The sequence below is a fragment of the Onthophagus taurus genome, chromosome 10, assembly GCF_036711975.1.
Source record: "Onthophagus taurus isolate NC chromosome 10, IU_Otau_3.0, whole genome shotgun sequence".
Taxonomy (NCBI): domain Eukaryota; kingdom Metazoa; phylum Arthropoda; class Insecta; order Coleoptera; family Scarabaeidae; genus Onthophagus; species Onthophagus taurus.
In genome coordinates this window covers 8,987,591-9,059,255 of record NC_091975.1, presented here as the reverse complement: position 1 = coordinate 9,059,255, position 71,665 = coordinate 8,987,591, and the positions used below count along the sequence as shown (strand labels likewise).

The 71,665-nt window shown below is 34.7% G+C and overlaps 7 protein-coding genes across 8 annotated transcripts in view; 3 read left to right on the top strand and 4 right to left on the bottom strand.

Moving 5' to 3' along the window:
• Nucleotides 1-15,942: 15,942 nt before the first annotated feature.
• Nucleotides 15,943-17,298, bottom strand: LOC111418322 (piggyBac transposable element-derived protein 4-like). The gene has a single exon (XM_023050836.2). It carries the CDS (start codon nucleotides 17,296-17,298, stop codon nucleotides 15,943-15,945), a length of 1,356 nt encoding a protein of 451 aa, XP_022906604.2.
• A 20,086-nt stretch (nucleotides 17,299-37,384) lies between these two features.
• Nucleotides 37,385-37,764, top strand: LOC111428895 (protein PET100 homolog, mitochondrial). Its single transcript, XM_023064619.2, has one exon. The coding sequence runs from the start codon at nucleotides 37,459-37,461 to the stop codon at nucleotides 37,699-37,701; it is 243 nt and encodes an 80-aa protein (XP_022920387.1). The 5' UTR covers nucleotides 37,385-37,458; the 3' UTR covers nucleotides 37,702-37,764.
• LOC111428894 (major facilitator superfamily domain-containing protein 9-like) lies at nucleotides 37,762-39,333 on the bottom strand. Its single transcript, XM_023064618.2, has 4 exons — nucleotides 39,225-39,333; nucleotides 39,038-39,169; nucleotides 38,649-38,982; nucleotides 37,762-38,456 (listed from the first exon to the last, which is right to left on the bottom strand). The coding sequence occupies exons 1-4, from the start codon at nucleotides 39,252-39,254 to the stop codon at nucleotides 37,762-37,764; spliced, it is 1,191 nt and encodes a 396-aa protein (XP_022920386.1). The 5' UTR covers nucleotides 39,255-39,333.
• A 190-nt stretch (nucleotides 39,334-39,523) lies between these two features.
• On the top strand, nucleotides 39,524-44,340 carry LOC111428882 (RAB6A-GEF complex partner protein 2). Its single transcript, XM_023064596.2, has 2 exons — nucleotides 39,524-39,933; nucleotides 43,472-44,340. The coding sequence occupies exons 1-2, from the start codon at nucleotides 39,585-39,587 to the stop codon at nucleotides 44,281-44,283; spliced, it is 1,161 nt and encodes a 386-aa protein (XP_022920364.1). The 5' UTR covers nucleotides 39,524-39,584; the 3' UTR covers nucleotides 44,284-44,340.
• On the bottom strand, nucleotides 44,293-54,991 carry LOC111428880 (minichromosome maintenance 3). The gene is made up of 4 exons (XM_023064591.2): nucleotides 54,799-54,991; nucleotides 53,449-54,744; nucleotides 48,870-49,319; nucleotides 44,293-44,914 (listed from the first exon to the last, which is right to left on the bottom strand). The coding sequence occupies exons 1-4, from the start codon at nucleotides 54,871-54,873 to the stop codon at nucleotides 44,324-44,326; spliced, it is 2,412 nt and encodes an 803-aa protein (XP_022920359.2). The 5' UTR covers nucleotides 54,874-54,991; the 3' UTR covers nucleotides 44,293-44,323.
• Nucleotides 54,992-57,563: 2,572 nt separating this feature from the next.
• LOC111428881 (A-kinase anchor protein 17A) lies at nucleotides 57,564-60,142 on the top strand. Of its 2 annotated transcripts, XM_023064594.2 has the most exons (4): nucleotides 57,564-57,638; nucleotides 57,745-58,649; nucleotides 58,702-58,966; nucleotides 59,268-60,142. In XM_023064594.2, exons 2-4 carry the CDS (start codon nucleotides 57,880-57,882, stop codon nucleotides 59,991-59,993), a joined length of 1,761 nt encoding a protein of 586 aa, XP_022920362.1. In that variant the 5' UTR covers nucleotides 57,564-57,638; nucleotides 57,745-57,879; the 3' UTR covers nucleotides 59,994-60,142. The 2 variants fall into 2 exon arrangements, with proteins under 2 accessions (XP_022920362.1, XP_022920361.1); XM_023064593.2 differs by lacking the exon at nucleotides 57,564-57,638 and having other exon boundaries at nucleotides 57,645-58,649.
• Nucleotides 60,143-69,867: 9,725 nt separating this feature from the next.
• LOC111428879 (uncharacterized) overlaps nucleotides 69,868-71,665 on the bottom strand; it is a 2,708-nt gene continuing 910 nt past the window's right edge. The window contains exons 1-2 of the mRNA XM_023064590.2: nucleotides 70,457-71,665; nucleotides 69,868-70,407 (exon numbers count right to left, since the gene is read on the bottom strand). The exon at nucleotides 70,457-71,665 is cut by the window's right edge and continues 910 nt beyond it. Of these exons, the coding sequence (XP_022920358.2) occupies nucleotides 70,031-70,407; nucleotides 70,457-71,665 (1,586 nt within the window). The 3' untranslated portion in view covers nucleotides 69,868-70,030. The remainder of the gene's footprint in view (nucleotides 70,408-70,456) is intronic.

Here is a 71,665-nt window from a genome sequence, read left to right as displayed (position 1 = left end):
TGTTTAGACACCAATGCAGCTGTGCTGCCAACGCAATGATTCAAATACTCAGAAAAAAACATCAAAAAAACCCCTTACTACATATATTCACTATTTAGAAGCCGAGGCAGTAGAGTCTGCTTGATTGCAATGAAAGAAGCTAGAGTAGCTTTAAATAAGAATACAGTTCTGGGTTGTTCTTGGGTTGTCTTCTAAATTACAAGGAAATCAACGACAGTTCTTTGAATTTACTTGGACACAAAAAGATTGAAAGTAAGTGTCTTACAACAGCAAAGGTTGTTTGCTCCGTTGGTTGTACGAAGATTTGAGTATCAAGATTTAGAGTACCAGATTTTGAGAGGTTAATAAGAAGCACCCCTTATAATCGCTTCACAACCTCATCTATACCTTTTCAAGCACAAATTGGCACTAATCAGAATCAAAATGACATTAGTCAAAATCATACTGGCAATGTCAATTTCAAATTGGCATTAGTCAAAATCGAATTGACAATAATCAAAATTAAAATGGCATTAGTCCATATCATATTGGCAATAAACAATATCATATTGGCATTAATCAACAAATTTAGCACTAATCAAAAGCAAATCGGCATTAAACAAAATCAAAATGACATTAGTCCATATCATATTGGCACTTATGAATCTTAAATTGACATGGAAATAAAATTATATATCAGCATTAAATAAAATGAAATGGGCAAAAACATTTTATTGACTTACAAACACAGTAGATAACAATTATATTACTTAAGAAAGTAGGTAACGTTATGTTTTAAATAACACTCTTAAAAATTTATATCTTGCATATTCAATGCAGAAGGGATAAATCGTTGGATGTGGGCAATAAACATTGCGCAGTTGGCAACAGTAATCCTGTCCATATTATTAATCTAATTTCTGCATTCGATATTCTGTTTGAGTCAGATGATCCCGATCAGCACCAGCCAAGATGTTATTTAGCTGTACAGCCATATCTGCTTTTACTCCTACTTTTAATGCAGACCACGCTTGTTCAATAGTATTAAACATAGGGCTGTACGGACTTAGTCGTAAAAGTGTGTGGTGTTCAAATTCGTTTTCTGCAAAAACCTCTTCAATAGTAGAGTGGCATGGAGCATTATCAATAACTAATGCAACTCCAGTTTGGTAAGGGCCTTGCGCTCTTCTTAGGCATTGCCTCACAAATTCATTTGCTTCCAGCTTCTTGAAAGAGCCCCGACGTAGTTCGGAATGAATTAGCCCCATTTTTCCAATGCATCCTATTAGGTGAATATTCGACCCTCTGCAACCTGCAGAGTATATTTTGTGCTTGAAGATCCAATAAATTTTCTACATAAATACTCCTGCTTGTTTTCGTTTGAATACTATTCGCGTTCTCTGGTTCTCTACGAGCAGTCTTCAAAGTAAACATCAATCCATTGAGATGCTGTCGAACGCATTCGTTGGAGACATTGAGTGCAAAATCTTCACGGATTTTTTCACTCAGTCCTTTAAGAGTAATTTTAAGATTTTCTTCGACTGAACGTTCCATGAATTGACGGTGCTCATCAGTTATTTTAGCTCTACGTTTACCTCCTCGCTGCTTTTCCGGTTGTTCTTGGTTGTTAAACCGTTGATACGCGGTTCTTTTTGGCACCTGTAGTCCGTTTGCAAGATTACGCCAGTCACCATTGGCATTATACAAAGCGCAAATCTGTGTCTTCAGATTTAAATAAGGTATCTCGTGTGAATATAATAGTTGAAATCTCGCAATAAATTACCATAAACTTAACAATAACCGATAAGTTAACAATTGTTTGACACCGATTTATACATTTATTTTTCATGCCATCTTGATATTGTTTGGTGCCAAATGATATGGACTAATGTCATTTTGATTTTGTTTAATGCCAATTTGATATGGACTAATGCCATTTTAATTTTGATTATTGTCAATTTGATTTTGACTAATGCCAATTTGAAATTGACATTGCCAATTTGATTTTGACTAATGCCAATTTGATTTTGACTAATGTCATTTTGATTCTGATTAGTGCCAATTTGAGCTTGAAAAGGTATAGATATAACAATATATGGTTAATATATCAATAAGAATACCTCAAAGCCCTAATTTTCTCATTTCTATGTACAAATCATTAATAAGACCTGTGCATAACTAGTGTGGAGCTCAACAGCTAAATGTAATATTAAAAAAATCCAATTGCCACAAAATAAAGTATTAAAAACGTCTGTAGATGCATTCTGTAGATAACAGAATACATTACTAAACCAACCAAAAAGTACTTATAAGACCTCCAAAAGTGTCCAAATGCACAAGAACGCCAATGAAGATTTCCACAAGACATATTTATATATGAAGATTTAGTAGATAACGTATAGATTCAGGTTCAATTGTTATCAAAGCCATGAAGTAACATTTAATATTGAACTGGTTGTTCTTCTACCTTCTGTATTCAGGCATAACTGCTTGTTTTTCTTCACTTTTTGCCCCTAATCGTTTGGAAGGTTCCAATGCTTCTTCGATCTAATGGTGATTTGTTTGTCCAGTGTTATTTTCACAAATCGTTCTTCTATCATTGGGTCGATGAATATTTTTTGTTCATAACGTCTTTCTCCATCAGTTTTAGTACTTATGTTACCGTAGATTTTATTAAGAAAAATCGTCCAATTTTGACATTTTATGATTTATGCTGTTAGTAGAAATTGGTGATAAGTAAATATGAAATCTTTCTCTTCTTCTACTTTCGACTAGGGATGCATCTCTGTTTGTCAAGCCTCATGTTTAGACTTTACTCCTCAGATGAGGAGAACCAGCTCTGTGTCCATCTCTCGGATGGTCGTCCTTGTGGTTTTTTCCTTTCGGTCGTCCATACATGCATATTCTGCCCAATCTCCTCTCATTCATTCTTTCCACACACTCCTTCCACCTTTTCTTTCTTACTTTTGTCCATTTTACTACATCCTGTATATTACATCTTTCTCTGATAGTGGTATTGGTCTGCCTATCTCGCAGTGTCACATTCAACATAGATCTTTGGTCTTAGGTTCTTTGGATATTACCGTACATTTTGTTTTTTCTGTTGATATTTTTATATTGTATTGCTTAGTTGCTATGTTGAAGTGACACACTCTTTGCAGGTCATCTTCGTTACTTGCAATCAAAACGGCGCCGGCGTCGGCATAGCAAACTATGTTAACATTTTGGCAGTGATGGGTGCTGGATATATAAAATGGGTATTTACAAATAGTACATATAAAAGTGATACAACTAAAAATATAACAGATTCGGACAAAAATGTAGAGTAACATGATGAAATGGGCGTTGGAGACGAGCAATTGTCAACGATAGAAGACGTATTATAATCAGGTAACCACTGCTCATTCTTCATTCTTGCGACGATGATCCGCCCAGTTCCATTTCAGCTTTGCCACAATGTTGACCGCATCATTTACGCCAGTTCTTCTTCGTAGGTCTTCATTTCGTATGGTTACACCCAGCATCGACCTCCCCATCTTTCTTTGCGTTACTTTGAGCCTTCTGGTAATGGCCACCGTTAATGTTAAAGTTTCGGAACCGTATGTCATAACCAAAGGAGGAAGCACGCATTGATTGAAAGCTTTTCTTTTCAAATATATATTTCCTCTAGGCTGCCCATGTGAGTATCATCTGTTTAGTTCGCTTGTTTGATTATTATCTCTCGATACACGAACCTCATGGCCAAGATATATGGCTGCGATGCGAACCAACTGAGATGATTACTTTAATAGCAATAGTGGAAAAGACAAGAAGAGATAGAGTTAGGAACAAAATTGCAAGAGAATTTTGTGGATTCGGAGATGTCATGAGATTTGCTAGGGGAAAAATAAAAAAATTTAATGAATACTTCCAAAGAAGGAAGAAACCTGGCTGATTAAGACAGCAAGAGACCAAAAATTAGCTAGAAAGATCCCGGGAGACCAGGAAGTTGGATTTCCAGCTCTAATAAAACACCATGAATGATGCGAACTACTTAATTTTCAATTGGAAATCAACAATCTCATGGATCTTGGAATCTTGGATTTGATGGAAGTGCAATATGACTAGAAAAAAATCAAGAAAAATTATTTCCAAAACCTATTAAGCATAGAAACTGATTTGGAAATAGACAGCAGTCCGTCACACCAAAGAAGTAACTTATATTAATCATTGAGGTTCAAAACGCAATCACTGCGTCAAAACATGGAAAGGCATCAAAGATTAATGACATAATTCATTGACATATTTCACAAGATTTGTCCTAAATTTTGTTAATATTTAGCCCAACTCTTTCACACGCCCCCTGTATACGTTCAGCATCAGTTTCATCTCTCCAAGACTATCAGAAATAAGGACTATAAGGACTTATACCTTTTTGGGTCCAATCCAGTTGTTTAAATGCACTCTCCAGGACTGTGATGAACAATTTGTGTTCAACATTATATCGCCTTGTCTTATCCCAGTACTTTCATGCAATTTTACCGTTAATGTAGCATTCTTGTAAATGTTATAAATAAGTTTGGTGTATCGATAATGGACTTACCCCCGGGTATATATCCAGGGAATTTTCCCTTGAAAATAAATACCCAGGTATTTAACAACACTGCATTTTGGGTTCCTAGTTTGGGTCTGATGGGTTCTATTATACGGTTCATTAGTAGATTGAACAAGAACGAACTTACTGAATACCCTTGTGTAACTGCTTTGCTTATGGCTTGGGTAGACCTTATTTTAGTAGTATTGTTGGTATGTACAGTGTGTTAATAATTAACACACTGTACATACCTGCTAACACTACTACCTGCCAAAAAAAGGGCAGAAGTTGAGCCGCGTAAACAGGTTAGCGTCAAAATAAAACTACAGGGTAAAAGAGTTTGCAAACTATTTGTGTTGAAAACTTTGAACATAACCCAAAAAAAGTATGACAATGTTTTAAAGAACAGAAAACCTTCAGGTGTAGCTCCAACTGACCAACGTGGTAGACACATACCAGCAAATAAGATTTCAGAACATGATATTGGAGTAATAAAGGCCCATATTCGGTCATTCCCGAAATATTCAAGCCATTATTCACGAAACAAAAATCCACAGACAAAATATCTCTCAGGCGAACTAAATATTCACAAAATGTATACACTTTTTTGGAGTTTTGCCATGAAAATAGTATTCAACATACTGTTAAGGAGAATTTTTATAGATTCATTTTTACAACGCAATTCAATCTCAGTTTTAAACGGCCTCACACTGATACGTGTACAACATGCGATGCACTTGAAAACAAAATAAATAACGATCCTAATGCCGAGGTGGTGAAAAATAGTAAAATCCAGAAAGATGTTCATTTACGTAAAGCGGAGAAAGCTAGATCAGAAAAAGATGATGCCAAGAAACTTGCCAAGGATAACGCAACTACTGTAAAAGCAATATGTTTCGATCTTGAAAAAACTCTCCCCACACCTGTACTAACCTGCAGTAAAGTTTACTGTCTCAGGCAACTGTGGACGTACAATTTTGCAGTGCATGATCTTGCTAATAATCAAGCCTCAATATTTATGTGGCACGAAGGTGAGGCATCGAGGGGATCCCAAGAAATCGGGTCGTGCCTAATTAGGTATGTTCAACAACTACCTAATTCAATAGAACATCTTATAGCATTTAGAGATAACGCAGGCGGCCAAAACAAAAATAATAGCATTAAATTTTGGAGGCATATTGTTCAGACAACATCTATTCAGAGAATAGACCATAAATTTTTGATTTCTGGGCACTCTTACATGGAATGCGATCAAGACTTCGGGATTATTGAAAAGTCCAAAAAGAAAAACCAATATATTTTTGTTCCGGATGACTGGTTCAACATAGTGGCTCATGCAAGCCGGAAGTTTACAGTTGTAAGAATGGCCATTGAAAACTTTATGTCAGTTCAACCTATGAAAAAAAGCATAAAGGACTCTATTCCAGGGTTACGCAATGTTCAATGGTTCCGACTGGAGAAAGATAAACCGGATACTCTTTTATACAAGAACAGCTTTGAGGACATGGACTTTGTTGAATTTGATCTAAGAAAGCAGAAAAAGGGCCGTCCAAATACTCATTATGAACTTAGCTTATTGTACCCTACACCACCACTTATAAAGACAGCAAAATATGAAAACCTTCAACAACTTCTTCCTTTTATACCTCATATAAGATGGGTCTACCATAACTTTTATACAACACTAGAGCACCAAGGAAATGCTACTACAAAAAATAATGCTTCAACGACAAAAAACGGAAACAGGAAAATACAAGATACAGATACCAGGCGAGGACGTACAGTCACAGAAAATTCTGAAGATATTGCTACTGAGTAGGAGTCCGATGATGAGTAAAAATAACCAAACATTTTTTCATTGAAACCTTTGTATACTCTACCTGTAATAATCAATAAAACTATTAGTTTGGATCTTATATGTTTTTCCTGTGGCCCTAGACAAATACAAGGTTTTGTTGTTATTACTTATTACTTATTGAGTTACAACTCAATATAGTATTTCCAAAATCACTTGGATAAGGTAAACAAAATGCTGAAAAAAGTCTTATCATTAAGTGCAAAAGAGATGTAAGTTATATATTCGGATGCAAAGGGGTGTAAGTAGTAACGTCCCTTTACTTTACTCCCTGTATTTTTAGTACTAATGAATAAATTGAAATATTTCAAAAGTTTAAAAACAGTTACATTACATTACATTACATAGAATACATATCGGGTAGGCGGACCAACCAACCTTGCACCGCGACCCTAAGGATCTATTGTACCCCGATAGATATCGTTATCAAATTTCACCGTGCAGTCCAATGCTCTTAACGAACATTAATACCCTGCTCGGCGAAAGGTCATTCAGATCTTTTGAGGAGATAAACTGCGACCCAAAAATCAGGGCAGTGGCATAAAACATGCTCAACCGTCTCTGCTTCCTCCGCACATAGTCGGCATTCAACATCGTCGGCTAAACCCAACAAGTTGAGGTGTGCTTTTAATCGGCAGTGCCCAGTAAAAACACCCATTAGAACTTTTATGCTACTACGGGCAAGTCCTAAAATATTCCCGGGTTTGACAGTGGCGATGTTAATAAACACCTTAGCATGTCTCATTCCAGGAGAACTGGTCCACAGTAGGCGAAGTCTCTCTTCAGCCCACAGTCCAATCCTATATTTGGCCATCGCAAATGATACACCAACTGCTGGTTCCGGTCCCACAAACGCTTCAGCGCTGCCATCTCGTGCTAGCTTATCTGCCGCTTCATTGCCAGCAACACCAGAGTGACCCGGGACCCAGATCAGAGAGACTCTGTTATCACAACTCAGTGTGTTTAATGTTCTCTTACAATCATTAACCCTGGAGAGCGGCTTGACTGTCTGAGAAAATTCGTACTGTCATGTTCTTCACCCCTCTTTCAAGAAGGATTTTAGCACCCATGTCAGTAGCAAATACTTCCGCCTGGAATACAGTACAGTACGTACCCAGGCTGTAGGCTTGCTTAATTCGAGGTGTCTGGCAGTATACTCCTGCTCCTACCCCTTCAGGCGTTTTTGATCCATCTGTGTACAAGCAAATGTCTGCCCGAACCAGAGAATTTTCATTTTCGATCCAGGACTGCCGCTCAGGCAGAACAATCTGGTATCGAGTATTAATCACTGATAGTGATACCGCCAAATCTGACGGCATTGATAGCACAGTATCAGTGCTTATAATGTCTTCCGCAGCCCATTGGTAGGACATGTCGGAACAGTTTTGAGCATATTGCTTAAATCTGTAAATGGTTGTTCTAGCCACTTTCTCTATATGCAAATGCAGAGGAGATAGGCCAAGCAGAACCTCCATTGCTAGAGTTGGCGTTGTGCATAAAAACAGTTAATAAGATACATCAAAAAAATATTTTTCTAATTTTCGGTAGTCCTTGATTTTTCTGTAAGACTTTAACTTTGAGAGCCTTTTTCTCGACATCGCTAAATTTGCACTTACATCCCTTTGCTTCTTACCGCCTCAATTAATACATCATTGCAAGTATGCAACCAACATCACAGTGCAATACGCATCATACGCAAATTGCGTATTGCAATACCAATACTGTGATATTGGTTGCATACTTTTAATGATGAATTAATTAACACACTGTATATCTTATGACTTTGTTTGATTTAACTACTCCAACATCTTATTACTTAAATGTAATTTACAAATTGAATTAAATTTAAACATCCCGAAAACCACGTAAATTTTAGTGGAATAATCACCGAGATTAACGTTAGCGAGCAGTTCCGCATCCCATTAACCATCAACGGCGACATAGTGAATTCGCCCGGTACCAATAACCCCCTCATTACTCAGTCGGGGGTGTTTGAACTGAATTTATTTGCCAATATGATGGCACCGACACGTTTACGAGGCGCTATTTCGTTCGGACAGAGTTAGGACCGCGATTATTACATTTCATCAGAACATTTAGAACTTACTGTATGTATTTTTTTTTATTTTTGTTTTTGCTCGCTTTCGGAAGTCAAGGGACCGAAGTTCGCCGAAGTTTCTCAAGTTCGAAACTTTCGCGGAAAGTTCTCGCGCCAAGTGGCGGAGCTTTAAAGCGATTTAGAAATTGCGACGAGAAAGTGCAACTATTACCACAACTTAGTAAAAAGACTTAAACCGGATAAATCTCTGAAAAAGTTATGAAATAATAATTTTGCGCTTTTTACATCGTTGGAAAAGCACTAACGATATGGCAATTAAGTTTTATAACAAGCTGCCAACAGCACTAAATCAACTCGCGTTTAAAAATGCATGCAACAAGTTAACACGGTTTTTTTTTTAGTGTGGAGTTTATTACCCATTCAATCAATATTTAAACGTTAAATTATGTGGTTTTAATGAGTGTGCTTAAAATAATTTTTTTTTTAATTTATTGTTTGTGTTTTATACGATAATGGTGGAAGAGGAATAATTGAAACTGAATTTAATCAGGGGTGTGTTGTTAGTAAATAACGCTAAAAACAAATCCGGCGATCGCTCGTCACGCCCCCTATTCAATTTACAATCAGGGTTTTTATTGTGGGGGCGTTGGGCAATTAGCGTCAACGAATAAATTATGCAGTATCAAAGTGCCATTTGGTTTTTACGCAAGCAACCGAGATCGAAGCGGAAGAACCGCGACCAGGGTGAATATTTCATCGGGCGGCCGTAAAATCGAACTAATTCGGTTGAAATTGGAAATTCAATATTGGATGAGCGTTCAATTTTTGAGGCGGCGCATAAAACGGGTACGTACACCCGGTCCAGACGCGTATAAATTTAAGGACCAACCCCTGAATAAATAACCCCGAAGGCGGTAGCACCGGCGAACTTCCAGCTTTCGTGCAGACTACGGACGCGTGCTACGGAGCAGTAATTATCGATGTTACATTTAGGGGGCGGACGACGACGGGGGCGAGGGACGAGGGGCAACTGACGCCCCCCTAAACCGCCACCACCACCCACCATCGTCTACTACACTGCAGATGCAGGCGACCAAAGCTCGTCCGTTATCAAAGCAACTTTGATCATTAATTGATGTCGCTTCAGAATGTGTTTTATGGAGCAGGGTTAATGGAGATTGTACTTGGACTTTCCGTAACGCTTCTCCCTAACTTAATTAACCGTTTTATCCAACCCTCTAACGTCATGCCAAAATTCTTAAATTTTTACGAAACAAAATTTTCAACGTACCAGACAGGCCTATCGACCGCCACCGGAGCCGGAGAACTCGCCCGTATCAACCCCGGACCTACCCCACTGTGTCCCAGTGCCGGCATCGATTTGCGACGACGACGTCGCTACGCATAGAGGAAAGAAAAGTTCGAGAACCTCAACTCCAAACAAAGAAACTAACAAAATAAATAACTAGAAGTTAAATTTAATAAGAAAAAAAAGAAAAATTAAAGTTGTAGGTATAATAAATGCACGAGACGAGTAATTTATTGTAAATTCCTAGAGACCTAGAACTATCATCAAACTGGAAAAGCACGGCGCAAGACGCGCCCCCAAGCAAACAAAGCGACAATAAAATACTTTAATTTGTTTCGGCATTTGGATTCAGGAGCAGCTTCCGGGTGAACTGCCGGAACGACGAAGGAAGAAGGAAAAGAAAAAATAACGAACCGTCTCCGCAGACTAATGAAACGGTTCCTGAGGGGTTGAAACGGGTCCCTTATACTTCGCGCGACTCCTATTTTACTGTTGATTACTTCTTATGCATTCTAATTACGTATTATGCCCAAACCGGGTATTTTCCGAAAATGCACCGGTAACTAATTCGGAGAGAAAGAAAATTTCGAAGGTTCCTGACCGGTCACGTCCTAATCCTAACATCACCCTAAAGGAACGGTATGCGTCTGGCCGTCACCGAGGAGACCGGTGACCTGGCTTGAACTCACCCTTGCGTCGCGACGCCAAACTACGATCTTTATAATCCATCATACCGAGAATACACTAAAAGATCGAATTTGATACAGATCTAAAATTAGTTTAATCAAAATATGTATCGTAATAGTATATTAAACAGGTAATAGGTATGTAACAGTTGGTAACACCGGAACACTTGAAAATAGAAACTTTGAATTGACAATTAGAAACTGTCAAAACACAAAATATATTCACCTGAAAAAAAAAGTTTGATGTACACCTCCCAAAATACGAGAAATTGCTCAGAGTCAATGTCCTCATCATTGTGGACCTTGTATTCGATGTTAAGAACGTGTTTAAACATCCATAGACAAAAATTGTCACATTGACAACTAGAAAAATTAATGACCCAATGTCACCAACTTGAACTGGTTCCATAAAATGTTACTAAAATCTCATTACAGCACCCGTTTGAGTACTGTTATAGCTTCCATTACCGTAGCGAATTACAAAAAAACATAAACACCCTTCAATGCGATTTAGATAAAGAAAGAACCAAGAAAGACACTTACCATAGAAGTCGATGTATGAAGGCTGCTTGTACTTTCTTCCACTCTGCTTGGATTTCTTTAATCGATTTTGGATAAATTCATCTCAGTTCTTTACGACACCGTACCAAGTGGTGAGTCTCGCAACATTACAGCGAGCATTGTTTTCAACTCTATAAATCTGCTGTAACGTAGGAATCACATTATTATCTAAAATTGTGCATCTAAAATTGAGCTTACCTTGAATTACTAAGAGTGCCAGAAAAAAAAATAATCCATCTTCGTCGAATTTTACTGTTGGCACAATGCATTTCATTTCGACGAGAAGATGACACACATGCAGCGTAGTTTTCAACCACCCAGTTTGTGTATTAAGAGTTCTTAAGAAACGTCCATGAAGACCAAGAGTTATTACTAACCTCGATGACAGGAACGCCGTACGGATGAGCAGGAACAACCCCAGGCTTGGCGCTGAATGCTGCTGGACTCGTTGGGCGGCGTTCAGTGAAGAAACCGTTCGTTTCGACCAAGAAAAGGAAGGCACGCGTGAAATGGGCGAAAGCTCATTTCAACTGGATTAGACAGCATTGAGAGTAGTCCATATGGGGCAACAAGAACAAGTTCCTGATGTTTGGAACTGATGACACATCGTGGATACGCCGTCCGATCACTCGTTTCGATCCCAAGTTCTATTTGCCAACCATAAAGCACAGCGATGAAAGCGTCATGGTGTCACATAATGGTTAGTTTTTGTATTTTTGTATAATTATTTATATGATATTAATGTAGCGCCTCAGCCGCAAACGACCTCGGCTTATTACTCTTAACATCGTTGCGGTTAGTTTCTTACGATGTGGTATTAATTTAGCTCCTGGCTAAATTAATACTAGCTAGTTTTTGTGTCAATATGGTATTGATATAAAGCCTCGCCCGCAAGCGACCTCGGCTTATTACTCTTGATATCGTTGAAATATGGTTAGTTTCTATACATGATATGGTATTACTATAGCAAGCGATCTTGGCATAATCACTCTTGATACTGTTGAGAACTGGTTAGTTTTTGTATGCGATATGATATTAATGTAGCGCCTCGGCTTATTACTCTTAACATCGTTGAAATGCTGTTAGTTTCTTTATGCAACATGATATCAATGTAGCGCCTCGGCTGCAAGCAACCTCGGTTTAATCAAACCCGATATCGTTGTAAACCAGCTAATTTTTGTATCGATACGGTATTGATATCGTTGAAATATAGTTAGTTTTTGTATATGATATGGTATTACTATGACTATGTAATCAGACTTGATATTATTGTAAACTGGTTAGTTTTTGTCTGCAACATGGTATCAATGTAGCGCCTCGGCCGCAAGCGACCTCGGCTTACTACATAGAGCGTCATGGTGTGGGGGTACTTCTTTCGTCCGCATTGTAGGCATAATTGACCCCCACGTGTACAAGGGCATTCTAGAGAATGACTTGTTTTCCTGGGCATGCAAAAACATCGTTTTAGGGATGTCGTAAAGTGGTTCGCACAGTGACTATAATGGATTGGCTCTGGAACACTCTAAGAAGCAAACTGAAAGACGTTCGGGCCATATCCGCTAATGAAAAGTTTTGGCAGTTGCAAGCAGAGTGGGCGAAGATTGACCCATACACTCTTGATTGACTCCATGCCCTGTAGATTCAAAGCTGTTATTGACATCAAGAGATATCCCACTAAGTATTAGGTTGATGATCACATAAAATTGTTTCTGAGTATGATACACTTTTGAACACTACTATTGTGGTCTATGGTTGGGTTGTATTCCAGGTATATCCTGAAATACAGGGTGATTCATTAGCTCTATGACAAACTTTGGCAGATGAAAGGTGATGCGATTAGAAGAGAGTTACAAGCCTTTGAAAATTTTACACAGTTTAATAGGCAAATGAAAATGTAACATAAAAAATAAGTTTAAAAATTACAAAAATTGTTCGAAATGTCCGCCTTCAGCTTGAATGCAAGATTCACATCGACGAAGTAAAGATTTGCAACAATCGCAACAAAAATTATGAAACACAAATACAGAGTTGGCTGTGATAACAAAACTGATTCTTTATGTCAAACATTTCAATTTACTCTATTCTGTGTGTTTCAAAGTTTATAATTGTCAGAGTTTTGATCGAAAACGAAAATGCATGTATTTACGACTGAAGAATATGCAGATATTATTTTTGTATACGGGCTTTGTAACGGAAACGCTCGGCAAGCAGCAAGAGAATACCTTCGTAGGTTTCCAAATAGACATCAACCTGCCCATACAGTGTTTAGTGCATCATTTCGCAGACTGAGAGAAACAGGTAACCCCGCTCCACTACATTCCGTTCGTCCCCATGATGTGAATGTACAAAATGAAGAACGTGTTATTGATTTAGTACTTGACGACCCTTCAATTAGTACTCGGCGTATAGCGAGCATGTTACAAATATCCCAAAGTTTTGTATGGCGAGAAATGTTACATCCGTTTCATCGCCAAAATGTTCAAGCATTACATCCTGGAGATACTGAGCAACGCTTAGCATTTTGCCACTGGATTATTCAGCAACATGCTCAAAATAATAACTTAATTTCCCAAGTTCTGTGGTCTGATGAAGCGTGTTTCACTAGGGACGAACATGTGCACTAACGAACATGTGCAAAATCCACATGCAATTTGACTAGGAAGATTTCAGCAACGGTTTAGTGTAAACGTTTGGGGTGGCATTTTTAACAATTCTTTGCTACCTGTATGGGTGATAAATGAACGCTTAAATGCAAATATGTACAGAAATTTCTTGGGACATAACCTTTTCGATTTTATCGACCACGTACCACTTAACATCGTTCAAAATATGTGGTATCAGCACGATGGTGCACCACCACATCGAGGAAGAGAAGTCGCTTGGTTACATGAACATTTTCCAAACAAATGGATTGGCAAGTAGTCTGGCCATCCCGATCCCCAGATCTAAATCCGCTGGATTATTATTTCTGGGGACACATGAAGCAGCTTGTGTACCAAGTAGAAATTACTACCCGTCGACAGAATTCAAGATGCAGCTAATAGCATACGGAATGATCCAAATATCATACGTCGTGTGATAGAATCTTTACTTCGTCGATGTGAGGCGTGCATTCAAGCTGAAGGCGGACATTTCGAACAATTTTTGTAATTTTTAAACTTATTTTTTATGTTACATTTTCATTTGCCTATTAAACTGTGTAAAATTTTCAAAGGCTTGTAACTCTTTAACCAAAATGAATCGGACCCATATTCATATAACATTTTTTCCTTAGAATCGCATCACCTTTCATCTGCCAAAGTTTGTCATAGAGCTAATGAATCATTCTGTATAGTCTCAGCCATAAAATCTGCAAAATATAAAGTATTAACGTATATTTTTTAATAATTATTACAATGTGATGTATGCCCACCTTGAATTCGATAGACGTTCGGGTTGATGTTGGCCCAGAAGGCCGTTCACCCGTCCGAGACCAGTAGAGCCGACGGCGGCCGTCTCCTGCTCCCTCTCTCTCGTAGACGCCCAACGAACGAAAAGGGGCGCAAAACGGGGTACCTCCGTCGATACAGATAAGCCACCTGCGCCAGACGGCGATAAACGACGCGTTATCTAGATACATCATGATTGTTTGAAAAAAAACGCGGTTTTTGAGAGGATTGTAGATCATGTTAAGAAACGGCATCCTATTGTGTCGGGTCGAGTGTTTATCCTTTTGACCCAGAAACCGCATCCATTGTCCGGGTCCTCCTCGTTCTCGGGACGCGTACAAATACGCTAAACGCGCGTGATGTATGCGCTTGTTCCCTCACGACGCCAAATAAAAGTCGGAGGCTTATTAATTTATGCGACCGCGAAGAGGTTTCCCCACAGCGTTCGGCAACAATGTCCGCTAATGGCCGATGCTCCTGCAAAACTGCTGATATTTGCATACAGGAGCGCATTAATCATTTAGCCTTGTTAACAACCCGCCGCATCGCAGGTGGCTGATGCTAATAACAAACTTGCTTATGTTATCCGACGTCGCATCGCGCTGGTTTATTGCCTCCGCCAGAGGGAAAGATAATTCCTCTCACTTTTTCAACTACAATTAATACACTCAACATTAAAATTAGAATTAACGACAAAAGAATATCTTTTTTTTGGATTCAATTCTAAAAAAAAAAACCACGACCTCTGGTAGAGATCGGAGTTCTTGCGAGCGTATCGCGTATTATTTATGGCCGGTGTCCGCGCGCGGAGCGATACCGATCTGGCGATCTGTTCGGCGGTTGTCCGGTTGTTTTGTTCAAATAATTCGTGATCACGATAAACAGTAGTTCGCGATAACTTATATGAATAATGCGGGCCGCGGCCGGCGAAGGACTGGAGGTACCACACAAAGCCGGGGGTAGAGGAACCCGACCACGTATTGTTATGCTCCGCAAAGATTTACGTAAGGTTGTGTATCGCGGAAAAATGCCGCGGAAAAGTCTCAATTCGAATAAAACGAAATATAACAAAATATTTTTAAGCCTGAAGATGCTCTAAAACACGAAACTTTCTCGTTTTAGTCACATCTCAAACTCTATTTGAGCATAGTTTCGTTTAACGATTTAGATGCATATCCAATTATTGGTCTACTCTCTGCATAATTACTGCTCCCATACCGTTTCGTGAAAGATAGTTCAGTAGATACTGAAAGTGTGACAGGTAGTTTGAGTTATAATATTGAAGAACTGGAGCTTTAGTTAACCCTTAGCTACACGCGCTCTACGTTCAGACCTCTACACGCGCGCGGTACTGCGTACGGCATTTGAACTTTTAACCGTTTCGTTGGTACAGTGCGAAATATTAATACCAAAACTGATTCGTATGTTTGCAAAACATCAATAGTTAGTAAAACAAACGATTGGGAAACAAATTTATAATTTTTTTTTTTAATTAAGACGACATTGCATCGTTAATACCAGATCTACATTTTGAAAATCTCTCACAATGGTTTTTGCACACAAACCTTGTGCACTCGGTACAACGTACGGTTGTTGTGTTATTTTTGTGTTTTCCGCATTCGTGGCATGGACCTCGTCTTCTTTGGTCAGGAACCGCTTGCTCCTCTGGGACATCTTGATATCTAGCCAGAAAACTTTTTATATCCTGCGGAAGATTGGCTATCTTAGCTCTTTCTTTTAGGTGATTTTCAAGAAGGCTAAAAGACAATGACTCTAGAAAATCCATCCTCGTCTTTGGTTTCTCAGCAGTCATCATGTGATTGCCAACATATATAATATGGGAATTTACTCCCGCTATATCCAAAAATCTAAAAAACATAGTAAGCGACCATCTCCGGGTTCTTCTTTTAGTCGAATAATTCCCACACTTTTCGTCAACTGCATCAACACCTCCTTTTGTCGCATTGTAGTCTAATATAATAATTGGTTTTCCATTCTCCTCGTCTACTTCTCCTTCGTCGTGCATTGTGGCAATAAGAATTACGCTTTTATTTTTTTTCGGAGCGTAAGAAATTAATGTGACGTCGTGTTGGAAACCAAAAATGGAAGACCCGACTTCCCGATTTTCATTGGGCAAGAATTGAGGTGGAATCTCGGGTTTGTTTTTCTTCATTGTTGCGATGAAGGTGAGTCCATTTTCTTTCAAATATATTGCTAGCTGATAACTTGAGTAGTAGTTGTCTACTGTGACATTCCTATTGCTGTTCAGAATGGTTGATACCAACCGTTTCACTATATCCATTGGTTTGTTGGAAACTGAAAATGGCCCATCAGGTTGCTTCCCACAATATATTTCAAATCTAAAGACATAGTGGGTTTTGGCATCTGCTAACACATAGAGTTTGATACCGTATTTCCCAAGTTTATCAGGTAAGTAAACTATAAACCCACAGCGACCTCGGAACCGGTGTAACATTTCGTCTATTGTTACAAATTCTGATAGGCAATAATTGCGTTGACAATTTTCATGTAGATTGGTGTAAAGTTCCCTAATTGGTGCCAATTTATCCGTAGCCCTTCGTTGCTGCCGTGTTCTTTTATCGTCAAATCTAAGAGATTGCAATAAAAATCTAAATCTATTTATTCCAAATGTTGCTCTGCATGTCATCATCCCAGTGCCATTCGTTTTCCAAGCTCGAGATGCGTTAGCTCGGCTGCTTTTGTTTATTCCTAAAAGGAATAAAATTTCCATTAACATTATCCTACAATCCCTCTCTCTTTGGAAACCCTGACTTTCCCTTTTCTTATCAATGTATACATTAGTGTGTTCTACAATTCTGTGAATCATGTTTAGATCAAACAATTTTAAAAAGACATCCATTTCGGTAGACACTGTTGTGGACTGTATATAGTTGAATGAAAAGCTTCTATTTTTGTTTTAATTTATTTTGTTTAACTCAAATATAATGCTTGGAAGCATCCGTCAGCGCTGCTCGTAACGGACTCATCCCTTTTCGCGGGTAACAACTCGACACGTGTGTCCCTTCGATCGCTCACTAACGACATCTATGAACGAGAGTCGCAACATAACTCCCGCCTTGAAAGAGTTATCTTTCAAAAGATAAAAAAATAACACATAAAGAAACTTAAGAAAATATAATATATAAAGTCTGTTACTGTTCTTCTATTGGTAAAACACAAACTCGATGTACACTTCTAGACACAGTTCCACCTGAAGTATGGATCTTCACCACACGAACCTTTCCGTCTGGACCAGGATGGAGTTCTTCTATTCTTCCTGTTCTCCACTGCATTGGGGGGAGGTTGTCATCTTTAAGCAGAACCATACTTTCAACTTTGACAAGATCTTCTCGGTCGAATCTCCACTTAGTCCTTTGTTGTAGAGTATGCAAATACTCCAATGACCACGTTTTCCAAAATGATTGGTGTAATTTTTGGAGTTGTTTGTAATTTGTTAATCGGTTAACAGGAATTTCTGAAACATCTACTTCAGGAACTGCCAACAAGGCCGTGCCAATCAAAAAATGTCCTGGAGTCAATAATTCTAAATCTTGAGGGTCAGAGGATAAAGGAAGTAAAGGTCTTGAGTTTACGATTGACTCAATTTGGATTAAAACTATGGAAAAGGTCTCATAGGTTAGTCTTTCATCACCAATTGTTCTCATTAAATGATACTTAACCCGTTTAACCGCAGCTTCCCAAATCCCGCCAAAGTGAGGGCTTCTTGCGGGAATGAAGTGCCAAATGACCCCTTTGTCACGAAAATAATTTGAAATATCAGGATCCTTAGCTAGATCTTCTAAATTAGCATACATTAAATTCTTTGCCCCTTTAAAATTAGTAGCATTATCGGAATATAAGCATCGACACAAACCTCGTCTACCCACAAATCTTTTAAATGCATTCAGAAATGTGTCAGATGTCAAATCAGTCACCAACTCTAAATGTAATGCCTTCGTAGCCAAACAAACAAATAAACAAACGTAGGATTTAATGAACCTTCGGTTTCTTAATTTACCATCCTTGATTAGTATAGGACCGGCATAATCCACACCTACATTCGTAAATGGTCGTACTGGTGTTGTTCGTTCTTTGGGCAACATACCCATCTTTGGAAAAATGAATCCAGGTTTTACTCGAAAACAAATTGTGCATGAACGTAATATCTTTTTAATCACATTTTTTCCGTTTATAGGCCAATGTTCAAGTCTTATAATCGAAAGAAGAGTTTGAACGCCAGCATGTAAATTTTCCAGATGTTTATGTCGAATGATTAATTCAGTTAACTTGTGTTTAGAGGGTAAAATTATTTGGTGTTTACGTGAAAATGTTAAATCAGTGTTTGCCAATATACCACCCACTCTCAAAAGACCATCTTCGTCTAAGAATGGATCTAAAGTTTTCAACTTACTGGTCAGTTTAATTCTTTTGGCCTTTAAATTGGATATATCCTCGTTAAATTCTTGTTCTTGAGCCAATTTGACCAATAACCTTTTACTCTTCTCCAATTCTGATTTTTTTGCGAATTTGTTTTCCAATGAGATTAAATGTCGCTTTGCAATATCATAGGATTCACCTAAAATTTGAGGATTGTCCTTCAATGGCAACGAAACTTGAAAACAAGCATCCGTCTCTCTTTGATAAGTGTTACGAAAGTGAGTCTCAACCTCCAAGTCTTCAGGAAATAAATGGTTAACCTTCGGTGATTCCTCGATTTCCCAAAATCTTTCCAAAGGTTTCAATAACGCAGTATTCTCATTAATGGTTTTACGAGTGATCAGAAAACAAGAGTTACAATTCAACGAAAATGGGATATTCCCTGCTATTATCCAACCCAGTTTTGTTTTTTGAAGTATGGGTCCTTCATTACCATTCAATTTGATTTGTCCTATTGACAGTAGTTCAAAGAAAACTGAAGCACCCAGCAAAATATCTACGCTGTTGGGTTTATGAAAATCAGGATCAGCGAGTTGTAATTTTTCAGGAATTTGTAATCGCTCCTTATCAATTTTTTGTTGTGGTAACTTATCCGTAATTTTATCAATTATTAAAAATGACAATTTTTTGTTAAAATGCTTGTTTAATGAATAAATATCTGTCTGTGTTCTAGTAGTTGCATTAAAGTTCGATTGATTAACTCCGTTAATGGATGCCAAAACCTTAGTTTTTTGTAAATTCAATTTAGATGCAAGTTCAGTGGTAATAAAATTTGATTGTGAACAGGAGTCTACTAAAGCCCGACATCTGATTAAATTTCCCATTGCATTTTTTACCCATAATAGAGCTGTAGGCAATAGAACATATTCATTGTTATTGTTCATCGTATGTGCAGATACCACACTTGTCGTTGGAGGATTAGAAGAACGTGCAGTAGAAAAGTTACCTTTTTCAAAATGCAACAAGGTATTATGAGCATTGTCACATTTCTTACAATTACCTAGTTTACAGTTTCCGTGTATATGACCGGGTTTAAGGCAATTGATGCAAAGTTTAAAATTCTTGACCTTTTCGAGGCGTTGTTTCGGCGTCAAATCCAAAAATGTTTTACATTGGTACAATGCGTGGCTTTCGTCGCATAACCTACATTTCGGTTTATTTATAACGAGACAAGATACTGTGTTGGATTTGTTATCTTTTCTTTCTACTGATTCAAGAATCATGCACTGCGAAGACAAAAAGTCAAACAACTGTTTGAGGTCTGGTATTGCATTGGTTTTAATAGAACTTTCCCATGCTCGCTTAGTTTTTGTATCGATTTTATTTGAAATTAAGTGAATTAGTAAGGTGTCCCAATATTCCGTTGGTTGACCTAAAGTTTTTAACGATCTGATTTGTTTTTGAAAATGGTCAATTAATTTTCGCAAGTGTACGTGAGATTCGCGCTGAACTGGTGAATACTCGTATAATTCTCTAATATGTGCTTGTACGATAATCCGTTTGTTTTCAAATCGGTTTTTTAACAGCTCTATAGCTACGGTATAATTATTATCGGATGCCTCCAAAGAGTCTATAACGTAAGACGCTTCACTTTAGACACGATCTGAGATAATAAAACTTTTGTGTTTTGTTCAAATCATCGTTTTCATGGATTAATGCATTAAACGCATCGATAAACGGTAGCCATTTTTCATAATGACCGTTAAATTCTGGAAGGGTGATTTTTGGTAATTTGACATTTAATTTATTGCTGGTTGAATTATCGTTGCTACTAATTGGGGTAGAAATTCTGGGGGTATCCAATTGTGGGTTAAAACTATTAAGAATCTTACGAGCTTCAGTTGTTAATTCGTAAAATCTATCTTCAAATACCTCTCTATCGCTTTCTTGCGTTGAATCAAGTGATTCGATTTTGAATTGAATGGATTCGTATTCGGGTAATAAATTAACAACGTTATCCAACCTAACCTTTAATTCGTCTAATGTTCGTTAAAAATGATGTAATAACCAATTTCTTTGGAAATCTGCTCCCGAATCCGGTTCGTAGGACCAAAATGTTGTGGACTGTATATAGTTGAATGAAAAGCTTCTATTTTTGTTTTAATTTATTTTGTTTAACTCAAATATAATGCTTGGAAGCATCCGTCAGCGCTGCTCGTAACGGACTCATCCCTTTTCGCGGGTAACAACTCGACACGTGTGTCCCTTCGATCGCTCACTAACGACATCTATGAACGAGAGTCGCAACAGACACATCTTTTGCATTGCGCGTAGGCCCGGGTAAAATATTTACTTATTATTATATTTTTTGACTTAGATTTTGACTGAAGAGTTGTAGGCGAACTAAGCCAAAAAGTGTCACTATTTTTTCCTTGTGGCAAAAAAACTTCGAAATCAGATGTCATCGCCAGGTCTTCTTCACTCTCGTCTCCTGATTGTTCGTCGTCACCTTCGTCCCTCTCCTCCAAAATAGTTTCTTCTTCACCTTTACTATCGTTTGTGAAATCGTAAGGGTCTTCTTGCTGCTCTTGTATTTCATGGTGAGAGAGTTCTTGAAGTACTCGCTCATAATCCTCAGGCTGCACTTTTCTACGCAAATTACGCCTGGTCTTACGTTGTCCAGATGTGCTTGCCCTAAGAAAAAAGACTACATTTTTCTGCAATTACATGATTTGTTCGCTAGGTCCATACCATTAGACCGGTGAAAGATTGAGAGCGGACACGTTTCGGTTTTCTCTGTCTGAGATACAGCAACCATGTAATGCGGACAAAGAAAACTGAATCCGCGTCATCGGTTATACTTATAGAAACTTGTACTTACATTTTATGCGTAAGACACACTTCACTATAATTAAAAACTTTTTACACACGCGCGTGGTACTAAACACTGCCAACGACACCTTTACAGATAAATACATGTGCGAGCACTCGTTTTCATATAATTCGGGGAATACCCTAATGTTCCATTCTTGGAACACCGAGAAAAAACGGGTTAAAAAATTATACTTATAAAAAATGAAAATGTACATAAAGGCATCAACAATATGAAAAAAGGAAATTTGGATAATAATAATATATATGTACTTCATATAACACATATGCACTTCACTATAATTAAAAACTTAACAACTTCTTTCACACGCGCGCGGTACTAGATACCGCCGACGACACCTTTGCAGGTAAACGTCCAAAACTCATCCGTACAGGCATATTTCTTTTTTATTTCACGTGGTACGTTAAGTAGGCATCCCATTTGAAGAATACCTAAACAGTCAAGGGATGTTTTCAAGAAATAACGGTTTTATGACATAATTTAAAAAAATGCGGTACTCCGTACCGCGGCGCGTGTAGCTAAGGGTTAATACTTAGTTCTTTGCCCAAAATAACACCAAGATATTTCACCTCTAGAGCAAAGATTAATGGACTGTTGCAGAAGTGAAATGGTGTTAAGTGTCCCAATTTCCTCTGTTTGCTGAAATTTGTTGTAACTCTTTGATGTAAGTTTTATGTCGTAGATAGATAAATAAGAAATAATTATAGGAATTCTTTTTTACTGTACATCAAATAACCGTTAAAGGAAGTAATAACAGAGAACACCACTTTCAGTGTTATAGTTTATGACCTATTCGCGAAAACCTCATTAACACACCAATAATTTGCAAGCTATAATATAACAACGTTCCCAGAATAACCAAATGAACCAAGTTATGCATAATGATTTAATCACAAATTTCTTCTTTACTTGATGATTATATTGATGATTAAATCGAAAATGAAGCAAAAAGCAAATAAAATTTGTAACAATACAAGGTCGATTCCGTTCCTAGAAACGATTCAAATAAAAGAAGAACAAAGTTCAGTAGCTACGACAACACTTCCCACGTGAGTTGCACGCCCCGTACACGGATCGATTCCAAGAAACAGGGACTGCGACAATGCGGAGCGTACAATTACCAGTGGAACGTATTTGCATAGAGACAGTTGCGGTCGCAAATATCGTCGAACGCGATTAAGTAAACTGAACGGGTTTTAATCAAGCTGGGGCGCTCCCGGTGTCCCGTGTGCTCTCCCGGGCAGGACGAGTTAATTTTCTTTTGACGTGAAGGGCGCTCATTGTGTTTGCGTGCCCGCATAAATAACATTTTCCTCAACAAAAAGAGAAAGAGAATTTTTTTTAAATTCATAAAAATATTAGTCGTTGATGAGAGAGTACGCCCCATTAGCATACTCGAGAACTTATGGGGCCATTTATGTGTCCTCTTGGCCTCCCGGATGAGTAATGGAGATTACGTCCCGTGACAAACGGTCATGGAAAGACTGTGATTGTCTCTCGGCATTAGCCGGCGATGGGTTTAACAATTTACTACCACCCTGTTTCAAAATCATTTTTTTTTTTAATTTGTTTCGAAGTGTTTAAACAGCAGTCATTAACACCAACACTAACATTATTAAACGGGCGTTAATAATTAATTGAGTGCTGTTGCATCCATCGTTGAAGACATCAATATTTATAAGATTTAGCAAGGAAAAAAACGAGGCGTGCCAATTAACGAGTACGATGAGGAGACGTGGGGGAGCATAGTAATTGATTTTTTTTCCATCTAATGATGTCACTGCGACCTTCACTCACCTCACCTTCTCTTTAAAAAAGAGTTTAAAAAAAATCAATAAACACAAATAATGGTTTTACTACTAGATAGTTGTTAAAGTTTTATTGCATTGATGTTTCCCCCGCTATTAATTGATTAAATGAACCGCGGCGGAGTTTTAACAACGAGAAGGCGTGGCGCTGTATTTTTCGCCTAACGATTTAAAGTAAATTATTGCAAAAATAGGTAGAAAGAACGTAGAAGGAATGGTAATGAGCGTTGGTCGGCGACGACTTTACAGCGTTGTCATTTCGCTTAACGTCACCGCGAGGCTGTCTCGCCATCTATACGTGCGCACGTCTTACTTAAGTCGCCGGCAATTCTATCGGCGCGCATCTATATAAATTAACTCGCGCAGCATCGCTCCGGACCATGCGTTTTTCTACCTACGGACATGCGCACCTGTCTCAATAAAGACGACAATCGTGTCACCCGGCTTCGAACCTCGACTTCTTGTACGAACGACTTTGCTTTTAATTAACATGGGAAGACCAACTAAACTGGACGTGTACTATTTTTAAACATTTTTCTTTAACCCACGTCTTGGTATTCTTTCAAGTTTAAATCTTTGAGTTGGTAAATTAAATGAGTGAATAATGTTTTGTAGATGTTAGATGGTTTTATGGTTTTAGTAGTCGTGTAGAACCCAACAATACAAAAAGACGCAACGAAGAGCCAATTAATTACGTTGGAGGCCGCCGCGTGACCACGCAAAATATGGGCTTTATCGGGGTCGGTGTCGAAACAAAGGGCATTAACGCATTGGAACAACCGTTACCCGCGGTTCGAGTATCGGCAATAAATACGAAACGCGCCGTCGACGTTCAGTTCCCGTCGGGTGATTTATCTGGGCGCGTCGTAGGAGGCATACGCAGAAATTAATTGAAGCAATAACTTATTGTTGATTAATCTCTTATTCTACGCGAGCTAGCGTGATCGGGTCGGCATCTTCGCCGTCGTGTAAATCAACCCCGAATGTCATTTACTTTTGTGGTCGTGACCGTCCCTTAGGCCACGGAGTCTTTGCTAAAACCTATCAATTCTCCCCATTGAAATCAACTAATTCCTCTAAATCGTGTCTCACAATAACGTCTCATAGGAACGAAGAATAATGCCCTCTCGACGTTATATCCGCATGTTTACATAATTAATATATGCATTCGTGGTGAAGCCGTCGAGCAGCTTCGCGCCGCTTGCAGGAGGCAATGGCAGACGACGGGGTGTCGGCTATGCAGCGTTTATTGAAATGTAAATGGAGGCGTAAGGACCGTCTAATGGTCTCCTCGCAGAAACGAAACGATCTGTTCTTCACCGTGGCATAGGTGCGAATCTTTTCACCATCCCCCGAAACTATTAGTCTCCAGGGGAATTCGGTCGTTAATCACCATAATTCGAACGGCGGCGAGGCGCGATGATAGATCACCCACTTGTAATTGCAATGAGCTGATATTGTGCGGAGCTTTTTGCTTTCGTATGATCGATGACGGTAATTTCTGCAAAAACGACTGTGCTTTCAAAAGCAATAACGATAATATTGATTTTGGATCATATTTTTGTAATCATTCCTTTTTTGCTGCTTTTCGAGTTTCTTTCCAAGACGTATCGTGTACGCATAAACCACATATTTGCGGTAGATTCAGAATTACGAGTACCGGCAAACATTAGCGCATGACAATGATGAATGGGAGATAACCGATGATTTCCGCAAATTATTTTACAAGACGCCTGCGAGGTCCGGCTTGATTTGTCGTCCCAGATTGTGCGCGGCGTAGGTTATTACCGGCCATAAAGAAGGTTGCCAACAATGCCGATGTGTACGCAGCGTAACGTTCGCCTCAAGAACTCGCCTTCGCTTGGGCCATTACCGCTCGCATATTTCTTCGAGTTATTGATGACCGACAATGTAAACAAACTGTAATTTTCCGACTAGGAGGTGCACGCTTTTCCAATCCCAATTGCTTTCCCAAACATTTCACACAGTACCACTTGAAAAACATCAATACATATCGTCCTATAGATCGTGTTGTTGTGAACTAAAAAAGAGTAAGTTGATAGACAAAAAGTAAAGATGTTAACTAATACTTACCTGTACCTTTTACTTTGGAACAAGTATGCTATATCATTAAGAGCAGGTAGATATTGTCTCTAAAAATACTAGTTTATAACGTCTCTACAAAAAAGGTAGCTGACAGATGAGACTCAAATCAGTCGGTTCTCGGGTTATTGTTAGGGTCTTCGAGGAGATGGTATCGGCGTCTGCATGCGCAGCGGGTGGCCGTCGGCAGAGCGGCGCACGCAGCACGACCGCCTAAGAATGCATCCTGAATTACATTACGGCGCCTTTTTTCATAAATCTTTCCACGGTCGCGACGCATCCGCGAAATACTGCACGACCGCGAGATTCCAGTAGCCGAAGAATCCGACTCGACTTTTCCAACGTTCTGCATACTTTCGAATGCGAGCGTACCGTTCCGGCGTGATCCTAACCGAACAATACCACCACGAGAGAAAGAATTTACTTCAACTCGAATATATTCGACGCAATTCACATTACATTGGAATCCGCCTTGAAAATCTTCATCCAAAATCTAAAGATAACAAAAAAAAATGTTTGAGTAACAAATACGTTTAAAAATTGAATTGGGTTGGGGAGTATGAGAAGGATGAAGATGGTAAATGAACTCTTGTAAAGCAATTACAGACGAAGAGCGATTGTTTTAGGCGTTATGCATGCGGATGGGGGTCCCCTGCAGAGAATTAATTTGCGCCGCGGCCGGCGGCTGAGAACGTGACGCTGAAAGAGGGACACGCTCGCGAACAATGTGTAAAATCGTGGGGATTCGTCAGGCTTCCTTCTGGACGCCCGGTAGTCGACAGAAGCCAATTTTACAGCGTTTATGCGAGTCGTATTTCGAATTAATGCGGGAGAGAGCTTCAATTTCATCGTGAGAAATAACGATATAAAGAAAAAACATTCATGTACACGTACTTAATGCTTTAGTTTTCGTTTAAAATTATTGATATTGGTCAGATATGGAGAAGAAGAAGAAGAGGCGTAAGAGGAGATGATTTACAACGATCGCAGGCGGATTCCTTACATAAAATTACGCGGCGTCGCCGGATAATGAAGCCATAAATCTCGGTTTTAATTGGCGGCTGCCGCTTATTGGCAGAAGGGGCGCGTATGGCACTACCGAAACGGTACAATCTGATATGAGACGCGGCGACTGATATAATTACGGTCCCGTAAATTTTGCACGTCCGGAACCTGGTCGGGCCGCGGGGCCAGTGGCGCACATGCACGCGCCGGTTTATTATTAAATGCGCGCGAAATGACGGGCGACGCCGCGGGCCGCCGCAAAGATCCATCGGGGAGAAAATTGCCCACGAAATATGCAAAACCTGCGGGCACTTGCAGCTAACCGGGTAGCGGAAGAAAATTGCCCGCCGCTCAAAATTGTTAGGCTTAATAATTGATCTAACTGTGCCCGTGTACAAGAACTTCGTTGGCCCAACGTGCGTCCTTAATGGGATGCATATAGAGTGCTGGAGAATGTCGATTAACGTTATGGAGATTTATCTCTCTCTCTTTCTAACCCACTCACTCTTTCCTGCTGTACAACAATATTATTCTGTTCTAGTAAGTTTGAGAGTTATCATTTTTTGAATTAGTAATCATAACCATAGATGTTACCCCTAGAACACATACAGGGGTAATTAAATATCCCGGCAAAAATTAAAATTGCCGCCAACGTCACTACTTCCTTTAGTCACTAGAGAGCGTTCTAGTATACTAAAGTGAGGTTAAACATATGTGTATTCCATTTGCAAAAGTAAAATAATCGTTATAGTTTTTTAATTACAAGTGGATTGGGGTAATTAAATACCCCAGTATGTATTTTTTCTATACATATAAATAAATATAAAATAAGTACGAAGGCTTTCACGGCCGGTGTGAATTAAACTAAGATTAGAACTAAAACTAGAACTAACACTAGAAACTTTCGGATTTTGCCGTGCGTCTTTTAATAAAAGGTTTGACGTTTCGGATGCCATGTTGCAACCTTCTTCAGAAACTGGTTCGAAGTGACGAGATCAAAAAATCGGTAATTGTATATAAGTCGGAAAAACTAATTAATAATCAGTTAACGCTAATTACTAACTAATTAATAACTAATTGCGTCGCGTCCGGTGTGAGGCGGGAAGAGGTCTTCGTGTTCACCACCACCTTCCATGTTCTGCTAAGCTCCCAGCCATCCTCTCTGTTGACGTTACTATTATGTCGGTGAATCTCTATGGCTTCTCTTGTCAGTCTTTGGTAGTATCTGTTGTCCCTAGCCAGCACCTTTGTTTGTTCGAAGTATATTCGGTGCCCCTCTGCATGGCAATGTTCCGCAACCGCCGACTGCTGGATCTTCTTCAGCCTTACATCCCTCTCATGCTCCTTGATGCGGCACTCGACGTTGCGTCTAGTTTGGCCAACATAAACCTTCCCACAACTACACGATAGTCGATAGACTCCCGCTCCTTTTAATGGAGTTAGTTTGTCCTTGGCTAATTTTGCTGACCGTGCCGTACCGCACTACGATGTCGTTCTTCTTGAGGTGCCTAGCAATTCGTTCCGTTACACCTGAAACATAGGGAAGACAGATAAATCCAAGTGGTTACCGTGTCCTCTTTCTGCTTTCGCTGCTTGATGGCCTGGTTGATGTCCCTCGAACTGTATCCATTCTTCTGCAGCACGCCTCGTAGAAAGTGTTGCTCCTTCTTCAAGTTCTCTCCTTCACATAGTCTCGCTGCTCATTGAAATAATGTACGGACCTCTTCTGTTGGGGATGATGATGTGAACATGCCTGTAAATACCTGTTGGTATGGGTCTTCTTTCGGTATACACCAAGTTCTATATCTCCATTTGTCGTCCTGGTGACCAACACATCTAGGAAGGGTAGTTTCTTGGCAGTTTCTGTTTCCATGGTGAACTTAATCATAGGATGTTGAGAGTTCAAGTGATCCAAGAACTCTTGGAGCCGTTTTTGACCATGTTGCCATATCACAAACGTGTCATCCACATATCGGAGCCATAGTTTTGGTTTCCACTGGCTCTTCTTCAAAGCGTCCTCTTCGAATAATTCCATGTAGAAATTAGCTATAACTGGCGATAGTGGAGATCCCATGGCTGCCCCTTCGAACTGCTCGTAAAATTCTCCTTTCCAGCTGAAATACGTCGACGATAAGCAATACTCCACCAGATCTGGCACGTATCCTGGTAAACCCTCCGGAATGAGTTTTCGGCGAAGACCCTCTACAGCATCCTTAACTGGTACCCTAGTAAAAAGGGAATAGTTTAAATAAATATAAATTTTGTAGAGGATGTCTACGCGAAAGAATGTAAAATATACAGATGCTGATTTTGAAGCCACAGTATTGAAGTGGTATGAAGAAATAGTATCAGATGGTGAGGGTAGTGAATATGAAGACAACGTAGAACCTATTTCAGAGCATGAAAATAAAATTTCGGAAAGCGATATTTCTGATTCGGAAAACATCGATTCCTCTGGTTCTAGTAAAAAAATGTAATTTTGGGTAAAAATGGGTATAAATGGTCAACAGTGGAACCACCAAAAACAAAAATTCAACACCGTAACATAGTTGTAAAAATACCGGGGCTACAAGGACCAGCCAAAAACGTAACTAATGAATTCGAAGCATGGAAAATTTTATTTACTGCTGATATGATCGAAAGCATTGTAGTTTATACGAATCAGGAGATTGAAAGGCAGAAATTACGCTATAATATGGACACTAGATATGTACAATTTACTGATGTAAGTAAAATTTTAGCACTTATTGGCATTCTTCACATAGCAAGCGTAAGAAAAGATGCACATTTCGCAGTACGGGAAATGTTTTCTAATGAAGGCCCAAAAATTTATAAGTTCATAATAAGTGAACCACGGTTTACCTTTTTATTGAGTTGTCTAAGATTTGATGACAAAAATATACGAAATCGACAGGATAAATTTGCAGCGATAAGGCAGCGTTGTGTGGAACTATTTATAAAAAATTGTACAGAATGCTACACACCACATGCATATTGTACAATAGACGAACAGTTATTGGGTTTTCGCGGTAATTGCCCTTTTCGAGTTTATATAGCTTCCAAGCCTGACAAATATGGCTTGAAAATAAATACTATGTGTGACAGCAGGACATATTACATGGTCAGCGCTCTACCGTACATTGGCAAGGAAGATCGAATAAGTAAGGAACCTGTGTCGACTCAAATAGTAAAAAAGTTAGCAGAACCAATCTATGGCACGAATAGGAACATTACTATGGACAATTATTTTACGTCTATACCTCTCGCTCATGATATATTAAAAAATCATAAACTGACCATAGTAGGAACTCTACGTAATAATAAAAGGGAGATACCGCCATCTTTTCTACCTAATAAAAAGAAAGAAATTCTTTCATTACAATTCGCCTTTGCTGAAAAGACAACCTTGGTATCCTTTACACCAAAACGTTCAAAATCGGTAATATTGCTTTCCACTGTCCATTCGACAGCAACAATAGATGAACAAAGTAAAAAGCCGGAGATTATCCTCTTTTACAATTCTACAAAAGGGGCAGTTGATACCTTTGATCAAATAGCGCATAATTATACAGTTGCGCGAAAAACTAAACGATGGCCATTAAGATTTTTGTTTGGAATGGTTGATCAGGCTGGTATTAATGCTTACATAATTTTTAACTTATCAACTAAACCTGACAAACCAAATCGAAAACAATTTTTGAATAAACTTGGTGTACAGTTAGCACGAAATTATATGGAATATAGATTGAAAGGTAAATTACCAAATGAGCTCAGAAAAGATATAGAGAAAGTATTAGATATAAATACACCAGAGGAAGATGAATTGCCAGCCAAACGGTTAAAATCTGGACGGTGCCACTTGTGTCCAAGGATTAAAGATCGAAAATCAAAAATATGCTGCGTTAAGTGCAATAACCCCGTATGCACTGATCATAGACTTGATATTTGCTTTTCTTGTAAAAAATGATAGTTTAGGCTTGAAACGAAGCATTACTATATGTAATTTTCATAACGATTAAAAATTTGAATATAATAATGTGTTTTATATAATGGGGTAATAAGTTACCCCATGTAAGTGTTTATAATTGCAATGTTTATGTATGTGTTCTAGGGTTACGATAATCTTCAAAAAAATGATATCTTAGAAACTATTCGAGATATCACCATGAAATAGAAACTTTGGGAGTTATGATTTTTTGAATTCAACTCTGCATAATCAGAATTATAACTGTTATAAGATTAAACTACTTACCCTTTAAAAATTCGTATCTCAAAGACTAATTGAGATACTATATAATTTTCTTATAGGCCATTTCTTAACTATATAGTAGTTCTTAGTGTTACGGCTATCCCATAGGCAAAAAAAGCAGTAATATTGAGTGCAACAACTTTTAAATCACAGCAAAGTTTTCTTCATAATCCTTTTATTTGATTGACTTTAGCAGCGAAGTCATGGTTTCATTCATGTTTGCTGTGTAAGCCAAAGCCACCAATATATATTGCCATTATGCATTCAACCTCGTTTTACTGGAGTCAATAAAAAGTCGCCACTCCGGTGGGTTATGTTGAATGTCAAAATATTGATCTTGATCTAAAACAGAAAATTTTTGTCCTTGGAGCTAGAAGGTTTCGTTGTTGCAGTCTTGATCCCAAAGTTTCAGAAAATTTTAGATCGCGAACCAAATCATTCAGTTCCTTTTAATAATAATAATAATAGTAATAACGGCACTTCTAACAAATGTTTATTACGAGTATTATACTCGTGTTTAAAGTTATTTCTTTTAAAATGTATAAACATGTAAGTATATATACACACGGTGATGTAAGTATATTTAATTTTTTAAATGACTGTCTACATGTTTGTTTCGTTTGTAGGTTTTCCAGAGCACGTATACAACGCTTCTGCAGTAGGAACACCCTTCCCACAGCCGACGAAGAGCCCCAGATGGTGATCCCATAGGTCGCGATGGCATGAAAAGTCGAAAAGTAGGCTGCCCTAGCAACGTTCTGATCAGCACAATTCATCAATCGACGCACAACACACACACCACACGTCAAACGTTTACACAGCGCGTCCACGTGATTGTGCCAATTCAACTTAGCATCAAATGTCAGCCCAAGAAATTTAACGCATGTTGCACTACAACTAAAAAAGTGTAAAGTTTGTGTTTTAGAGTCATTTATGTAAAGTTTATTTGCAATTGTAGCATCAACGGCATCATTCGTTCTTCTCTCGATCTCCGCCGATGTTGTACCTTTTACCACGAACGATGTGTCATCTGCATATAAACATGTTGTAACATTTTTTACATTGTGTGGAAGGTCGTTCATGTAGATGATGAATAATATCGGACCTAATATCGACCCCTGGGGCACCCCATGTTTGCATGGTCTCATTTCTGATCTTTCACCACACCAACTCACAGTTTGGCTTCTATTGTTAAATAAAAACGTAGGAAAAGTAAAAAACTTTTTTGAGAAATAATAATAAAATGTTTAATTTTATCAAGTATACATGTTTCGAAACTAATGTTTCATCTTCAGTACCTAAATTTAAAAGAAATAAGAAACAATTAACAAATGTTAAACGGAACGTGTTAATACGGTAGGAGAAATCGGACTTTGAAAAAGTGAACTTACTTGGATTAATATACAATAAATGGAAAAATTATTAGGTAGTAGGTGGGGTTTAAGAATATATCAAGATATCTTTCTACTTTTCAACAGATAAAAAATTATCATAAATAATTTTTTAAAAAATTATAAACAAAAAACCTTTTCAACAATCTAGTCAATCTTGGAATACAAACATACAATAGGGGTGTGGTTTAAAAACGTTTTATGTCGGTACACGTACGGAATACAGAATGATGAAAAATTCTTTGAAGTAATCAGTTAAAATTTATGGTATAGGCGGGTGTATTTGTTATCTAATAATTCATTTAATAGAACATTGGTGTTATCCTTGGAATGTTTATAGATCTCATATTCTTCCAGTAAGTCCAACTTCAAAGATTTAGGTTGGTGATGAATGAGTTCTGTATTGTTAAGATTTATTTTATGATTAGTTTCATTAATATGTTTGAAAATCGCGGAATTTTTATCTTTATTATGTTCTTTGAAGCGTGTTAATAAATTTCTCCCTGTTTGACCTATATAAATTTTGTTACACTCACTACAGGAAATTTTGTAATATATATATTTATGTTTATTAATATACTTAAAAACATAACCAATCAAAATTTCTTCATTTTTAATGACCATTTCTACGAAATGGCAGACGGTTTACCTATGGGTTCCCCCTTGTCTGGCCTTCTTGCAGATTTTTACGTCTCCAACTTAGAATATCAATTATTTTCCTTAAAAAATCATTTTGCTACCAAATATATAAAATTCTATTGTAGATATGTTGATGACATCCTCATTCTTTATGATGGGTCTGATGCTAATTTTATAGCTCTATTTAATTTGATAAATAATCTCAGCAATCTCGAATACACAATTGAGAAAGAAGTTAATAATAGCATTAATTTTCTAGATTTAAAAATTTCCAAAAACCTATCCAATTCTTCCCTCATTTTCAACATTTTCCGTAAACCCACTACTACAGACACAATTATACCTAAAAATTCCTTTACCAGCTTCAAATATAAAGAGGCTGCGTTTAGATTCCTATTCAACAGAGCCATCAACACACCCCTCAACACTGAAAATTTCAATTCGGAAATTTGTAATATCATAAAAATAGGCTTAAATAACGGTTATAACATTAAAGACATGCAAACCATCTTCTACAAAGTACATAACAATAAAATCATCTCATTCATTTATCCTCACTACAAACTGCCACCTAAATATATTTCTTTATCTAAGTACAACCCCATAATCAATCAATTACACCACATAACTAAAAAACATAACATATACATAGCCACTAAAAACAACACTAAAATTTCCAATATCCTCGTCAATAATAAACACAAATTTCATTTTCACTTACTCAATGGAGTTTACAAAATTTCCTGTAGTGAGTGTAACAAAATTTATATAGGTCAAACAGGGAGAAATTTATTAACACGCTTCAAAGAACATAATAAAGATAAAAATTCCGCGATTTTCAAACATATTAATGAAACTAATCATAAAATAAATCTTAACAATACAGAACTCATTCATCACCAACCTAAATCTTTGAAGTTGGACTTACTGGAAGAATATGAGATCTATAAACATTCCAAGGATAACACCAATGTTCTATTAAATGAATTATTAGATAACAAATACACCCGCCTATACCATAAATTTTAACTGATTACTTCAAAGAATTTTTCATCATTCTGTATTCCGTACGTGTACCGACATAAAACGTTTTTAAACCACACCCCTATTGTATGTTTGTATTCCAAGATTGACTAGATTGTTGAAAAGGTTTTTTGTTTATAATTTTTTAAAAAATTATTTATGATAATTTTTTATCTGTTGAAAAGTAGAAAGATATCTTGATATATTCTTAAACCCCACCTACTACCTAATAATTTTTCCATTTATTGTATATTAATCCAAGTAAGTTCACTTTTTCAAAGTCCGATTTCTCCTACCGTATTAACACGTTCCGTTTAACATTTGTTAATTGTTTCTTATTTCTTTTAAATTTAGGTACTGAAGATGAAACATTAGTTTCGAAACATGTATACTTGATAAAATTAAACATTTTATTATTATTTCTCAAAAAAGTTTTTTACTTTTCCTACGTTTTTATTTATTACTAGAGAAATATGGAGAATTTCATCCCATTTATTCTATTGTTAAGGTACGATTTCATTAATTCAAGTATTCCATATTCCTCGTACTCCATATACTGACATCTTGGTTAACAATATTTCGTGGTTAACAGTGTCGAATGCACGACTTAGGTCACAGCAGGTTATACTAGCCTTTCCATGATGATCGTGAGCTGTTGTGATCTCTTCAATAACTTTTACAATGGCTGTGATTGTAGATCGTCGGTTTGATTAAAGATCTAAGGCGAAGTGTCAGGAGATTGAGGGTAGTACTCTTCTACATGTTGAACACCTTCTGATTCATTTGACATCATATTCATTATGGGCAAATAAATTTGAAATAATTTGAGATTTGCTAGAATGCCTTGTAATATATGTGAGAAAATCCAGTGGTGTGTTAGATCAGCACCATCTTGTTGGATCCACTTGATTGTACACTTGGAACCACTTGATTTTCTAACAGTTGCAGATATCTGTCTCCGTCCAAATTTTTATTAACATAAAATGGACCAATTACATTCTCTCCCATAATACCAGCCCATACATTAATTTTCTGTGATCTCTGAGTGTGACCTTCTCTTATTAAACGTGGATTTTCGTAACTCAAATCACTAGGGAACCACCACTTTCACTAGGGATATGCTCCTGATGGTTCAAAATTCCATTTATGAACGTTTGGTCGACAATTTGAGCATTTGTTATAAAAATCGTAATAAACGTGCAAAAAAAAACATGAAAACATTTTATTTTCTCATTTATTAGTCAACCCTTCGTAATTCTTGAAAGAATTAAGATATCGAGTTTTGGTTTATGATGTTGTGTTTCTTTTTTAATTACTTATTTAAAAATGTAGGGGTGGCCATCCCCAAAAAAACTCCACATTGCATGGAACTTCTAAACTATCTAAGAATGTAGCTTTTATGACTCTTTTGAATTTTCAAATTTTTTTCTTCACTCGTTCAAAACTTATAGCTCCGTCCCGGGAGTTTTGGGAAACCCTGTATAAAGGCTTAATTCTAAATATGTAATGTTTAGTGATACATAAATTTGATTTTAATAAAAATTTGTATTCGAAAGTATGTAAGGTACTTTGAAACTCGGCGAAAACAATAAGGCACGTCCACCCGGATCGTTGACTGGGGCAATTTGCAAGTCAAATAGGCCCGGTCCGATTTTTCCTAATTGTAGCATCTTCGAGCGGGGGTGTGCATCTCGGAATGCCTCACCGAGAGCTCCACACACCTGCATTGTCTATCTCAAACAGTGCGGCCGTAGGTGGCATACAAATAGCCGCGCTCCGGTCCGTACTTCTTATTTGCGTGCGCCTTTTCTTGCTTAGTCACCCACTCTGCGTACCTTTTTCCGATCGCGACACCTCTACCATTGTTCCATTACACGTGGCCGCCTTCGAAGACCTATACTGTTAGGAGAGGTATGCGATCCGGTATCTATAGGATATTTTGAAATTTCTAAAATAAAAGAAATAAACTTCGTGCAAAAATAGTCCCGTTTGCGATTACGGTCCAATGACCACATATTATCTACGTACAAACCTGGTCATGTTAATTTAGAGTAAGGGAGCCGAATGCAATAATGTTGCAAAAGGGGCGAAAGAGCCGAAGAGAGAAGCGGCTACTTTGTCAATTTGTGCTGTCATTTAAGCGTAAGATTGGGCTTTGATCGGGAGGTCCGACCGTTTCGTTTTTCAATCGCGCATTAATAGATGCGCTTTTGCGGGGAGGCGGGTGGCCGCGTATAATGCACGTCAATCGAGCCCAACGAATTTCCACGTGCATTAGTGGCCTCGCTTCTTCTTATGCTCCGCTTTGTCTGCATATTGCGCTTTTTGTCACCAGCCAACGCCAATTTTCATACCGCTTACCGCATAATCGACGGTGTGGGAAACCGATTTGAGACACTTTCATGTGGAACTAAACGAATAAGTTTTTATAATAAAAAAGAAAAATCTGCGAGTTATAATGATAGAAGGTAACAAATATGAGTGTGTAGTTTGCGTGAGCATTTTTAAAGGCTCGCAGCGAAAATATCATCATGTGCGTGTCTTGAGGTAGGACGCAAGCCCTCAGTTAAGAGCTGTATCGTCGAATCGTGATCCGATCAACGGAGCTTTTTTTGCCCCACGAGAAGGAGTCCACTTATACGCGTGACTCCTCCGTACGTAAAACGGACAAGCGACCCCACTTATCCTTCACTTATCCCGTGCGCGTATTGTTCGTTCGTCGGCCGGGTACGAAACGGGTCGCCTTTCTGCGTTTCCCGTGTAAATTAATGACGTAACATAAATCGTGGGCGCGCTTATCTGCGACGAGGAACACACTCGACCGAGGCCGAGGGGACCGCGGGCCCCGCTACGGGGCCGTATAGTAGCCGCCGCGGTGGCAACCGGCCCAGAAGGTAGAGGCGCGAAGACGAGCCCCGGACCAAGAACGACACGATCGCAAGGAAAGGAGGCGCGGGCAGACGGGCCATTGTTATGTGGAAGTAGCGGCGTATCTCTTCGTGTTGATCTCGCCTGCACGTGGGCCGTAGGGCAGGTCGTGGCCCGTTCGTACGCCCTATGCTAATGGCCCACACATCCCACCGACCATTATTCACTGCCCCGGCAATGAGCCCAAACCTCTCACACGTCGATTTTATATTCTCTTTCTACTAGTTCTTCACTCTCAATTGCCAATCCCTTTAAACCAAACTAAAAATAAAATAAAATTCAAAAATTTAAGCTACAACTAACAAAAATTACTCTCAATGATAACTTTACCTTAAACAATTTCTATATAACACAATATATTTATCACAAATTTTATCAAAAATAACAATATTTAATTTTGACACTTTTGACACTTCAAACTAAATGAACTAGCGACATCTCTTGATCAAGTAACGAACTTCGTTCTGTAGATAACTTCGCTTTTATAACAAACGTCATTTTATAACTGACCGACCAAAAAAAACTTAACCTAACTTTTATCTGATAATAAGATCAGTTTAAAAAGTGAAAAATGGGAAATTGGAAATTAGAAGTCGGTAAAATGGTAATTTACATGGCTTTCCCCGTTGCGTGTTTTCACTATTTCAATCAACCAGATCTATTTGAAGATTGGGTGACAAAAATGAAAAGGGAGATTTATCCACCCGAGAATAAATCCCACCGGGCTGAGTACGAAGAGGCCAAACGAAAAGCAAGGGAAGAACAACAATTGGAATTAATTAAAGCTATGGAACAGACTGGAAATAAATTATGAATTGTTATTTAGTTTATTCTTTATGTAATTGTTTTTAATTTAATAGTAATAATACAATAATCATTGATTTTTCACTTTCTTTCCTTTCTTAATACGTTTCTTATTTAATCTATCATAACCCAATAGACTTCCAAAACTTAGCACAACCACACTAATTAAAAACGTAGATTTATATCCATACGTATCAACCACATACCCACTTAAAATAGGCGTTAATAACCCAGCCATATGAATCATACTCTCAAAGACACCCATAATCTTTCCACTATCATCTTTAGTAGTTCTCATAACCAACATTTCAGTCCAAGTGACATCCAATAAAGTTCTAAACACCGATAAAGGTACAATGAGAAATACTAACATCCAAAAACTTGAAAATACGTAAAGCACCACATAAACTAACGTAACGATAATAAAACTATGAAGATTTCTCTTTAATCCTTTCGTATCATTCGGATAACACGCCAATTTTAATTTGTTACTGAACAAATTTGCTACAATCACCATAAAACTGAAGAAAGATAGAACATAAGCCATCACTTCTTGAGTTTTTCCGTATTCGTCCATTATTAACATTCCAAAAACCGAGAAAAAAGCCGCGTTACTCGTTTCTCCTAAGAATTTATACGTTAAAACGTCCCAATAAGATCCCCATTTAATCGTTTTCAAATTTGTAAAAGCTTCGAATAATTCCTTTTCGCCTTTTTTGGTCTTATTTTGTTTGATTTTTTCGTTTGGTAGTGTGAGACATGCAACTAGAACGAATTTTAACGTTAATATTAAATTATAACAAGAAAAATTATTAATTTATTAATAATTAACCCTTTTGGTGTATTTGATGTAAATTGGGTTGCCTAAATCAGAAACTATCAATTTGATATTTAACACGTTTTAATGATTTTAATGGGGTTTAAATGAAAGTAAAGAAGATTATTTTGTGTACTTACTTAAATTAATAACGCTTGTTACGGTTAAAGTTGCTGCAATGTATTCAAACCCGTAAGAAATTAAAATGCTTCCAAGTAAGGGTCCAACAACAAAACTTAATCCGAATAACCCTCCGATTTTTGCAAAAACCTCGTTTTGTTTCTCTTTAGGTACATGGTCGGTTATTAAAGCTTTTATTAAAATTTGTATGTGCCCAAATACTCCAAAAAGGAATCGAGAGAAAACATAAATGATTAAAGAAGATTTAATAAAAAGAAGAGCATTGCTGATTAAAACCAAGAAACCTAATTGGATTAATAAAGGTTTTCTTCCTTTTGTATCACTCCAACTACCCTGTAATAATAAACATTTAATTATTAACAAAATAAAACGAATAAATAGAAATTACTATTAACGGTCCAATGGATAACTGTAAAACTGCGTGTAAGGAAGCTAATAATCCAATTTGGAACCTTGTTCCTCCAATAGCAAGCAAATGAACAGGTGCTATTGGTACTAATAATGCAATATTAAATATATCCTTAAATAAAAATAAATAAATTAGTAAATAATAAAAATTTAATTAAATTTCTTACTAAAAACGCAATAAGGTATAATTTCATCATCTTAGTTAATGGATTATCTATTTAATACTCATAATTTCGATAAAAACTTTATGATAACAAAACTTAGATAATCACAAATTTGTAATATATTACTTAATTCGTTTAAAAAAACATAATAAACATTCTTTTTAAGTTTTAAATAACAAACATTCAAAGCAAATAAAGTTGTTATAATTAACAACCTTGAAACTATTATTATTTTGAATGACCCTTACAAAAACAAATTGTTCGTTTTCTTTTGTACCGTATTATACATCATAACCTATTTCATAACTGTCAAAAACAGCTGTTTATTTGTTAACCTTAAAAATTTATAAATCATTGAATAAAATGATAGAAGTGACTGCGAAATTAATTCGGGGTCCTGTTTATTTGTTGGGTGAGATTGTTGAGTGTGGAATATCGTTTACGCATCCTCCTTCGCCGCAACATCGCGTTTCGCAAAGCAATAACGACGCTTTCGAAAGTTTAGCTTGGGCCTCCGCCCAAATTCATTGTCAATGTACGACCGATTCGAAATTGAACAGGACCAAAACGGAGAAAAAGGATGAAAGTAATTGTTTAATAAATAATACTACCTTGTCCGTGGGGAATCACGATTCTGGAAGAACCGAGGTGGCCACTAAACCGAGAATTTTGTTTTGCGATTTAAGATTGTCCCCAGGTCAAACTAAAACATGTAAGGCTATTTATTTTTATTACTAAAGAAACGTGTGGAACATTTTGTTAAATAAACTGTGTTTCAATAGACTCTTCTGTGTTAATACTAGAACTAACAATAGACCAAAAACTAGATACATTCAGGTTTAGAAGATTAATACTTATTTTAAATTAAAGCTCAAAGCTTTCTCTTTAAAATGATGTATAATAATTGTTGGGTTGGATTGGAAAAATATTGAAAAAAGACATGTTGAAACAAAACTTACATTTTCGTATAACCTAAAAGTGTCAAAAAAGATGCTAATTTAAAAATTCCTGGAAGCCGTATTTATTGAAATTAAGGAACGAAACTTATTTTAAATTAAAGCTCTAAGCTTTCTCTTTAAAATGATGTATAATAATTGTTGGGTTGGATAGGAAAAATATTGAGAAAAAAAAAATTTGAAACAAAACTTACATTTTAGTATAACCTAAAAATGTCAAAAAAGATGTTAATTTAAAAATTACTGGAAGCCGTATTTATTGAAATTAAGGAATGAGACGTGTTCTAAATTAAAGCTCAAAGCTTTCTCTTTAAAATGATGTATAATAATTGTTGGGTTGTATTGGAAAAATATTGAAAAAAGACATGTTGAAACAAAACTTACATTTTCATATAACCTAAAAGTGTCAAAAACGATGCTAATTTAAAAATTCTTGGAAGTCGTGTTTATTGAAATTAAGGAACGAAACTTATTTTAAATTAAAGCTTAAAGCTTTCTCTTTAAAATGCTGTATAATAGTTGTTGGGTTGGATAGGAAAAATATTGAGAAAAAAAAATTTGAAATAAAACTTACGTTTTAGTATAACCTAAAAATGTCAAAAAAGATGCTAATTTAAAAATTACTGGAAACCGAATTTATTGAAATTAAGGAATGAAACTTATTTTAAATTAAAGCTCAAAGCTTTCTCTTTAAAATGATATATAATAATTGTTGGGTTGGATAGGAAAAATATCGAGAAAAAAATGTTGAAACAAAACTTGCATTTTCGTATAACCTAAAAGTGTCAAAAAAGAAGCTAATTTAAAAATTCCTGGAAGTCGTGTTTATTGAAATTAAGGAACGAAACTTATTTTAAATTAAAGCTCAAAGCTTTCTCTTTAAAATGATATATAATAATTGTTGGGTTGGATAGAAAAAATATTGAGAAAAAAATGTTGAAACAAAACTTGCATTTTCGTATAACCTAAAAGTGTCAAAAAAGATACTAATTTAAAAATTCCTGGAAGTCGTGTTTATTGAAATTAAGGAATGAAACTTATTCTAAATTAAAGCTCAAAGCTTTCTCTTTAAAATGATGTATAATAATTGTTGGGTTGGATAGGAAAAATATTGAGAAAAAAAAATTTGAAACAAAACTTACATTTTACTATAACCTAAAAATGTCAAAAAAGTTGCTAATTTAAAAATTACTGGAAGCCGAATTTATTGAAATTAAGGAATAAGACTTGTTCTAAATTAAAGCTCAAAGCTTTCTCTTTAAAATGATATATAATAATTGTTGGGTTGGATAGGAAAAATATCGAGAAAAAAATGTTGAAACAAAACTTGCATTTTCGTATAACCTAAAAGTGTCAAAAAAGAAGCTAATTCAAAAATTCCTGGAAGCCGTATTTATTGAAATTAAGGAATGAAACTTATTTTAAATTAAAGCTCAAAGCTTTCTCTTTAAAATGATGTATAATAGTTGTTGGGTTGGATAGGAAAAATATTGAGAAAAAAAAATTTGAAATAAAACTTACATTTTAGTATAACCTAAAAATGTCAAAAAAGATGCTAATTTAAAAATTACTGGAAGCCGAATTTATTGAAATTAAGGAATGAAACTTATTTTAAATTAAAGCTCAAAGCTTTCTCTTTAAAATGATGTATAATAGTTGTTGGGTTGGATTGGAAAAATATTAAGAAAAAAAATGTTGAAACAAAACTTACATTTTCGTACAACTTAAAACTGTCAAAAAAGATGCTAATTTAAAAATTCCTGGAAGCCGTGTTTATTGAAATTAAGGAATGAAACTTATTTTAAATTAAAGCTCAAAGCTTTCTCTTTAAAATGATGTATAATAGTTGTTGGGTTGGATAGGAAAAATATTGAGAAAAAAAATGTTATAACAAAACATGCATTTTCGTATAACCTAGAAGTGTCAAAAAAGAAGTTAATTTAAAAATTCCTGGAAGCCGTATTTATTGAAATTAAGGAATAAAACTTGTTCTAAATTAAAGCTTAAAGCTTTCTCTTTAAAATGATGTATAATAATTGTTGGGTTGGATTGGAAAAATGTTGAGAAAAAAAATGTTGAAACAAAACTTACATTTTCGTACAACCTAAAAATATCAAAAAAGATGCTAATTTAAAATTACTGGAAGCCGTATTTATTGAAATTTTTCTTCAGTTTCAGGAGATTTTCCCTCATGCACATCAAATTTTTCTATGTACCCTTTCTTATCTGCTAAGCACCAGAGCTTATAACCCCTTTTTATGTGCTTCATGAGATTGAATTGTTTCATACTTGACCTCGCTTTGGAGATTATCATGGATTCGTCCACAGCCAATTGCCTAGTGCCATGATAATAACTGCAAAACTGACCGTTAAGTTTTTCAAAATACGGGCGGATCAAGTCGTACATCCAAGTCTTCAGCATTACTCCAGAAGAGTTTATAGCTTGGCAAACTGTGACAACTCATTAAGAAATTTATGGCTATATCTTTTTCCAAGTTTAGCATTTTATTCCTTTGGGGTGGCGTGCAAGTTACTTTGAAAGGTAATATCTTTCACACACTTGCCTAGGATTAATAAAGTATCACCAATTATTCCCTCTGCATAATGGTATCCTGGAATTTCAGTCTGTTTTTCCCATTTTCTGTCAATTTCTGCCTAGTTCTTCTTGTTGGGCCCTTTGCCACGTATTTCTACTACTTCAGTGTCCCTTTCCTCATTTTTGTCAGTTAGTTGTTCTACTTCTTCATCTTCCAGCATAGGTACCTCACTAGCACTAGTAATAACAATGTCATCTTCTATTTTTCAATCTCAATATTTATCCTGGCGGTACTTTTACGTACCAAACACAAAATATAACTTTTTTCGGGATTACAAATCGCACCTAATAACCATTTATTCAAACAGATATCTTTTTGAACAACAAAATTCAACAACACCACTTTTCACTAAACTTGTAACCTCACATCTGGATGAATAAGTTTAAATATACCTAAAAACTCTATAGTGCGGATTGCGTCATTTTTTATACAGATTCTTTCTTGTACCGACAGCTTTAAATGCGCTGAATAGATGACTACAGTTTAAAATGAGTGTTTAAAACTACCAGTACTTAAAGTATCGTCGGAACACAAAGAGTTAAGAGACGCAAGTCTCTCAAAACGGCTAAACCCGAATGATTCTAGTTCTAGGTCTAGTGTTAGTTCTATTTTTCCGCACTTTTTTTTATTTGTAATGGCTTGAGTAATTTTAAAAAAAATTGACATGATGATCCTTGAATTATATTTTTTTTTATAGATATTTATCGTGAAAAAATTCCCGGAGATGCCCCACCGTCTTATAGAGGCCAATTAGTAAAATATTCTTATAAAATAACTATCGGAACTCAACGAGTTAACAGTCCAGTTAAATTATTAAGAGTTTCATTTCGAGTTTTACCCGTGTCTGTGCCCATTTTAAGCGATATAAGCGGTTTATGTAACGATACAACCGAAGAATTATCTCCAGCTAATCCCTTTTTGGAGATAAAACAAAAAGAAACTCCTTTTGATATAGCTCTTGAGGCTCTACAAAATATTACGGCAAGAAGAAATCCGAATTTTTATGTGATTTCAAATATTTTTGGAAAAGTTGCTCGGTTTTGTTTATTTAAACCAGCTTATAAATTAGGAGAGGATATTATTGGCACTTTTGATTTTACCGTAGCAACAGTTAATTGCGTCCAAGTCTCCGTTTCGCTTCAATGTGAAGAAGAAACCAGTTTAGATGAAAATAATAAGCAGACTAAAATAAGCACGTACAGCAAACACCATGAAGTTTGTTTGGGGTTAAAATACACCCAAGTTATTTTACCAATTCCACTTCATGTCACACCAGCGTTTTCAACCAAATTAGTTAGTTTAAAATGGAGATTACACTTTGAATTTGTTACCAGTACAAATTCCGGGCTACAACCTCCCGATTTGGATGTTTTCGATTGGCAAGCACCTGGCGAACTTTCCATTGAAACGATGGTTTGGGATTTGCCAATTAAATTGTTTTCGACAACGCCCATTTTAGTTGCGCAAGGTGTACAATTAAATAATGTTTGTAAATTAAGTATAAGATAAACTATGTAATATTGAAAATAAAATTTATTACAAAAAAATCTTAAATTAAGAAAACAATTCCATCCGATAACATAACCTGATTATCCTCCGTCATTCTTTCAACGGCGGCGTTAATTTCGCTTTGAGAAAACGGCTCGTTTGAGTACTGCGAATTAACGCTATCTTTAACTTTAACCAAACTCAAAGATTGCGTGCGATTCTCCCTAAACGTTTTTTGAAGGCAACTTTTAAATTTACTCAATCGATCGTCCGAAATTGATCCTCCACTAATTGGCTCATCTGCAACATTTTCCATTTCAATGTCTTGTTCTTCTTGTACAGGTTCCGATCGCGTCGAACTTTGCGTTTGAGGTAAAGGATGCACCCCATCATCCTCATCAACATTGTTACCGCGGGTTCGTTTATTTCTTTGAGTACCAACAACTTCCTCCTCTTCATTTTCACTTTCGCCGTCGTTTCTTCTACGTTTTTTCTTTTCTTTTTCGAGAACTTTTTTGAAATACGCGTATTGTACCAATTCTATTGCGGCGTTTGCGTCTTGAGATTCAACGAAACGTGACATTCGAGCTTTTGCATGAGCCGTTGCTAAACGAATCATCGTTTCTAAAGTTCTTGCTGTTACAGGTTGGGTCTAAAATAAAGATTAATATAGGTAAGCCTTTTGGTACCTTTGGGTTCAGATGATGTGAGTTTTGCCATGTTGAATAATATTTCAGATGAGAGAGGGATATAGGATCATTTCGTTAATCAATTGCTCCAGGAAAATACTTGACTTGGCACGTCTGGAATGCTGGATGGAATCCCATTTGATGCTTGATGAATCTTTGTTTGGTTTTGGAGAGGGAAGGGGTGGCTCATTGTCTTTTTACTGTGATTGGGTATGTACAGGTAGCGTTTTATCGAGGAAATCTTATGGTTGGAGTCTTCATTGATATTTTGTCAGCATTATTTAGCACTTATTATTAGGGCACGGAACTTTTGTAACAAAACGACACGATTTCCCTCTCCACTCGTTCTCAGCAGAAAATTTCATACAAAAGTTGTTCTAAATTAAATTCTAAAACAATTTTTTCAATAAAAAATATATAAAAATATATATATAAACATTTTTTTGAGGTTATGTTCTTAATTATTGATCAAATCAAAAATTTTTATTAACAGTATTTGTTTAGAATTGTTTCAGGAACAATTTTTGTTAACACAATTTTTTTCTAACTTGAAATTTTAATTTCCCACTGAACAGTATGCTACAAAAATTAATATTTTTGAGGTTATATCCTTATAGTTGATTTAATCAAAAAATTTTGTTAACAAAATTTGTTTAGAATTAGTTCAGGAACAGTGTTTGTTAATACAATTTTTTGCTAACTTGAAATTTTAATTTCCCTCTGAATAGTATGCTATCAAAATTAATTATCTCAATAATTATTGTTTTTATCAAAAAATGTTTTAAATAAAATTTGTTTCAATTTCGATTTTGAATCAATTATCTTAATAAAAAAATTTTACATCTCTATCAATTAAGCATCTAAGTGTAATTATGTATAAAAGTGGAAAAATTATTATTTTGAGGTTATCTCTTTAATTATTGATTAGGTCAAAAAAAATTGTTGACAAAGTTTGTTTAGAATTTTTCAGGAACAATTTTTGTTAACACAATTTTTTCCTAACTTGAAATTTTAATTTCCCACTGAACAGTATGCTACAAAAATTAATATTTTTGAGGTTATATCCTTATAGTTGATTTAATCAAAAAATTTTGTTATCAAAATTTGTTTAGAATTAGTTCAGGAACAGTGTTTGTTAATACAATTTTTTGCTAACTTGAAATTTTAATTTCCCTCTGAATAGTATGCCATCAAAATTAATTATCTCAATAATTATTGTTTTTATCAAAAAATGTTTTAAATAAAATTTGTTTCAATTTCGATTTTGAATCAATTATCTTAATAAAAAAATTTTACATCTCTATCAATTAAGCATCTAAGTATAATTATGTATAAAAGTGGAAAAATTATTATTTTGAGGTTATCTCTTTAATTATTGATTAGGTCAAAAAAAATAGTTGACAAAGTTTGTTTAGAATTGTTTCAGGAACAATTTTTGTTAACACAATTTTTTTCTAACTTGAAATTTTAATTTCCCACTGAACAGTATGCTGTTCCTTTAATCAGAACGAGTGGAGGGGGGAAATCGTATCGTTTTGTTACAAAAGTTCCGTGCCCTACTTATTATACAGGGTGTCTCACGTAACTGGTTCGTTAGAACTTTTTAAGGTTCCACTATTCGTAGTGGTTTGAAATTTTGGTAGCATGGGTTGTTCATTCTAAACTTTCGATCTAAAATATTTTCAAGATGGCCACCCCTTCCGGTCTACCGGAAGTAGACCATAACTTCGTTATTTTAAATGAAATGCTATAGTTTTTATTACACCTTTCAATTATACGTAAAAAAATATGTTGACTTTGATAAAAGTTGTTGGTATCTAGCGTTTTTTGTTTTCGAGTTATTTTGATTTTAAGTATTTTTTGACAAATTTCACCAAATCATCAAAAATTTGATCATTCAAAAAACCTCTGCATTGACACGACTACTCTACAGATGCTGCCAAATAGATTGTCATTTGTTGTATCAGAAAATCTTATACAGGCTGGTCAAAAATTGAATTATCGTTTCTCAATATTCAATTGCGAGAAAGTCGAAAATTTTAAATGGAACACCCCATATTTCTTTACCCTATCAGAAAGGGAATTTAATTCTCTACAAATTATCTATAAACATTCCTATACCTATTTATTGTAGTTTTCCTGATATTGGAAAATTAATCAAAATCAGACATAGAATCCCAAAGCTCGTTTGTGTTTTTGTTAGCAGGCCAAGACATTTTGACAGTTCATCGTTTATGAAGTTTTCTTAGCAGATATTACTTACCTAAATCGACCGAGGCATCTCTTACTGAAGAATTTGGGTAAGCAATAAAATATGATAAGACATTTATTTCATTATCTTCATCACTGGTGATAGGTAATTTACGGTTTCTTGTTGTTTCGATGTTTGTAGAACTAAGAAAACCCTTTTCAATTTTTCGAAATTTTTTGGATATCTGTCATTAAATGTTCGACACGTCCTATCCAAAAATTTATTACATTCGCCATGAATATAAACCTAATTTAAAATATCGGCGTTGGAATAATTTGCCATGATATACAATGACTTTCACTCGTGATCAAAAGTAAGTAACAATAACACAAATATGGACCAAAAACTGTCAAAATTCCATGGCCTTCTAATAAAAAAAATCAAACGTTTTCCCGCATTCCGTGCATGCTTTGATTAATTTCCCAATATCAAGGAAACTACAATAAATAGGTATAGGAATGTTTATAGATAATTTGTAGAGAATTAAATTCCCTTTCTGATAGGGTAAAAAAATACGGGGCATTCCATTTAAAATTTTAGAAACGGTAATTAAATTTTTGACCACCTGTATAAGATACTCTGATACAAGAAATGACAATCTATTTGACAACATCTGAAGAGTAATTGTGCCAATTTAAAGGTTTTTTTAATGAACGTTAACTGAGATATGGGCTTTTAAAGAGCATGGTGAAATTAGCCAAAAAAAGCTTAAAATCAAAATAACTCGAAAACCAAAAATGGTAGGTACCAACAACTTTTATCAAAGTCAACATATTTTTTTACGTATAATTAAAAGGTGTAATAAAAACTATAGCATTCCATTTAAAATAACGAAGTTGTGGTCTACTTCCGGTAGACCGGAAGTGGTGGCCATCTTGAAAATATTTTAGATTGAAAGTTTAGAATGAACAACCCATGCTACCAAAATTTCAAACCTCTACGAATAGTGGAACCTAAAAAAGTTCTAACGAACCAGTTACGTGAGACACCCTGTATATGATAAAGCACTTATTCAGTCTAGACTGGAGTTAGTTACACGGTTGATGTTGCCTGTCCCAGTTCTGGTGTTCAAGAAGTTAACCAACATTCAGTTTGAGGCAGCCAGGGTTATTACTGGTACTATTAGATCTACACCAACTAATGCATTATTGGTTGAAGCGGATATTAAGGCCTTTGGATTTAAGGTTGCGTCTTTTAATGGATACATTTGGTGTGAAAAATCATGCGTCGAACTAGTTTGGTGGGAAGATTAATGGAGAGTATTGCCTGGGTTTAGCTCATCATGGTAACATATTTGTGGCTGTACTGTTTGCTGTATGGTAAGCAATGGACTTTGTAAAAACAAATATGGTGTCACCTGTGGTGATATTCTCTGATTCGTTGAGCGTGATCCGTGCATTGGGAAGAAAGACTTTGCTAGCAGTGTACAGTAGAAAATCTGAAGATTGAGTTGGGTTGGATTTCTGAGCATGTTTTGGTTTGGGATGATATTAGCAGATTTCAAGGCAATTAGAGGAATGTCAGAGAATAATTTTAAGACAAACTAATACAAGAAAATTTATGACTGGTGGTAAAAGGATTATATAGGCTCATTCACCAAGTTTTTTTTATCTCTGATTAAGAAGAAGATGAATATATTTGAGGTTATAATTTTTTTTAATTCTTACCCTGGCGACATCGGATTCTAACATATCTTCCGATCTTAATTTAGAGTATTCATCAGAGATGATTTCTGAGGCTTCCTCGGTTAATGTTGGTTTTAAAATTTTTACGAAATGGATGTATTTTCGCATGAAATCAACGCTTAAGATTTTATCGGATTTCTTGCGGCTTCCTCCGTGTAATAAAGGATCGTATTTTTCGTACATTTCCGTTTCTTTGTCGTCATCTAAATCTGGATTGTGAGTGCTGAGCATATCTACGGATGAACCCATCGGGAGGACTTCGCCGTCTTGTTCCAAAGGATTCCTATATCGGTGCATTCTCACAACGTGATCGGAAATCATCAGATCGGTATCTTCATTCACAGTATCAAGCACGACGAATAATAAATCGAAACGTGATAATAAAGAATCTTGTAGTCCAATATTTTCCATCGGAGTTTTATATTGGTCGTACTAAAAATTAGAAAAAAAAATTGGTGGCTATATTAATTAAGAAAAAGTTTACGAATCAACAACTCTTATTAGTTAATTGCAGTAATATTGAAATAATCGGTATAGAAATTACAACAAATCCCTCATCAGAAAGCCAATCTCTTATAAACCAGAAAAATAGCAGAATCCAATAGTAACGCAATATGGAAAGCAACAAAAAGAATCACGAGAAAATCTAATGAAATATCAACTTTAAATATTGATAATGGACACTTAGTAACTGGATCAACAGAAAAGTACTGGTTTTGCAGAATATGGGGAGAAAATATTCAGGTACCGCTTCTTCAGCACTCCAAATTTTACAACTTCTTTGATATCATATAAAGAAAACCATAATCCAGTATTGAACAGTAACTTCCAAAAAGTCACAATAAATGAGGTTGGACAGATTATTAAAAATCTACCGGAAAAAGGAGTGCAGTTCAGGAGTCCAAATATTCACATGCTGGCATCTGCAGACCATACAACCTTAATAGCGCAAAGCTTTGAACTCAAGGATGCAAAAAAATCTGCAAATAGTTATAAACACCCTAGTCAAATGGTTTAAGTCTTGGAATATAGCAATAAATCCATCCAAGTGCGTTGCAAAAATTTTTGCCCACAGTAAACGACCACAGTTCCCGTTTAAAGAGACGAGGAGCAAACTGAGCCACTATCTCCAGTATTCTATTCCATAAATTTGGCATTAATAGCTAAACGATTTCTTAAAAGACTCTGTACGGTGTTTGGGAATCGTGAGCCGACCGCGAAATCTAACATTAATATTATCAACATCAAAAAAAACCAAACTTAAGGGAATAGTCGGGAATACTCTGGTCGGAAGGTTAATTTGTAAGAAAAAGTCTGAAATTGCATTAGTTATAAACTAGACTTCAGCAAAAAACGGGAATTATATTGTTCAAAGTCCACATGAACTCTGAAATTACTGTTCAGAGAAAACACAAAATTGATTATAAACCAAACATGATTTTTCATGGCAATACTTATGTGTTTAATCAAAGAATGCGAAAAATATGAACAAGAAACCAATGGACTTGTCTTGTTATTGCACAGGACAGGAAATCACCAATACGGAAACTTTGCCAATGCAGGATAAGCAAAAGCAAAGTAACAGCTGCAGAAATGAGGTACCAGTAATAGCTGTCAGTATCAAGAACAAAACATACATAACGTTGGCAGAAGACTAGATACTGCTTCTAAAAAACTAAATACTGCTTTCTGAAGACTAGATACTGCTCTGGAAGATTAAATACTGCTTTCTGAAGACTAGATACTGCCGACAGGTCCAAATACAGAGTCTGGAACACTAAATACTGTTTTCTAAAGACTAAAATTGCTTTGCGGAGACTAAATACTGCTTTCTGAAGACTAGATACTGCTGACAGGTCTAACTACTGCAAAAGAAAGATAAGATATTGTTGGAGAAAATATACATAACGTTGGCAGAAGACTAGATACTGCTTCTAGAAGACTAAATACTGCTTTCTGAAGACTAGATACTTCCGACAGGTCTAAATACAGAGTCTGGAACACTAAATACTGCCTTCTAAAGACTAAAATTGCTTTGTGGAGACTAAATACTGCTGACAGGTCTAACTACTGCAAAAGAAAGATAAGATATTGTTGGAGAAAACATACATAACATGGGCAGAAGACTAGATACAGCTTCTAGAAGACTAAATACTGCTTTCTGAAGACTAGATACTGCTAACAGGTCTAAATACTCCAAAAGAAAGATAAAATATTTTGGAGAAAACATACATAACCTTGGCAGAAGACTAGATACTGCTTCTAGAAGACTAAATACTGCTTTCTGAAGACTAGATACTGCCGACAGGTCTAAATACAGCGTCTGGAACACTAAATACTGCTTTCTGAAGACTAGCTACTGCTGACAGGTCTAACTACTGCAAAAGAAAGATAAGATATTGTTGGAGAAAACATACATAACGTTGGCAGAAGACTAGATACTGCTTCTAGAAGACTAAATACTGCTTTCTGAAGACTAGATACTTCCGACAGGTCTAAATACAGCGTCTGGAACACTAAATACTGCCTTCTAAAGAATAAAATTGCTCTGTGGAGACTAAATACTGCAAAAGAAAGATAAAATATTTTGGAGAAAACATACATAACCTTGGCAGAAGACTAGATACTGCTTCTAGAAGACTAAATACTGCTTTCTGAAGACTAGATACGTCCGACAGGTCTAAATACAGCGTCTGGAACACTAAATACTGCCTTTTAAAGACTAAAATTGCTCTGTGGAGACTAAATACTGCTTTCTGAAGACTAGATACTGCTAATAGGTGTAAATACTCCAAAAGAAAGATAAAATATTTTGGAGAAAACATACATAACCTTGGTAGAAGACTAGATACTGCTTCTAGAAGACTAAATACTGCTTTCTGAAGACTAGATACTTCCGATAGGTCTAAATACAGCGTCTGGAACACTAAATACTGCCTTCTAAAGACTAAAATTGCTCTATGGAGACTAAATATTGCTTTCTGACGACTAGATACTGCTGACAGGTCTAAATACTCCAAAAGAAAGATAAGATATTGTTGGAGAAAACATACATAACGTTGGCAGAAGCCTAGATACTGTTTCTAGAAGACTAGATACTGCCGACAGGTCTAAATACAGCGTCTGGAACACTAAATACTGCTTTCTAAAGACTAAAATTGCTTTGTGGAGACTAAATACTGCTTTCTGAAGACTAGATACTGCTAACAGGTCTAAATACTCCAAAAGAAAGATAAAATATTTTGGAGAAAACATACATAACGTTGGCAGAAGACTAGATATTGCTTCCTGAAGATTAGATACTTCCGACAGGTCTAAATACAGCGTCTGGAACACTAAATACTGCCTTCTAAAGACTAAAAGTGCTCTGTGGAGACTAGATACTGCTTCTAGAAGACTAAATACTGCTTTCTGAAGATTAGATACTTCCGACAGGTCTAAATACAGCGTCTGGAACACTAAATACTGCCTTCTAAAGACTAAAATTGGTTTGTAGAGACTAAATACTGCTTTCTGAAGACTAGATACTGCTGACAGGTCTAACTACTACAAAAGAAAGATAAGATATTTTGGAGAAAACATACATAACCTTGGTAGAAGACTAAATACTGCATTCTGAAGACTAGATACTTCCGACAGGTCTAACTACAGCGTCTGGAACACTAAATACTGCCTTCTAAAGACTAAAATTGCTCTGTGGAGACTAAATACTGCTTTCTGAAAACTAGATTCTGCTAACAGGTCTAAATACTCCAAAAGAAAGATAAAATATTTTGGAGAAAACATACATAACCTTGGTAGAAGACTAGATACTGTTTCTAGAAGACTAAATACTGCTTTCTGAAGACTAGATACTGCCGACAGGTCTAAATACAGCGTCTGGAACACTAAATACTGTTTTCTAAAGACTAAAATTGCTTTGTGGAGACTAAATACTGCTTTCTGACGACTAGCTACTGCTGACAGGTCTAAATACTGCAAAAGAAAGATAAAATATTTTGGAGAAAACATACATAACCTTGGCAGAAGACTAGATACTGCTTCTAGAAGACTAGATACTGCTGACAGGTCTAAATACTGCTTTCTAAAGACTAAAATTGCTTTGTGGAGACTAAATACTGCTTTCTGAAGACTAGCTACTGCTGACAGGTCTAAATATTGCAAAAGAAAGATAAGATATTGTTGAAGAAAACATTAAAAACCCCTTTTAGGCGGCGCCCGGGTGCAGTGCACCCCTTGCACCCCCCGGTAGCGCCGCCTCTGCATATGGAAAGTTGAATCAATTGTATGTTATTGATAAACAGACGAACAAGGTCAACACCATTCAATTTGACTTATGTTTATTATTTTGTAAGTGACGCGGTCCTTTTAGTTGTGTGATGTGAAATTTAGTATAAGAGAAAACCTTGTACACATACAGAGTTAATTAATTATCATACCCGACGTCATCATTGCAAGTATGCAACCAACATCACAGTATTGGTATTGCAATACGCGATTTGCGTATTTGGTTGCATACTTGTAATGATGACGTCGGGTACTAGAATTACTAATTTCTTACTTTCCCATAAACAGGATTAGCAGCAGCTAAAACCGAACACCGTGCATTTAAACTGGCGTGAATCCCAGCTTTCGCAATTGTAACTCTTCCTTGTTCCATAACTTCGTGAATCGCGGTACGATCCATATCGGACATTTTATCAAATTCATCGATACAAACAACACCTCGATCTGCTAAAACCATCGCCCCAGCTTCGAGACGTCTCTCCCCTGTATCTTGATCCGTCGTAACCGCAGCGGTTAAACCAACCCCCGAGGATCCACGACCAGTCGTTGGTATAGCTCTTGGAGCCGTGCACAAAACGTATCGTAAAAGTTGTGATTTCGCAACGGATGGATCTCCGATTAATAAAACGTTAATATCACCTCTTAACCGGGTTCCGTTAAGCAAGTTTTTTTCGACCCCGCCCAATAATAAGCATAAAATGGCTTTTTTGATGTATTCGTGTCCGTGAATCGACGGAGCTAAAGATTTCGATAATAAATTAAAAACGTTTTTATTGTCTTTAACTAATTGTTTGCATTTGGCGATATCATCCCTTGAAATCGAAGGATTTGCTTCTTTGCTGAGTTGAGTGATGTTATTGGCGATAACGACCGTACGGAAAGTTCCCGTGGTGAAACTTCCTTGTTTATTGGGCATACATCGGTAATTCCCAACGATTTGTACCCGATCCCCTGGTTTACATAAATCAACTAAATCGTTATCGCAAATTATATCGACCGAACGGGGTAATTGCCCCGCAGGGGCCTTTTCTGGCATTTCTTGTATTGAAATTGTTTGGTGATCTTTATAGTTTGATAAACCAAATTCCGTTTCTAAAGTATTGCCTTCATCATCTTTCGTGGGGTAAACTGAGCTTGATGGAAATGCTTCTAAAGAAGTTAAATCCGTGTAACGACGCTCCATCGTTTTTTTAGTAACCGGACAATAATGCACGCTTTTTACCATCTTTGGATAAACCAAAGAACATTTAGTTACGATTCCTTCTACGCAAATTAAATTCCCCAAAAATCTTGAATGCAAACTCCGCGGGGTTACGTGTTTATTTCCAAAGCTCCCTTCAAACCCAATAAAAACATCTTCGTACGTTTTACTGTCGTAGTCGGGGGCTGCGATCGGGATAAATTCTTTTAAAGCTTTTTGAAAGGCAAGTTGTTCTTCGAAGGCGTTGTTTAAAAGATGTTTGGCTCGAGTTGGATTTTTTCTTCTTAAATCATTTACATTAACAATTAATCGTTTACCATTTTCGGCTACCATGCTTTTTACAAGGGTTACATATTTACCTTGATGTTCCTAAAACATAAACTTAATTTTAATCTAACTTAATTTTAACTTTTTAGTTATAACCTCATCATCTAAGAAATCCTCGTATTCTTTTACGATTTCTTGCAAATCTTGATCGACTATTTGTTGATTAATCATTTTTATTCGGGTTTAGCTTAAAAATAGGCGAAATACATTAAAATAACGTTTTTAAGATTCTTTGTGTTTTGTGGTGTGTTTTAGGCGGGAAAATAATCGCGTGAAATTAGCCACGATCAGCGTTGCCAACCTATGCCGACCAAATGTCGGTAAAATCAATGGTAGGTTTCAATACAAAGTTAGAAAATGTATGTATATCGTGTATATAAGTTGTGAGTTACACACGAAAGGTAGTATTTTTAAAAAATCGCTACTTTGTCGAATGTTTGATTAAAATTATTGTTTTTCAGGATCGAACCTATTTGCAAATTGTTAATGGTAGCACTTTGGAATCGGAGCGTGTTACAAAAAAACTTTTACAATAAAAGTTGTAGCAAATTTTATTATTAAGAAATTGCTCTCTGGTAGTTTTGCTCTTAGATGCGTCAATATTGAGGTAGATGCGAAAACATCAAAAATTTGATGAATTTATTGCTTTTTCAAGTTATTAAAGGTAACACTTAGGAATCGGAGCATGCTATAAGAAAACTTTTATAACAAAAATTGTTGCAAATTTTATTGTTAACAATATTGCTCTCTTGCACTTTTGCTCTTAGATACGTCAGTATCGAGATAGATATGAAAATTTTATGAATTTGTTGCTCTTTCAAGTTATTAAAGGTAACACTTGGGAATTGAAACATGCTATAAGAAATCTTTTATAACCAAAATTGTTGCAAATTTTATTGTTAACAATATTGCTCTCTTGCACTTTTGCTCTTAGATACGTCTATATCGAGATAAATGAGAAAATATGAAAATTTTATGAATTTGTTGCTCTTTCAAGTTATTAAAGGTAACACTTGAGAATCGGAGCTTGCTGTAACAAAACTTTTATAACCAAAATTGTTGCAAATTTTATTGTTAACAATATTGCTCTCTTGCACTTTTGCTCTTAGATACGTCAATATTGAGATAAATGAGAAAATATGAAAATTTTATGAATTTGTTGCTCTTTCAAGTTATTAAAGGTAACACATGGGAATCGGAGCATGCTATAAGAAATCTTTTATTACAAAAATTGTTGCAAATTTTATTGTTAACAATATTGCTCTCTTGCACTTTTGCTCTTAGATACGTCAATATTGAGATAAATGAGAAAATATGAAAGTTTTATGAATTTGTTGCTCTTTCAAGGTATTAAAGGTAACACTTGAGAATCGGAGCTTGCTGTAAGAAAACTTTTATAACAAAAATTGTTGCAAATTTTATTGTTAACAATATTGCTCTCTTGCACTTTTGCTCTTAGATACGTCAATATCGAGATAGATTCGAAAATATGAAAACTATGAATTTGTTGCTCTTTCAAGTTATTAAAGGTAACACTTAGGAATCGGAGCATGCTATAAGAAATCTTTTATAACAAAAATTGTTGCAAATTTTATTGTTAACAATATTGCTCTCTTACACTTTTGTTCTTAGATACGTCAATATTGAGATAAATGAGATAATATGAAAATTTTATGAATTTGTTGCTCTTTCAAGTTATTAAAGGTAACACTGGGGAATCGGAGCATGCTATAAGAAAACTTTTATAACAAAAATTGTTGCAAATTTTATTGTTAACAATATTGCTCTCTTGCACTTTTGCTGTTAGATACGTCAATATTGAGATAAATGAGAAAATATGAAAATTTTATGAATTTGTTGCTCTTTCAAGTTATTAAAGGTAACACTTGAGAACCGGAGCTTGCTGTAAGAAAACTTTTATAACAAAAATTGTTGCAAATTTTATTGTTAACAATATTGCTCTCTTGCACTTTTGTTCTTAGATACGTCAATATCGAGATAGATACGAAAATATGAAAACTATGAATTTGTTGCTCTTTCAAGTTATTAAAGGTAACACTTAGGAATCGGAGCATGCTATAAGAAAACTTTTATAACAAAAATTATTGCAAATTTTATTGCTATCAATATTGCTCTCTTGCACTTTTGCTCTTAGATACGTCAATATTAAAATATGAAAATTTTATGAATTTGTTGCTCTTTCAAGTTATTGAAGCTAACACTTAGGAATCGGAGCATGCTATAAGAAAACTTTTATAACAAAAATTGTTGCAAATTTTATTGCTAACAATATTGCTCTCTAACACTTTAGCTCTTAGATGCGTCAATTTCTATTTTGACAATATTATATTTTGAACCGTTTTCAAATTAGGCTGTATATACTAACGATCGTGTATATACTTTTATGTAATATAAGTAGGGTATTCCCATAAGGTACAATTTTTGTCGCAATTGTATTGATTTTAAGTACGATGTGTTTCATAATACATTGTTAAAATTTTGAGGATTTTGATTTTTTGAAATAGGGTTGGCAACGCTGGCCACGATATTATTGAAATGGGTAATTATAAAATGAAAATTATTTTCTTTGTCTTTTTTATTTAGTATTAAATACATTTCGGTGCCAAAAATAATTAATAAATTTTGTTAGATTATATACATTTATTAATTTAATAATATGGTGGCGCCATCTAGCGGGTTGTTTAGTTAAGATAATGATTTAGACGCACAATTTTATAACAGTTTTAGAGAGATCAAGTAATTAATATATAACGTAGTTGTTAATAACGCTTTTGTCCTGTTTTTGTAATTAAAGAAAATGTAATTCTAAAAATTAAATAAAATTTGACAAATAATTTTTTGACAGTTATAGGTTATGTTCCTGTCAAAAAATATAACCTATAACTAAAATCCTTTTAGATTAGTATTACAGAAAAGTATCTTTGATTTTAATCACCGTTTATTGCTTATTTAATGTATTAAAAATATATTGTCTTTATAAGTAAGCTAAAAAACGGTGAAAAAATCATGAATGCTTTTCAGAAATGTCGAAACACCTCGGATGTGGAGCCCCTTTACCTCCCACAGCAGTTATTTTTAAAGCCCTTAGCCCAAATAACGGTTACAGTGAAATTACCTGAAAAATTAGTGGGAAAAACGATTTCGAATTGGGATTTAATGGAGAAGATTAAGGAGTTGATCAAGCCGGATGAATTCGCTTTATTAAAAGTTTCTAAAAGCACTTTGGAATACATAAAATTCGACGGAGATTTAGACGACAGGAACAAAATAGAAAGTATAGTGGTTAAGCTGCATAATAAAATGATCAAATTGAAGGAGTTCAATCATTTATTTATGATAAAAGCGTTCGAAACGAAACAAGAATTCCCAAATCAACACATTTGGGATTCCTTTTTTAGGGAAGCTAAAGATATGGATGAAAGAAAACCGGGGGAGCGCCCAGATACGCTTCATATTTCCAACTTACCCATACGTTGGTTCTTATTAAACCACTCCGACGATGACCCCAAGCCATCGGAGAAGATTTTAAAACGAATTTTCGAAAAATTTGGTCGCATACGAAACGTTGATATCCCCATTTGTGACCCATACAGGAAGCAGATGAAATCGTATATGTCAGGGCTTTTAACTTTTAGTTTTGATGAAAAAGATTTTTTCGAGGCGTATATCCAATTTAAAGATTACCAAGGATTCGTTAAAGCCATGGATAGTTTGCGAGGAATGAAGCTTTTACATAAAGATGAGGACGCTTTTGAGAATTACGCCGTTTCTATCAAAGTAGATTTTGATAAAACTAAACACATGACCGAAGCGGCTATTAAAAGGAGAGAAATCGTCCGCGAGAGGCTAATTAAGCGCCAAAAACAGAAGGAGGACAAAGAGAAATATGAGAGCAGGTTAAAAATGAAAGATGCTGAAGAGGAAAGGTATTTGTTAGGTTATTTGTGTATTTTGTAATAAAGTAAAGGTTGGATTTAGAAAGAAAGAACGCTCATTAAAGGAAGAAAAAGAAAAAAGGAGGCGTCAACGCGAGGAGAAGCGAAAAGCAAAGATTTTGGAGCAGCTCAAAAACAGCGAAGCGGATGAGATTAACGCAAAAATAGCTAAAGAAGAGAAAAAGTTGTTGAAAGCACAAAGAAAATTAGAAGCAATAAGATTAGTTGAAGAATTATTTCGCAGAATCAAAGTTAAACATGAAGATGAGTTAACACCTTTTGAAAAGAATAAAAACTCAGTTACTGAAGTAATTATAAATCATTTAATTTAATAATAATAATTTTTGAATAAAGTTTAAACGTCAAAAGTGACACAAATTCAATGTTACCAACCGTAACCAACTTCACAATTAATCAAAATTAAAACTCAATTTAATGAAATTTTCTTTTAAAAATTAATTAATTTTTGTTCAAATCATATAAAAAAAAGAATTTATTTAATTTTTAAAAAAATCGAACCTTTAAAAAGTCCTAAATTAAATCGAATTTTTTTAAAATTTTGACGTTTCAAATCTGTCAAATAATTTACTAATTAATTTTTATTTTTAGTTAAGCAAATACAAATTATCATCAGAAAAAGAACACCAAGAACAAAGAAACAAACTCCACAAAATCATCGAAAGCCGCGTCGTTTTAAAAACAGTTCTCAATAAATCCATTAAAGACACCCCCCATCTCTCAGACTCCGATACGTCCCTCTCCCCAGATGAATCCCCCCCAAAAAAGCGAATCACAACCATCGAAAACCCCCCAGAACAACCATATCATTTTCTCCCTTACATCCCCCCAATTTACCCCGATGTACGAACTCTCCAATACTACTCTTATCTCCCGCGAAGACCCCAAAGAGGGGGTCAAGGACCATCACGTTCTTACAGAAATTTTCGGCAACGTGGTCGAAATCGCAATCTTTTTTATCCGCCGGAGGTTCAAGACCAATATCAAAGATATTTTAATAAATTTTTAAGGCGAAGCTCTAAGTCGAGGAGTTATTCGAGAAGTCGATCCAGATCGAGATCGAGGAAACGATCGAGGAGGAGTTATAGTAGATCTAGAAGGAGTTATACTCCTAGGAGGAGTTATTCGAAAGAAGGCAGATCGAGGAGTACCGAAAGGACGAAAAGTCGGAGTGTTTCGAGGGAACGCAGAAGGAGGAGGTCGAATTCTCGTAGATCAACTAGTGTGGATAGTTCGAAGTTTGTGTCGCCGAAAAGTTTGAAAATTATGAAAGAGAAAATGTCTGAGTGGTCAAGAACACCTTCTCCAAGAAAATAATTATAACAAAAAATTATTATTTTAGATTTTAAGAAGAAAGAAGAAGTGGAATATTAATTTAATAAATCATTAGCTTTAAGAATAGATTTTTAGTTTTGTATTATTTCGATTAATTTTCAATGATAAATAAATCTATTTAATCATTTAAATCATGTTTATATTATTGCTTTTGAGGGTTAATCTAAAAAAATTCTAATTGAATTTTTCTGGTCTTGTTGGGATTCTACATAAAACATTAATATTACCCAGATATTCTGATATATCTGATTATATCAGTATAATAATTAAGTCAAATTTTACCTCATTTAAAAGAATGTCAAATTAATGTAACGTTTTTAAAAATGTTTATAAAATAAGATAGTCACACTAGAACTTCGAAATTTGCTATAACACAACTTCAAACGTTCCTAAATAACCCCATAAAGTTTCAATTCTTTAATCCTAACCGTTTTTGAGAAAAAAAATTTCTAGAACCTCACCTTCAAAAAACGTCAAATTAAAATGATTTTTTTCAAAAATTTATATTTAATGAACTGTTCACTCTGGAAGCTTATAATTTGGTATAAGACAACCTCAAATGTTCCTTTATAACCTCAAAAAGTTTCAATTATTTAATCCTAACCGTTTTTGAGAAAAAAAATTTCTAGAACCTCACCTTCAAAAAACGTCAAATTAAAATTATTTCTTTCAAAAAAGTATATATAATGAACTGTTCACTCTGGAAGCTTATAATTTGGTATAAGACAACCTTAAGCGTTCCTTTATAACCTCAAAAAGCTTCATTTCTTTAATCCTAACCGTTTTTGAGAAAAAAATTTTTCTATAACCTCACCTTCAAAAAACGTCAAATTAAAATTATTTATTTCAAAAATTTATATATAATGAACTGTTCACTCTGGAAGCTTATAATTTGGTATAAGACAACCTCAAGCGTTCCTTTATAACCTCAAAAAGCTTCATTTCTTTAATCCTAACCGTTTTTGAGAAAAAAATTTTTCTATAACCTCACCTTCAAAAAACGTCAAATTAAAATTATTTATTTCAAAAATTTATATATAATGAACTGTTCACTCTGGAAGCTTATAATTTGGTATAAGACAACCTCAAACGTTCCTTTATAAACTCAAAAAGCTTCATTTCTTTAATCATGACCGTTTTTGAGAAAAAAATTTTCTATAACCTCACCTTCAAAAAACGCCAAATTAAAATTATTTATTTCAAAAATTTATATATAATGAACTGTTCACTCTGGAAGCTTACAATTTGGTATAAGACAACCTCAAAAACCTTAATTTCTTTAATCCTAACCGTTTTTGGGAAAAAAATTTTCTATAACCTTACATTCAAAAAACGTCAAATTAAAATTATTTATTTCAAAAATTTATATATAATGAACTTTACACTCTGGAAGCTTATAATTTGGTATAAGACAACCTCAAACGTTCCTTTATAACCCCAAAAAGTTTCAATTCTTTAATCCTAACCGTTTTTGAAAAAAAAAATTTTCTATAACCTCACCTTCAAAGAACGTCAAATTAAAATTATTTATTTCAAAAATTTATATATAATGAACTGTTCACTCTGGAAGCTTATAATTTGGTATAAGACAACCTCAAACGTTCCTTTATAACCTCAAAAAGCTTCATTTCTTTAATCCTAACCGTTTTTGGAAAAAAAAAATTTCTATAACCTCACCTTCAAAAAACGTCAAATTAAAATTATTTCTTTCAAAAATTTATAAATAATGACCTGTTCACTCTGGAAGCTTATAATTTGGTATAAGACAACTTCAGACGTCCCTTTATAACCTCAAAAAGCTTCATTTCTTTAATCCTAACCGTTTTTGAGAAAAAAAATTTTCTATAACCTCACCTTCAAAAAACGTCAAATTAAAATTATTTTTTTCAAAAAATTATATATAATGAACTGTTCACTCTGGAAGCTTATAATTTGGTATGAGACAACCTCAAACGTTCTTTTATAAGCTCAAAAAGTTTCATTTCCTAAATCGTAGCGGTTTTGGAGAAAAAAATTTTCTATAACCTCACCTTCAAAAAACGTCAAATTAGAATTATTTCTTTCAAAAATTTAGATATAATGAACTGTTCACTCTGGAAGCTTATAATTTGGTATAAGACAACCTCAAACCTTCCTTTATAACCTCAAAAAGTTTCAACTCTTTAATCCTAACCGTTTTTGAGAAAAAAATTTTTCTATAACCTCACCTTCAAAAAACGTCAAATTAAAATTATTTATTTCAAAAATTTATATATAATGAACTGTTCACTCTGGAAGCTTATAATTTGGTATAAGACAACCTCAAACGTTCCTTTATAAACTCAAAAAGCTTCATTTCTTTAATCCTAACCGTTTTTGAGAAAAAAAATTTTCTATAACCTCACCTTCAAAAAACGTCAAATTAAAATTATTTCTTTCAAAAATTTATATATAATGAACTGTTCACTCTGGAAGCTTATAATTTGGTATAAGACAACCTCAAACGTTCCTTTATAACCCCAAAAAGCTTCATTTCTTTAATCCTAATCGTTTTTGAGAAAAAAAAATTTCTATAACCTCACCTTCAAAAAACGTCAAATTAAAATTATTTATTTCAAAAATTTATAAATAATGAACTGTTCACTCTGGAAGCTTATAATTTGGTATAAGACAACCTCAAACGTTCCTTTATAACCTCAAAAAGCTTCATTTCTTTAATCCTAACCGTTTTTGAGAAAAAAAAATGTCTATAACCTCAGCTTCAAAAAACGTCAAATTAAAATTATTTCTTTCAAAAATTTATAAATAATGACCTGTTGACTCTGGAAGCGTATAATTTGGTATAAGACAACCTCAAACGTTCCTTTATAACCTCAAAAAGTTTCAACTCTTTAATCCTAACCGTTTTTGAGAAAAAAAATTTTCTATAACCGCACCTTCAAAAAACGTCAAATTAAAATTATTTCTTTCAAAAATTTATATATAATGAACTATTCACTCTGGAAGCTTATAATTTGGTATAAGACAACCTCGAACGTTCCTTTATAACCTCAAAAAGCTTCATTTCTTTAATCCTAACAGTTTTTGAGAAAAAAAATTATCTATAACCTCACCTTCAAAAAACGTCAAATTAAAATTATTTCTTTCAAAAATTTATATATAATGAACTGTTCACTCTGGAAGCTTATAATTTGGTATAAGACAACCTCAAACGTTCCTTTATAACCTCAAAAAGCTTCATTTCTTTAATCCTAACCGTTTTTGAGAAAAAAAAATGTCTATAACCTCAGCTTCAAAAAACGTCAAATTAAAATTATTTCTTTCAAAAATTTATAAATAATGACCTGTTGACTCTGGAAGCGTATAATTTGGTATAAGACAACCTCAAACGTTCCTTTATAACCTCAAAAAGTTTCAACTCTTTAATCCTAACCGTTTTTGAGAAAAAAAATTTTCTATAACCTCACCTTCAAAAAACGTCAAATTAAAATTATTTCTTTCAAAAATTTATATATAATGAACTATTCACTCTGGAAGCTTATAATTTGGTATAAGACAACCTCGAACGTTCCTTTATAACCTCAAAAAGCTTCATTTCTTTAATCCTAACAGTTTTTGAGAAAAAAAATTATCTATAACCTCACCTTCAAAAAACGTCAAATTAAAATTATTTCTTTCAAAAATTTATATATAATGACCTGTTCACTCTGGAAGCTTATAATTTGGTATAAGACAACCTCAAACGTTCCTTTATAACCTCAACAAGTTTCAACTCTTTAATCCTAACCGTTTTTGAGAAAAAAAAATTTCTATAACGTCACCTTCAGAAAACGTCAAATTAAAATTATTTATTTCTAAAATTTATATATAATGAACTGTTCAGTCTGGAAGCTTATAATTTGGTATAAGAAAACCTCAAACGTTCCTTTATAACCTCAAAAAGCTTCATTTCTTTAATCCTAACCGTTTTTGGGAAAAAAAATTTTCTATAACCTCACCTTCAAAAAACGTCAAATTAAAATTATTTCTTTCAAAAATTTATATATAATGAACGTTCACTCTGGAAGCTTGTAATTTGGTATAAGACAACCTCAAACGTTCCTTTATAACCTCAAGGACTTTCATTACTCAAATCCTAATCGTTACGCAGAAAAAAAATTTTTTTTATACCTTTTTAAAACGTCAAATTAATTCGACTATTTTTAAACATTTCTATATAATAAAGTATTCATCCTGGAAGCTTATAACTTGGTATAAGATAACCTCAAACGTTGCTTTATAACTACAAAAAGTTCCATTTTTTAAATATAAACCGTTTCGGACAAAAAGTTTTCTAAAAGTTGCTAGTTTAATAACATTGTCAAAATACATTGAAAAAAACTCAACAAAAAAAAAATCTTTACTCAAAACAACAATATTAAAAACTAAAATTATCAACTTCAATCGTTTTTATATTGAGCAAAAATTTTATGAAGTACGTGTTTTAAATAATCCTTATTAACGGCAGTTTCTTCTTGGAGGGCTAAACGTTTTTCAAGATTATTAATTCGAACGTTGATTTCCTTTAAAATGTCGATATCTAAAGTACTCGGAGGATGTCTTCTGGTTTCTCGTTTGCTGTGTCTTTCCTTTTTACCATCCCGATCGGATTGTCTAACTTCATCCAATGGGGGGAACTCAACAACGGGACCTTTTTGCGATTGAACCAAAACGTCCATAATCCCACAATTTGGACAAATACAAGGAACTCCAGGTTTATCGGTTCTGTATTTATTTTGGCAAGGAAGAACTTCTTTTAATTTGTCAAAAGTATTAATGGTCGTGTAAACTTGTTTCGGATTTTCGCCGTAAGTTGCTACGTGAAGTTTAGAATACTTGGAAGGTTGAGAATTTGAAATTATTTCTGTTGAATCAACAGTTTGGTGATATTTTGTGGTAGATCGGCTTCTTTTTCTTCTTTCTTTAGATTCACCGTGGTTCATGTTATCCTTACTACTTCTTTTTGTTGGACTTCCTTGCGATATCCCTCCCTTTTCTTTTTCTTTATTCTTCACTTTTTCTTTAACTTCTTTTTTAACATTACTTTTTTTCGAATCTTTTTCGTTTTTTTTGTCTGTTAGTTGGTGCTTATTCCGGTGTCTTTCAACTAAAGCAATAAATTCTTTAACATCATCCTTGCTTAAAGCCACGGTTGTTTCGTGTACCAACTTTGAATCGCTCGGTCTTATGATGGTAACAGCAAGTAAATCATCATTGCTCGCTTCTTCATCTCTTAAAACTCGCTGTACGGATTCGTTTATTTCAATCTCCAAGCCGAGTTCAACATTTTGCTTGGAGTTTATCGGTGGTGGTATGTTTAGGTATCTGCTGATGTCCGATATTAGACTTCGTGACTTGGAGCAACGTATTACACCGTCTTCGAAAGGGTTTAGTTGATCCAACGAACAGTTATTCATAATAATTGATCATAATTACCGCGAATTAGTTAACGGAAGAGCGGAACTTGTTATTGTATACTAGAAATTTTGAAGTTATGTAGACATTTCTTTTTGTAAATGCCAAAAACTTGTGGCAAAACAAAATTGTTTTATTAACCCTTAGCTACCTAACACGCTTTTTTTGTTGATTTTTCCAAAACGGTTATGAAATAAGAAACGAAAAGAGTTTAAAGAGTTAAAACTTTTTGAGGTTATAAAGGAACGTTTGAGATTGTCTTATACCAAATTACAAGCTTCCAGAGTGAACAGTTCATTATATATAAATTTTTGAAAGAAATAATTTTAATTTGACGTTTTTTGAAAGTGAGGTTATAGAAAATTTTTTTTCTCAAAAACGGTTAAGATTAAAGAAATGAAGCTTTTTGAGGTTATAAAGGAACGCTTGAGGTTGTCTTATACCAAATTATAAGCTTCCAGAGTGAACAGTTCATTATATATAAATTTTTGAAATAAATAATTTTAATTTGACGTTTTTTGAAGGTGAGGTCACAGAAATTTTTTTTTCTCAAAAACGGTTAGGATTGAAGAAATGAAGCGTTTTGAGGTTATAAAGGAACGTTTGAGGTTGTCTTATACCAAATTATAAGCTTCCAAAGTGAACAGTTCATTATATATAAATTTTTGAAATAAATAATTTTAATTTGACGTTTTTGAAGGGGAGGTTATAGAAACTTTTTTTTCTCTAAAACGGTTAGGATTAAAGAAATGAAGCTTTTTGAGGTTATAAAGGGACGTTTGAGGTTGTCTTATACCAAATTATAAGCTTCCAAAGTGAACAGTTCATTATATATAAATTTTTGAAATAAATGATTTTAATTTGACGTTTTTTGAAAGTGAGGTTATAGAAAATTTTTTTTCTCAAAAACGGTTAGGATTAAAGAGTTGAAACTTTTTGAGGTTATAAAGGAAGGTTTGAGGTTGTCTTATACCAAATTATAAGCTTTCAGAGTGAACAGTTCATTATATATAAATTTTTGAAAGAAATAATTTTAATTTGACGTTTTTTGAAGGTGAGGTTATAGAAAATTTTTTTTCTCAAAAACGGTTAGGATTAAAGAAATGAAGCTTTTTGAGGTTATAAAGGAACGTTTGAGGTTGTCTTATACCAAATTATAAGCTTCCAAAGTGAACAGTTCATTATATATAAATTTTTGAAATAAATAATTTTAATTTGACGTTTTTGAAGGGGAGGTTATAGAAACTTTTTTTTCTCTAAAACGGTTAGGATTAAAGAAATGAAGCTTTTTGAGGTTATAAAGGGACGTTTGAGGTTGGGTTGTACCAAATTTCAAGGTTCCAATCTCAAGTCATCGTATTATATATATTTTTAAAACTCGCCGATTTAATTTGAAGTTTGTAGAAAAAGAGGTTATTCTAAAAAAATTATTTTCTCCGAAACGGTTATAATTTAAATAATGAAACTTTTTGTGGTTATAAAGCAACGTTTGAGGTTATTTTACACCAAGTTATAAGCTTCCAGGATGAATACTTTATTATATAGAAATGTTTAAAAATAGTCGAATTAATTTGACGTTTTAAAAACGAGGTTTAAAAAAAATTTTTTTCTCCGTAACGATTAGGATTTAAGAAATGAAAGTTTTTTAGGTTATAAAGGGAGGTTTGAGGTTGGGTTGTACCAAATTTCAAGGTTCCAAGCTCAAGTCATCATATTATATATATTTTTAAAACTCGCCGATTTATTTTGACGTTTGTAGAAAAAGAAGTTATTCTAAAAAATTATTTTCTCCAAAACGGTTATAATTTAAATAATGAAACTTTTTGTGGTTATAAAGCAACGTTTGAGGTTATCTTATACCAAGTTATAAGCTTCTAGGATGAATACTTTATTATATATAAATGTTTAAAAATAGTCGAATTAATTTGACATGTTTTAAAATGAGGTTTAAAAAAAATTTTTTTCTCCGTAACGATTAGGATTTAGGAAATGAAAGTTTTTTAGGTTATAAAGGGAGGTTTGAGGTTGGGTTGTACCAAATTTCAAGGTTCCAAACTCAAGTCATCATATTATATATATTTTTAAAACTCGCAGATTTAATTTGACGTTTGTGGAAAAAGAGGTTATTCTAAAAAAAATATTTTCTCCAAAACGGTTATAATTTAAATAATGAAACTTTTTGTGGTTATAAAGCAACGTTTGAGGTTATCTTATACCAAGTTATAAGCTTCCAGGATGAATACTTTATTACATAGAAATGTTTAAAAATAGTCGAATTAATTTGACGTTTTAAAAATGAGGTTTAAAAAAAATTTTTTTCTCCGTAACGATTAGGATTTAAGAAATGAAAGTTTTTTAGGTTATAAAGGGAGATTTGAGGTTGGGTTGTACCAAATTTCAAGGTTCCAAAGTCAAGTCATCATATTATATTTATTTTTAAAACTCGCCGATTTAATTTGAATGTAGAAAAAGAGGTTATTCTAAAAAAAATGTTTTCTCCAAAACGGTTATAATTTAAATAATGAAACTTTTTGTGGTTATAAAGCAACGTTTGAGGTTATCTTATACCAAGTTATAAGCTTCCAGGATGAATACTTTATTATATAGAAATGTTTAAAAATAGTCTAATTAATTTGACGTTTTAAAAATGAGGTTTAAAAAAAAATTTTTTTCTCCGTAACGATTAGGATTTAAGAAATGAAAGTTTTTTAGGTTATAAAGGGAGGTTTGAGGTTGGGTTGTATCAAATTTCAAGGTTGCAAACTCAAGTCATTATATTATATTTATTTGTAAAACTCGCCGATTTAATTTGAATGTAGAAAAAGAGGTTATTCTAAAAAATTATTTTCTCCAAAACGGTTATAATTTAAATAATGAAACTTTTTGTGGTTATAATGCAATGTTTGAGGTTATCTTATACCAAGTTACAAGCTTCCAGGATAAATACTTTAGTATATAGAAATGTTTAAAAATAGTCGAATTAATTTGACGTTTTAAAAATGGTTTAAAAAAAAATTTTTTTCTCCGTAACGATTAGGATTTAAGAAATGAAAGTTTTTTAGGTTATAAAGGGAGGTTTGAGGTTGGGTTGTACCAAATTTCAAGTTTCCAAGCTCAAGTCATCATATTATATATATTTTTAAAACTCGCCGATTTATTTTGACGTTTGTAGAAAAAGAGGTTATTCTAAAAAATTATTTTCTCCAAAACGGTTATAATTTAAATAATGAAACTTTTTGTGGTTATAAAGCAACGTTTGAGGTTATCTTATACCAAGTTATAAGCTTCTAGGATGAATACTTTATTATATATAAATGTTTAAAAATAGTCGAATTAATTTGACATGTTTTAAAATGAGGTTTAAAAAAAATTTTTTTCTCCGTAACGATTAGGATTTAGGAAATGAAAGTTTTTTAGGTTATAAAGGGAGGTTTGAGGTTGGGTTGTACCAAATTTCAAGGTTCCAAACTCAAGTCATCATATTATATATATTTTTAAAACTCGCAGATTTAATTTGACGTTTGTGGAAAAAGAGGTTATTCTAAAAAAAATATTTTCTCCAAAACGGTTATAATTTAAATAATGAAACTTTTTGTGGTTATAAAGCAACGTTTGAGGTTATCTTATACCAAGTTACAAGCTTCTAGGATGAATACTTTATTATATAGAAATGTTTAAAAATAGTCGAATTAATTTGACGTTTTAAAAATGAGGTTTAAAAAAAATTTTTTTTCTCTGTAACGATTAGGATTTAAGAAATGAAAGTTTTTTAGGTTATAAAGGGAGGTTTGAGGTTGGGTTGTACCAAATTTCAAGGTTCCAAAGTCAAGTCATCATATTATATATATTTTTAAAACTCGCCGATTTAATTTGACGTTTGTAGAAAAAGAGGTTATTCTAAAAAAATTATTTTCTCCAAAACGGTTATAATTTAAATAATGAAACTTTTTGTGGTTATAAAGCAACGTTTGAGGTTATCTTATACCAAGTTATAAGCTTCCAGGATAAATACTTTATTATATAGAAATGTTTAAAAATAGTCGAATTAATTTGACGTTTTAAAAATGAGGTTTAAAAAAAAATTTTTTTCTCCGTAACGATTAGGATTTAAGAAATGAAAGTTTTTTAGGTTATAAAGGGAGGTTTGAGGTTGGGTTGTACCAAATTTCAATGTTCCAAACTCAAGTCATTATATTATATTTATTTGTAAAACTCGCCGATTTAATTTGAATGTAGAAAAAGAGGTTATTCTAAAAAATTATTTTCTCCAAAACGGTTATAATTTAAATAATGAAACTTTTTGTGGTTATAAAGCAATGTTTGAGTTTATCTTATACCAAGTTATAACCTTCCAGGATGAATTCTTTATTATATAGAAATATTTAAAAATAGACATGTTTTAGAAATGAGGTTAACGAGAAAATTAAATTAAATTACTATTTATTATTTTTTTTTAACTGTTATAAACAAAAAAATAAAGCCTTCGACACATTAAATTCGTCACCTTAAACACACAACAACAAAGACTACACCCAACACAACAATCACCATCATTTTAATTTTTAATAAAAAAAAATCAAAAACAATCATTTTTTCCTCCCACTTTTAGCGCTAAAATTCCTCCGCTTATTAAGAACCTCCATATTCGCCTTTCTAATTTCTTCGTGTTGTCTTTGCCCGATATCGATTTCACTCGAAGATTTGTATTTGGCAATCATCTTCGTGGTCGAATCATTCACTTTAACCGATTTCACCACGGTTTCTAGCTGCTCCAACGTCAACTGCATTTCGATGACGTTGTTTCTTGGCTCCACCGTGTTAACACTTTTAAAAGGAATCTTTATAAACACAGCGTCGTTCTTTGATTTTGCCGTTTTTTTAGCTTGCGTCCAAATTTTGTTTAATACTTTTGATTGGTCTGCACTTTTATGTTTTGCTAAGTTTTTTAAAAATTCTAATTTATCTAAATAAAATGAGTTAATATAAAATTTAATTTTAATGAAGGTACTTACAAATGAGGGATTCTTTAGTTTCAACTGGTATTGAATCTTTGCGTTGATTCGGTTTCATAAATTTCATATATCGATCTTCCGACGCTGTTGATTCTTCTGACCATTGAGTTATTTTAGGGTTCACGTACGTGATATCGACCGGAACTGAAAAAGAATTCGTTTCCTGAACAACCCCTTTTGTGGTTCGAAACCCCCCACAAGTCATTTTTTCTTTAATTATAGAGCTTGCTAATTTTTCGTAATGACTCATCTTGTATTTTTCCTCAGCTACTTTTTTTTCTTTCTCTTTATTTTCTACAACTTGATTGTTATGTCTTATTTTTTGCATTATCATATCCATCGAAGCTTTCGATTCTGAACTTCCACTTTGAGTGAGGTAACCATTAAAAAATTTTTCTGGCATTTTCGGTTTCTCCCTCAACCTTTCTTTATGGGCGTCTATGTTCCTCCTAAAAGTTGAATCATCCAACGTTCGTTTTGGATCAAAAGGATACAACAAATTCGGCGGTTTAACATAAGATGGCGGATTTGGTTTCATCTGATTATGTTTCATTTTTAAATCAGGTCTCAAAGATTCCGGAACAACATTAAACCCATTTTGGTAATTATTTTGTTGCGCAACATTTTTTTCTGGTCTTATTATTTCCGGTGGTCTCGATCTTTGTACATAATCATCGATGTTACAAGGAGAGATTTCGTCCATTTTGCCCAAAAATAAAAGATTCTCATCTCGTTCAACTTTAATTTCTTCTTCTGCAGTTTTCGGGAGCTTTTCTGGCAAAGCAATCGGAATCCTCGATTGGGGAACATTTTTATTCCCCATTTTTTCATCAAGAAGATTCAAAATTTTCGTTTTTAAGTCACAACCTGGGGAGACCACCTCTTCTCCCCAAAAATAAAGCGGCTGCTTCTTCAATTTTGACCCTGAACTAATCCCTAAATCAGTTGAGGTGTTATGAGATGTCGTTGAAGGCTCCCCAATCCCTAATTTAGGAATTCCTGTTGGTGCTGTGGTTGTATGCAACAAAGTGTGTACTTGATAATGCCTCGATTTTCCATCTTTTTTCGTTGGTTGTTGTGGGGCTTGTTGTGGGGCTTGTTGGGGATATTTTTCTTTGTGCTCAACTATATATTGAGTTCCTGTATTTCTTAAATTTTGTGGTTTCTGTTGGTCTTTATACTGGCTAAGTAATTTATGCAAAACGTGTT

What these genes read in the sequence shown, in the direction of transcription:
- LOC111428880 (XM_023064591.2), bottom strand. Translation starts at nt 54,873, where the DNA reads ATGATTAATCAACAAATAGTCGATCAAGATTTGCAAGAAATCGTAAAA. An exon ending in AGGATTTCTTAGATGATGAG is followed by an intron (nt 54,745 to 54,798) that starts GTTATAACTAAA and finishes TTTATGTTTTAG; the next exon opens with GAACATCAAGGTAAATATGT. An exon ending in TAGAATCCGATGTCGCCAGG is followed by an intron (nt 44,915 to 48,869) that starts GTAAGAATTAAA and finishes TCTTTATTTTAG; the next exon opens with ACCCAACCTGTAACAGCAAG.
- LOC111428881 (XM_023064593.2), top strand. Translation starts at nt 57,730, where the DNA reads ATGAATGCTTTTCAGAAATGTCGAAACACCTCGGATGTGGAGCCCCTT. An exon ending in AAAGATGCTGAAGAGGAAAG is followed by an intron (nt 58,650 to 58,701) that starts GTATTTGTTAGG and finishes GGTTGGATTTAG; the next exon opens with AAAGAAAGAACGCTCATTAA. An exon ending in ATAAAAACTCAGTTACTGAA is followed by an intron (nt 58,967 to 59,267) that starts GTAATTATAAAT and finishes TTTTATTTTTAG; the next exon opens with TTAAGCAAATACAAATTATC.
- LOC111418322 (XM_023050836.2), bottom strand. Translation starts at nt 17,298, where the DNA reads ATGATTCACAGAATTGTAGAACACACTAATGTATACATTGATAAGAAA.
- LOC111428882 (XM_023064596.2), top strand. Translation starts at nt 39,585, where the DNA reads ATGATAGAAGTGACTGCGAAATTAATTCGGGGTCCTGTTTATTTGTTG. An exon ending in CCCAGGTCAAACTAAAACAT is followed by an intron (nt 39,934 to 43,471) that starts GTAAGGCTATTT and finishes TTTTTTTTATAG; the next exon opens with ATATTTATCGTGAAAAAATT.
- LOC111428895 (XM_023064619.2), top strand. Translation starts at nt 37,459, where the DNA reads ATGGGAAATTGGAAATTAGAAGTCGGTAAAATGGTAATTTACATGGCT.
- LOC111428894 (XM_023064618.2), bottom strand. Translation starts at nt 39,254, where the DNA reads ATGATGAAATTATACCTTATTGCGTTTTTA. An exon ending in TATACCTTATTGCGTTTTTA is followed by an intron (nt 39,170 to 39,224) that starts GTAAGAAATTTA and finishes TTTTTATTTAAG; the next exon opens with GATATATTTAATATTGCATT. An exon ending in TATCCATTGGACCGTTAATA is followed by an intron (nt 38,983 to 39,037) that starts GTAATTTCTATT and finishes TTATTATTACAG; the next exon opens with GGTAGTTGGAGTGATACAAA.